Source organism: Crinia signifera, chromosome 6, assembly GCF_055691185.1.
Source record: "Crinia signifera chromosome 6, ASM5569118v1, whole genome shotgun sequence".
Taxonomy (NCBI): domain Eukaryota; kingdom Metazoa; phylum Chordata; class Amphibia; order Anura; family Myobatrachidae; genus Crinia; species Crinia signifera.
In genome coordinates this window covers 245,109,888-245,181,976 of record NC_139222.1, presented here as the reverse complement: position 1 = coordinate 245,181,976, position 72,089 = coordinate 245,109,888, and the positions used below count along the sequence as shown (strand labels likewise).

General features: G+C 41.9%; 1 protein-coding gene across 1 annotated transcript; it reads left to right on the top strand.

Moving 5' to 3' along the window:
• Positions 1-17,052: 17,052 nt before the first annotated feature.
• On the top strand, positions 17,053-32,852 carry TLX1 (T cell leukemia homeobox 1). Its single transcript, XM_083145608.1, has 3 exons — positions 17,053-17,527; positions 19,407-19,644; positions 32,630-32,852. Exons 1-3 carry the CDS (start codon positions 17,053-17,055, stop codon positions 32,850-32,852), a joined length of 936 nt encoding a protein of 311 aa, XP_083001734.1.
• The last annotated feature ends 39,237 nt before the right edge of the window (positions 32,853-72,089 follow it).

Genomic DNA, 72,089 nt, shown 5'->3' with positions numbered 1-72,089 from the left:
TGAGGAAAAGGCGACTGTACGTCGAAACCTTGTTTATCTGTGCTGTGGGGTATGGGTAATTGGGTTGACCACATGAAGGTCGACATGCATTTGAAGGTCAAAAGGGTTTTTCCTATTTTTTTTTTGTCCTGAATGTCGACATACTAATCTATTTTCTCTCCACGCACTAGTGGATGGTAGAGCTTGAAATACCGCCCGTCGGCACAAAAAAAAGTGAAAAACCCATGTCGACCTTTTGACTGTCAACCTTCCCCAAATAATGCTGTCGACCTACAGCCATGTCAACTTTTTCATGTGTCAACCTAAGGCACCATTTTATCGGATAAAGATTTTTTGGGGACATCTGCCAGTCTCCGAGTGCCGCTATTCTTCCAGATCTATTACACTACTTCCAGAGGGCACCAGAGCAATATCACCAATAGTGGTGAGTGCCGATTCGCTCCATACACTTCTATATATATGAGGGTGGATCAATCAGTACCTGTGTTTGAAGACAGGTGGCGTCGCTGAGGAAAGTTGGTATTACTATTGTGTACTATCGGGATACGGTCATTGGGTCTACAGCAAGTTGGTTGACAATCGTTAGGTTGACACCATTAGGTCGACATGGGGATAGGTCGACATGGTTCTAGGTCGACATGGGTCAAGGTCGACATGGGGTTAGGTCGACATGGGGTTAGGTCGACATGTCATTATGTCGACACAAGCATTGGGTCGACAGTCAAAAGGTCGACAGTCAAAAGGTCGACATTGGGTTTTTCGCTGTTTTTTGAGCCGACAAGTGCCAACAAGCGGTATTTCATGCCCTATCATCCACTAGGGTGTGGTGGGAGCAGCCCGAAGCATAGCAACCGAAGGTAAAAAAAACAGTGAAAAACCCATGTCGACCTTTTGACTGTCGACCTAGACACTGTCGACCTAATGCTTGTGTCAACCTATTGACCTGTCGACCTAACCCCCGACCTAGACCATTGTCGACCTGGTCCCATGTCGACCCAGAATCAGGTCAACCTTTCCCCATGTTGACCTAACGGTGTCGACCTAATGATTATCGACCAACTTGCTGTAGACCCAATGATCGCAACCCTTACTACCATCTTTCAAACAACGCCATACCAAATTTCATATTGATTCATAGGTTAGTTTTTTCCTCTATGACAATGAGCTCCCTCATCCGGAATTGTTGCGGCCAAATTGCATGAATTACGCTATGAATTGTTTAGTTTTTTTCCATCGAGCCACGTTTTCAGGTTACGGAACAGAAAAGTTGCAGGGAGCCAAGTCGGGCGAGTATGGTGGATGCGGCAACAATTCATAGCGCAATTCTTGCAATTTGGCCGCAACAATTTTGGATGAGGAAGTTGGTGCATTGTCGCGGTGGAAAGAAAACGAACCTACGAATCAATCTGAAATTTGGTATGGCGTTGTTTGAAAGATGGTAGTACACAAAAGTAATTCCAACTTTCCTCAGCAACGCCACCTGTCTTCAAACACAGGTACTTATTGATCCACCCTCGTATGTGTATTTATTACTGTGCAAAAGTTTTCGATAGATGTGGAAGACTGTAGCACATCAACAAGACACAACGTAGTTATACTGCATCAGCAAGGTCTCTTGCAAGCACAGAGTCTGTCTGGGATAACATTAGGAGACAGAAGGATTTGAGCAAGCCTAAATCTACAGAACATCTGTGGCTGGTTTTCCAAGATGTTTGGGACAATTCTCCTGCCAAGTTCCTTCGAACTTTGTGCACCTAGATTTGCTGCTGTTTAGAAGCCGAGTTAGTAAGTATAAAGAAAGTATATAGAAATAGTATAATATAGAAAATGATTAGTGTACATTTGGGGCAGATGTATTAAGCCTTAACAAGAAATAAATGCAAGGGTGATAAGGAGAGATAAATGTCCAGCCAATCCCCTGCTAACTGCCATGTTACAGCCTGTGTTTGAAAAAAGTCAGTAAGGAGCTGATTGGCTGGACGTTTATCTCTCCTTATCACCCTTGCATTTGTCTCTTGTTAAAACTTAATACATCTGCCCCATAATTAGATAGCACATATTTGTGCTTCTTCTTATGAGGGGGATGTGAAAGACCAAGCAGAATTGAAGAAGAACACAGGGGTGGCTGCAGGATGGAGTGGGGGTGGGGAGTGGGATGGATCATGGGAAGAGGGGACTGAGAGTAATGTGGGTGGACAATGGCAGTTGGGTGGATGGGAAACCTGGGTCCCTTTACTAAGAGACTCACAATACTTCTGCATCCTTGTCCTCAGAGCTGATTCGGTGTCAGAATGCCCAGGAAGGAATTTCTGCCATTGTCCCTCTGCTCTCTTCTCCAGATTCAGCATTATCCTTCCTAGTCAAATTGGTCTCCAATGACAATACATTTGATTTCTAAAGCAGTGGGCCTGGTGATATTTTCTTCTTCGTATCATGGAGAGAAGGGAATACATTGAAAGCTCTTTCACTGCTGTCTTAATCAAACTGACATATCCCTCTCCAGTGACTTTATTAATCCAGACTGAAGGAATGAATCTAAACACCCCCTCAGGAACTGCAGGATCTTATCAGTTAATGTTCTGCCACAGTATACAAAAACTAATAAATACGGAACTGTTACAGAGAAACAAAGTGTTTTTATTGTAGCTTTTTAAATCAAATGCTCTGACACACAAGTCATGACAGGCAGGTGGCTGCCATTTACAGCGTCTTATATCATCCCATAGTAAGGTCTCAATAGAACTGCAACCTCACGTAGAGCCTGATTCAGACCCGCTCGCTAAGCAGCGTTCTTTCGCCACGCACCCCCAGCAGGCATCGGCCCGTCTGCGTTCCCAGGGGAACAACAGTGTTTTTTGGGGTCGCGTGTATGCCCTGATGCCCCCTGTCCACTCCTCCCATCTCACATGTGCAAATACAAGTATGCACAGACCCCCCACCCCTCTGAACAAACTTGAATCACCCCCATAGTACAGCACTAGCTCCTGCCAGCGGTGCACTGTACTATACAATACACTGCTTTTAGCAAACAGTATACAGTAATGTCATCTCTCTGGTGTTCTAGGGGTTAAATTGCTCCACTGACAATCAAACATCCATCTGTTGGGGAAGTGTAAATCCCAGCATGCCCTACACTGATAATAAGACACACTGGGAGTTGTAGTTCACCAGCATCTGAAACCCCACGCGTAAAGTAGTTTAGCCCTTTGTCTGCCCAATCTAAATGGATTATTTTATGCCACTGGAAGAAATTAAACGACTGATTGTTGAATTGTGTAAAGCTATTGACTTTCAGTAAATTCAGGCTTAATGGTAATTGCTGTCTATGGAGCCAAATCGATGCTTGGTGAGATTAGATTTCACTGAACAGTTTGACTGAGATTATAGCCAGACTGCCGATCATTGGAAGTGAGAGCACATAATGCATAGAGACCTGGAGAAATGTTTTACAAGCATCATCTGACAGCTTGGACGAGGCCTGGATGTGTCCTGTATTGTGATTAATGGGACAAACAGTCTTTAAACATTAGATAGATAGATAGATAGATAGATAGATAGATAGATAGATAGATAGATAGATAGATACCTTAATCAAGTTTAAATGACATAATATTTTGAATTGAATAATAAAGCCATATTTATTATTTTATTTATGAATTTTAGATATTTAAATCTTTTTGCAGATGATAAATGGTGTTCCAACCAATCCGCTCCCAACTGCTATTTTTCACACACGTGATAGATATGAGATGATTGGCTGAGCACTAATTATTAGACACAAGCAGTTTAAATACCTTCAACTCGTTGAAAATTCTGAATTTGACCACTTAGATGGGGTATAAGAAACCTGTTTTAAGCTAGCCCTGGAACGTGCAAGTCCACAGGCTGCCTGCAAATGGTTTATTGTAAAACAGTTTGCAAACAAATTCTTGAAATATGACCAGAATTTTAGAGAAACTCAATTCATTCTCCTAGAACCACATATGCTGAATTAAACTCCATTCAATCTGAACTAAAATGTACTGTTTCGTTTGATCTGAACCTGTAATAACTGGTTAGAATTGTTTTTTAAATAGTTTTTTATTGAGTTTTTGCATAGAATAAGAAACACAACATGCGATGTTGCCTGGCTACAAGTCTCAAGTCCAGTTGCCCAGTTATATCAGCTTTGCTCTATAAGGATGACACGAGTAAACGCTATATTTATCTATGTATCTAGAACGATCTGTGAGATCCACTTACACCTCTCATTGCTGTTAACAAGTATGAGTTTTGACATGAGTGATAGCTAAATGCATGCTTTATCACTAATCACAAATTAAATATTGCCCTTTCAACGTGGAAATTAAATTACATCTGAATGGGGTAATTGTTTGTGTGTCGTTGCGTTGGACAGAATTGAATTACGGTACCATGAATAATAATAATCTCTTCATTGACATCAATGGGCATGACCAAATAAATAGCGCTTCGCATATTTACAAAAAATATTTAGGAATAAGCATATTATCAAGCCCTATGCCCTTCTAATGCCTAGCTCTCAAGCAGATATCTCCATGGAAAATGTAGTATTATTATCATCATCATCATTATTATTATTATTATTTATATTATTATTAATGATGATGATGATACAATAATACTAATTAATATAATAATAATAATAATAATAATAATAATAATAATAATAATAATAATAATAATAACAACAAACCTGACCTTAATCTTAACAATATATATTATGCATCAATACTTTCTCTGCCAGTCTCGGTTTGCGATGGGAAACTTTGTGGCAGACTGGCTGCAGCACTCTAGAACTGCTAATGTGGTTCTATATGGAATTACAAATATCAGACGACCAAATAAAACATTAATTATTTAGGGAAAGTAAAAATAGTTTAACGAAACATATTGTATTATGGAGAGAAATCTATATATTTCCATCTCTATTTTCAGTTATTAAAATTTTTAGCAAATAATATAATTAACTGGCATACATTTAGCTAAATCTGTTTATAATAATGTGCGAGATTTATTGTTATTCTTGACATACTCCTGTGTATTGTGATAGTGATAATATATATATATATATATATATATATATATATATATATATATATATATATTATATATAATATATATACACACACATGCACAATTACACATATTTATGATCTCAATATACCCTTGTTTTGAGATAGTCCACTCAATTCCACAAAATAGTGCACTATTTATCTATTGCATATACACAGTTACACATACACATCTATCTATCTATCTATCTATCTATCTATCTATCTATCAAGGCATATAGTCATATTATTTCTAATATTTTAATTATTATTATTATATAATAACTTTTTTATTAATTATTATAAATGTATAGAATTATTATTAACTTTTTTATTATTTTTATTGTTAGCATTATTATTATTACCATTTTTATTTTTAGCATTTTTAGTATTAGTATTTTTTAGTACTATATGTATATTAAATAGTATTATCATATTTATTTATTTATTTTAAATATAAACATTAAATATCAGTTCTTGTGACAGCCATTGATGAGAACGCAGCATTTCGGACGGTGAGGGCATTTAGCAGTGCACTAATGAGGAGCATGAGTGGGGACTGCACTGTCCCTGGGTGGATTATCTTCTGGTGACAGTGACTTTAGGTGTGGGAGTGTAGTTGGAGACAGCACAGAGAGCCTGGAAATTCATCCGGCCACCCCCGTCTATAGCAGCAGCCCTGCAGCTGTGCTGTGCTCCTTGGCCGGTACACCTAGAGCTGTAACCTTACCCCCAGGGAAGTCCCCCTCTCTGGGTGCTAGGTGTGACTGGGGCGAGGTGTTCTTCACACGCTGTGACAAGTGATAGCATTGATCTCTCCACATGGAGAGCCTGGCAGGACACCCGGTACAGGATCATTATTGAACAGAAAAGTTTCTTAATCTCTTTTTCATTTCCAAAATAACTTACAAGGGCAACTAAAGGACTGTTTGGGGTGGGCTATGGTGTGTGGGCGAATGGGAGCATTTTCTGCAGCCATTGTCCCTATTGCTTCTCCTGCGTCCACAAGCATCTTCCGTGGTTCACAACAGCCCCCAACTGTCATTATACTATATCGTACATGAAAGCTGGAACTATGCAACTCCTCTGTGTTCCTGACTGATGGGGTATTATAGCAATTTTAAAACAGAGGTCAAATGTTTATCATCCACATAGAAAAGTTGCAGAGCAAGATCTCCTGTAAGCACATTACACAGCAGTGGGGATGTGTGAGCTACTGAGGCACAAGCCCTGTATATTGGTGGGGTGGGCTGTGCAGCTGCTTTAACCATGGAGCTGCTGGTGATTACTAAAGGTTAAAGCCTTGGGGGCTGATGAGGAGGGGGCTGCAGGAGGCCTTCGTCAGCTCCTCTCCTCCTGAGTGCTTCTTCCCTTCCTAACCACAAGAAGTTTGGTTGATGGAGCTGGCGCCAGAGGGTTCCCAGCAGAGTTCACTAGGCAGGTAGAGCTGGAAATGTGATCCTCGCAGACATAGGATTCAGGAAGGGAGATCCAGGCAGACAGAGAGCTGATCAGACCCCTTACACACTTACTCCGTGTCCATCACCGGCTAAAGTGGCCTTTCAGCTAAGGTGCCTCCTTTCTGCTTGTGTACACCTCAAAGGCAGAGGGAAATCCTGTTTCTTCCATTAACTTCAAACTATGCAGCAAGTGGGGAATGTCTCAGGCTTCCTTTGTATAATGACACCTTCTCCTCTGGCCCATGCACCAGATGCCTCACTGGCTGCAACTCACTATTTATCTATTGCATATAATAAACCAATTCTCACTTGGCTCACAGTCAGATATAAGGGAACAGGGCTCAGGTACCCAGCTGGCCACACCAAGTCCACCAAACTCTCCAGTGCATCCCACTCCCAGTCCCAGCATGCCTTGCCCTCAGGCCATGCTGAAACTTGTAGTTTCAAATAGATGGGGAGCGACACACGTCTGGTTTACAAAATCATTGAATTGCATTACATTTTGCTGTACAGTGATGCAGTAACACAGCCTTCCCATAGACTGAAAGGGATTCCCAGGAAGCCATGAATACAAATACTTATTCAGTACTTAAGTGCAGCAATTGGCAGCTTATGCCCCATAAAGTGGTCAATAAGTGACTTTGATTCTCCCCCCACTGGATCCCTTATGGGAGAATTGAGTCCGTATCTTTTAGCAGATGGGGGCCTAGCTCTCTGAGCCTATGCTGAATATGCCTGTTACCATATGGTGGTAACATGTTGTCTGTATTGTGACGCAATAAGCCATTAGCCATAGTATAGTTATTCCAATACTATACTTACACCCCTCTAGGCTGTTCTGGTAGAACTAGTGGTGGTTATATAACTACCACTATTACTACTCCTACTACTACTATTATTATCATTCATTGTCCAAATAGTAATTCGAAAATATCTACATGACTATTATAAGTCCCATAGTCTAGAAATGTGATGGACTATGGTGTTCAGAACGGTATAAATCACGGTGGCAAATGATAGTATTGCCTTTGAATTATTTACCTGTAAGTGAAAGTGGACTAAATGTCTGCTAATGGCCTGGAAGCGTCTAATCTGGGAGGCGGAACGTCCCATTAAATCTTAATGCTGGTCAATTGCTGGACAGACACACACAATAAAAGTATGGCCTATGCAATATTGATATATTAATGCGGGATGTTTAAAAAAAATGACCCCCTAGCACCGAGCAATCAATTCTCAATAATGTTCTCCAAAACGTATCAATTGATGGAGGAAATTCTGCATTGTGACAGACACAGGGACCTTTTTGCAATATGCTGTAAATAAATGTGTGTGTGTGTGTGTGTGTGTGTGTGTGTGTGTGTGTGTGTGTGTGTGTGTGTGTGTGTGTGTGTGTGTGTGTGTGCGTGTGTGTGTGTGCGTGTGTGAGTGTGTGTGTGTAATAATAATATTAATAATGTATTTTGCCCAAATATAATATAATCATACTCTCAGTAACCCTAGATATGGGACAACGGCTTCTATATTTGTGTATATTTCTGGATATAAATATTATGTATAATAATTATATATTTTTAGATAATTTAAAAGATATGTTGCAAAATCAGCATTATATGTAAATAGATACTTTTATAAAACAATGCATGCGTTTAATAGGGCTATTACATGGGTTATTTGTAACTTGGGAGGGAAGTAAACTCATGTTAACACCCAACTGTTACAACCTTTTACCAAACACACAAAGGGAATTTGTTACTCTGCACTTTATATGGATGATTGTTGGGAAACATTTGGAGATTCACCGATGCCTCAATTAAAAAAACCACTTATGCTGTAAAATGCGCTGTGTCTACTTTTACCTGCGTGAAAAGAGTATTCAAATTACAATCTTTTAATATTAATTTTATTAATATTAGATATATTATACGGAATCTTGAGTATACACAAATAAAAAAAAAACATAACTTTTTTTATTACATTTTTAAATGTTACATTTACACATTATTTGCAAAAGTAAAAAAAAAATACAATACTATTTTTTTTGTTCTGTATACATTCGATATTCTGTGTTTAATATGGGGTTGCCAAAGATGAGGGGGGAACCAAAAGATTTTCAGCAGCAACAGCAGTGAGCTCTCCTATGTATACATATGGATAACTGAAATGTGGGGAAGTAATTGCTTCCAGCGCAGCCTTCGTATGACTGACACACCTGATAATGTACAATAAATCATTGGCAAGGGAGGTGAAGTCACCTGTCTACATGCATCGCTCCAATTTTATTTCATTTACTATAAATATCTCACTAGGCGAGCGATCGCAGATAGCAGTTCTTCCCCCAAATATTATTATTATTATTATTATTATTATTATTATTATTATTATTATTATTATTATTATTATTATTACTATTGTTATTATTATAAAATATTACAATAATAATAATATGTATTGCTTAATCAAGTAATGAACTGCTAATTAACGATAAATTAAAGCAATGAAAGAGTGTAATGATTTTGAATGTATGGATTCAGAGGTATCAAATAAAATGTAATAGTCCCAAATATATATATATATATATATATATATATATATATATATATATATATAGATAGATAGATTCAGTGCAGATATAGTGCCCCCACTATATATATATATATATATATATATATATATATATATATTAAATGTATAAAAATTTACTATTCAAAAATTCTTTATAAAACAAAGACGTGGGACCAGCAAGAGAATGGCTTACGTATTTTAATAAAGTGAATTGGCAGCTATTAGACCCCGCCGCTGGTGTGAGCAGCAGATATTGAGGCTTTCTGTGGAGGTTATGTGACATTTTGCACAGTTGCCTGGAATATATTGTGAGGTGTAGCACAATGAAATGATGGATCCCTTTGTGCTGGAGTCAAGTGGAAAGAATGAGGACAGTGGCAGACTGGTGGGAGATAATATACTAGAGGAATAACAAAGCAAAACAGCGAGGACTGGAGCAGAGAATCGCTAATTATTGCCCCGGGCTGGGAAGAGAACTTCTGCTACCACCATGCACTATATTATGTGACATGTAATCACTGCAGGCTCCTCTTACCCGTTCTCTGGTATCACACCAGCCATTACTAGTACAGGGGTTGGTTTGGAAACACTCTAAATTGCCTAATTACAGTAAGTAAAAAAAGTAAAGTGAATGAAAAGCGTAACTGCCCTGGTAGACAGTGTCTGTGCCAATAATCAGGGAACTGATGAAACGCATGGCAGAGGAGGATGTGCCAGGGATACAAGTGCGAGAGTCACCCACAAGATTATAATATAGAAATGATGATTAGTAACAGGTCAGGAGATTAGTACATAAGTACAATAGATACATTCTAACGAGACACTATCTTCGGACCATTACTCACTCCGTAATGACAAAATTGAAAAGTAATTGACATAAATTGTGTATGGAAGATGTATGACAGGGACTAAAGCAAATTACACTCATAACAATTTATCAATTTATACAGATTAGCGGTGTGACCGTGATCCCCGGGCCCAATTATATCACAACACACTTCCCCTGGCATAGGGCTATATGTACTGATAATGTCAGAGATGACATGCATGTAAAATGACAGAGGGCTATATGTACTGATAATGTCAGAGATTTCATACATGTATAATGACAGAGGGCTATATGAACTGATAATGCCAGAGATGACATGCATGTATAATGACAGAGGGTTACAGTTACTTATAATGTCAGAGATTACATGCATGTATAATGACTGACGGTTACATGTACTTATAATGTCAGAGATGACATGCATGTATAATTACAGAGGGCAACATGTACCTATGTCAGAGATTACATACATGTATAATGACAGAGGGCAACAAGTACCTATGTCAGATATAACATACATGTATAATGACAGAGGGCTACATGTACTTATAATATCAGAGATTACATGCATGTATAATGACAGAGGGCTACATGTACTTATAATGTCAGAGATTACATGCATGTATAATAATAGAGGGCTACATGTACTTATAATGTCAGAGATTACATGCATGTATAATGACAGAGGGCAACATGTACCTATGTCAGAGATTACATACATGTATAATGACAGAGGGCAACAAGTACCTATGTCAGATATAACATACATGTATAATGACAGAGGGCTACATGTACTTATAATATCAGAGATTACATGCATGTATAATGACAGAGGGCTACATGTACTTATAATGTCAGAGATTACATGCATGTATAATAATAGAGGGCTACATGTACTTATAATGTCAGAGATTACATGCATGTATAATGACAGAGGGCAACATGTACCTATGTCAGAGATTACATGCATGTATAATGATAGAGGGCAACATGTACCTATGTCAGATATTACATACATGTATAATGACAGATGGCTACATGTACTTATAATATCAGAGATTACATGCATGTATAATGACAGAGGGTTACATTTACTTATAATGTCAGAGATTACATGCATGTATAATGACAGAGGGCTACATGTACTTATAATGGCAGATATTACATGCATGTATAATGACAGAGGGCTACATGTACTGATAATGTCAGAGATTACATGCATGTATAATGACAGAGGGCAACATGTACCTATAATGTCAGAGATTACATGCATGTACAGTATAATGACAGAGGGCAACATGTGCATATAATTTCAGAGATTTACATGCATGTATAATGACAGAGGGCTACATGTACTTATAATGTCAGAGATTACATGCATGTATAATGACAGAGGGCTACATGTACTTATAATGTCAGAGATTACATGCATGTATAATGACAGAGTACAACATGTACATATGTCAGAGATGACATGCATTGTTAATGACAGAGGGCAACATGTACCTATAATGTCAGAGATTACATGCATGTATAATGACAGAGGGCAACATGTACCTATAATGTCAGAGATTACATGCATGTATAATGACAGAGGGCTACATGTACCTATGTCAGAGATTACATACATGTATAATGACAGAGGGCAACATGTACCTATGTCAGAGATGACATGCATGTGTAATGACAGATGTACATACATATGTCAGAGATGACATGCATTGTTAATGACAGAGGGCAACATGTACCTATAATGTCAGAGATTACATGCATGTATAATGACAGAGGGCTAAATGTAGTTATAATGTCAGAGATTACATACATGTATAATGAAAGAGGGCTACATGTGCCTATAATGTCAGAGATTACATGCATGTATAATGACAGCGGGCAACATGTACCTATAACGTCAGCGATTACATGTATGTATAATGACAGAGGGCTACATGTAATTATGATGTCAGAGATTACATGCATGTATAATGACAGAGGGCAACATGTCCCTTTAATGTCAGAGATTACATGCATGTATAATGACAGAGGGCAACATGTGCCTATAATTTCAGATATTTACATGCATGTATAATGACAGAGGGCCACATGTATTTATAATGTCAGAGATTACATGCATGTATGATGACAGAGGGCTACATGTACATATGTCAGAGATTACATACATGTATAATGACATAGGCCAACATGTACCTATGTCAGAGATTACATGCATGTATAATGACAGAGTACAACATGTACATATGTCAGAGATGACATGCATTGTTAATGACAGAGGGCAACATGTACCTATAATGTCAGAGATTACATGCATGTATAATGACAGAGGGCTACATGTATTTATGATGTCAGAGATTACATGCATCTATAATGACAGAGGGCAACATGTACCTATGTCAGAGATTACATGCATCTATAATGACAGAGGGCAACATGTACCTATGTCAGAGATTACATGCATGTATAATGACAGAGTACTACATGTACCTATAATGTCAGAGATTACATGCATGTACTGTATAATGACAGAGAGCAACATGTACCTATGTCAGAGATTACATACATAAATAATGTCAGAGCTACATGCACATATCAAGTCAGAAGGCTACATGAATGCATAATGTCAGAGATTAAATGTATATATAATGTCACAGGGCTACATGTATGTATAATGTCAAAGACTACATATGCATATCATGTCAAAGGTCTACGTGTAAATATGTTAGAGTTCTATATGTCCATATGTTAGAGAGCTACATATAAATATAATGACAGAGGGCTATATGTACATATGTCAGAGAGCTACATGTACATATGATGTCAGAGATTACATGTACATAAAATGTCAGATGTCTACATGTACATATAATGTCAAAGGGCTACATGTATCCATAATATTAGAGATTACATGTAGGGCAGTACGGATGGTGTAATGGTTAGCCTTACTGCCTCACAGCACTGAGGTCATGGGTTCAATTCCCACCATGGCCCTAACTGTGCGCAGTTTGTATATTCTCCCCGTACTTGCATGGGTTTCCTCCGGGTACTCTGGTTTCCTCCCACAATCCAAAAATATACTGGTAGGTTAATTGGCTCCCAAAAAATTAACCCTAGAATGTCTGTGTGCATGTACATGTGGTATGGAATATAGATTGTAAGCTCCACTGGGGCAGGGACTGATGTGAATGGTCAAATATTCTCTGTAAAGTGCTGCGGAATCTGTGTGCGCTATATAAGAAACTGCTAATAAATAAATAAATAATAAACATATAATGCCAGAGATTGCATGTATATATGTCAAAAGTTGTTCATGTACATATAATGTCATAGTGCTACATGTTTCTATAATGTTACAGGGCTATATATACCTATAGTGTCATAGTGCTACATGTATATGTAATGTCATAGTGCTACATGTATATGTAATGTCAGAGAACTACATGTATATGTAATGTCAGAGATCTATATGTATATGTAATGTCAGAGAGCTACATGTACATGTAATGTCATAGTTCTACATGTATATGTAATGTCATAGTTCTACATGTATATGTAATGTCATACTACATGTATATGTAATGTCATACTGCTACATGTATATGTAATGTCAGAGAGCTATATGTATATGTAATGTCAGAGAGCTACATGTATATGTAATGTCATAGTTCTACATGTATATGTAATGTCATAGTGCTACATGTATATGTAAAGTCATAGTGCTACATGTATATGTAATGTCAGAGAGCTACATGTATATGTAATGTCAGAGAGCTACATGTATATGTAATGTCAGAGAGCTACATGTGTATGTAATGTCATAGTGCTACATGTATATGTAATGTCATAGTGCTACATGTATATGTAATGTCAGAGAGCTACATGTATATGTAAAGTCATAGTGCTACATGTATATGTAATGTCATAGTGCTACATGTATATGTAATGTCATAGTGCTACATGTATATGTAATGTCAGAGATCTATATGTATATGTAATGTCAGAGAGCTACATGTACATGTAATGTCATAGTTCTACATGTATATGTAATGTCATAGTTCTACATGTATATGTAATGTCATACTACATGTATATGTAATGTCATACTGCTACATGTATATGTAATGTCAGAGAGCTATATGTATATGTAATGTCAGAGAGCTACATGTATATGTAATGTCATAGTTCTACATGTATATGTAATGTCATAGTGCTACATGTATATGTAAAGTCATAGTGCTACATGTATATGTAATGTCAGAGAGCTACATGTATATGTAATGTCAGAGAGCTACATGTATATGTAATGTCAGAGAGCTACATGTGTATGTAATGTCATAGTGCTACATGTATATGTAATGTCATAGTGCTACATGTATATGTAATGTCAGAGAGCTACATGTATATGTAAAGTCATAGTGCTACATGTATATGTAATGTCATAGTGCTACATGTATATGTAATGTCATAGTGCTACATGTATATGTAATGTCAGAGAGCTACATGTATATGTAAAGTCATAGTGCTACATGTATATGTAATGTCATAGTGCTACATGTATATGTAAAGTCATAGTGCTACATGTATATGTAATGTCAGAGAACTACATGTATATGTAATGTCATAGTTCTACATGTATATGTAATGTCATAGTGCTACATGTATATGTAATGTCAGAGAGCTACATGTATATGTAATGTCATAGTGCTACATGTATATGTAATGTCATAGTGCTACATGTATATGCAAAGTCATAGTGCTACATGTATATGTAATGTCATAGTGCTACATGTATATGTAAAGTCATAGTGCTACATGTATATGTAATGTCAGAGAGCTACATGTATATGTAATGTCAGAGAGCTACATGTATATGTAATGTCAGAGAGCTACATGTATATGTAATGTCAGAGAGCTACATGTATATGTAATGTCATAGTTTTACATGTATATGTAATGTCAGAGAGCTACATGTATATGTAATGTCATAGTTCTACATGTATATGTAATGTCAGAGAGCTACATGTATATGTAATGTCAGAGAGCTACATGTATATGTAATGTCATAGTGCTACATGTATATGTGATGTCATAGTGCTACATGTATATGTAATGTCATAGTGCTACATGTATATGTGATGTCATAGTGCTACATGTATATGTGATGTCAGAGAGCTACATGTATATGTAATGTCAGAGAGCTACATGTATATGTAATGTCAGAGAGCTACATGTATATGTAATGTCAGAGAGCTACATGTATATGTAATGTCATAGTTCTACATGTATATGTAATGTCATAGTGCTACATGTATATGTAATGGTAGAGAGCTACATGTATATGTAATGTCATAGTGCTACATGTATATGTAATGTCATAGTGCTACATGTATATGTAATGTCAGAGAGCTACATGTATATGTAATGTCAGAGAGCTACATGTATATGTAATGTCAGAGAGCTACATGTATATGTAATGTCAGAGAGCTACATGTATATGTAATGTCATAGTGCTACATGTATATGTAATGTCAGAGAGCTACATGTATATGTAATGTCATAGTGCTACATGTATATGTAAAGTCATAGTGCTACATGTATATGTAATGTCATAGTGCTACATGTATATGTAAAGTCATAGTGTTACATGTATATGTAATGTCAGAGAGCTACATGTATATGTAATGTCATAGTGCTACATGTATATGTAATGTCAGAGAGCTACATGTATATGTAATGTCATAGTGCTACATGTATATGTAAAGTCATAGTGCTACATGTATATGTAATGTCATAGTGCTACATGTATATGTAAAGTCATAGTGCTACATGTACATATAATGTCAAGTTATGTTTCTCTTTAAAAGTTACTTTGTGCATTTTTATTTATACATTCTAAGTTAAACTTTTTTGTAATATATTAAAATATGAGATGGAATCTAATAACTCAAATAAAGAATGTCAATATCAAAATATAGGACATTATAGATATTAGATAGATTGTAAATTCTTACAATCAGGTCCCTCTATCCTTCTGGGCTTTTCCTTCTCTTCTCTTACTTCTATTATCACCTACTCCATACACACTACAAAGTTGCCTAACCCCTGGTCTCTGCACCCTGCGGCTTATCTGAGTGTTATGACGCTGATGCAAGTGCTTGTTCTGAACTGTCTGGTACTGGAACACTGTCAGAACTGCTCATTTATGTACTGTAATAGGTGCTGCAGGACCCTTATAGCACCATATAAAGAAAGAAGAATGATAAACTAGAGAGAAGGAGATAGATAGATAGATAGATAGATAGATAGATAGATAGATAGATAGATAGATAGATAGATAGGTAGGTAGGTAGGTAGGTAGGTAGGTAGGTAGGTAGATAGATAGATAGATAGATAGATAGATAGATAGATAGATAGATAGATAGATAGATAGATAGATATAGACGATGAATGGACAGATATTAAAATAGACATAGATAGAAATGGAATAGATAGACATATAGAAAGGTAGCAAAGATACACAATGTACAGTATATGTGGTTTCATTATGTGTGCACAGTAATACACAGGTAACGTGTGTGTGTGTGTGTGTGTGTGTGTGTGTGTGTGTGTGTGTGTGTGTGTGTGTGTGTGTGTGTCTGTGTGTCTGTGTGTGTGTCAGTCATTATCTGTCCTCCCCACGGTCTGTGTGTGGCTCACGGAGGCAGCACAGGGCTGTAGTATCTGCTCTCTGCACACTGTCCTCTGTGGCGACTGTGTGACTTGACTTTGTAGGGCTATGTACTGGCACATGCAGGCTGCTGGGCATGGCTGGGAAGGAAACTCCTTTCTCAGGCTGTCATTCAAGTGCATGTTGTCAGCCAGCAGCCAATGAGGGCAGGGCCCCGGCTCCCTCTCTCCTAGGCTTCCTGGCCGTGTGATTGATGTCACAGTTTGCACAGCGAGCACTAACCAAATGCAAAAAGCACCATCCACTTTAGCTCTGCCTGCGCTGCTCTCACCCTGCCCCAGGAATTGGAACCAAGTGAAGCGAGACCAAGCAGCATTTTTTATCTCTTAACTGATTGCAGCTTTGGGCTGGGGCTCCACCATTGTGTGGGTAGGATTCCAGGAGAGCATGGATCACATAGGGGCACATCACCTCCACCACAGCCATGCAGAGCCTATCAGCTTTGGGATTGACCAGATTTTGAACAATTCAGACCAGGGGAGTTGTATGATCTCCAGTTCCAGGCTCCAGGATTCCGACTATGGATTGGGATGTATAGTCAGCAGCGCCTACAATACAATGACTGGTAACTACAGTAACAACAGCACCGGTGGATATAACAACAGTGCCTGCAGCATGGCCTCCTTGACTGGCTCTTACAATATGAACATGGGGATGAATATGAATGGTAACAACCTCAATTCTGCTGGGGTTATAAGGGTACCAGCACATAGACCTTTGACTGGTAGCATGCACCAGCCTATTTCCACTGGAATGCCAACTGTGCCCAGTGTTGGGGCAATGAATAACATGAACAACCTCACAGGGTTAACTTTCCCCTGGATGGAAAGTAATAGGAGGTACACTAAGGACAGATTCACAGGTAGGTGCTCAGTACCCTCTGCTTGGCATCTGTCCTCTATAACTGCACCCATGGTCCATTATCTGCCTACACCTTCTATGCACCCAGTGCAACACATCTAATAATAATAATAATAATACAATAGAAACAGTTTGGGGCTCCAGGCTTCCCACTGTAATACTCAGCACAACAGCTATCCTGTATAGGTTTCTTTATTGTAGAACCTAGGCAATATATGGTACTGTGCCGGAAGTAACGCAGCCTAGGTCTTATCATAGGATTTCCTCGGTTAGATACTATTTTATTATAGGGTGTTATTGCATATTATTCCTTTATATTACAGGGTATTATTTATTCATTATTATTTAAATAAATGTATTTATTAATAAGGTCAAAATGATTAATCTTTTTTGCACATTATATCACGTGATATGAGGAATCTAGATAAAGAAACTGAATTACTTGCAAGAAAAAAAATGTATCAATTACAGCAGTAACTTAATAATATAACATTTCTGTAGTATTTATACAAAATTATTTATATGGTTCTATTAGCTTACTCTTCGGTGACATTATTTTAGTTCTCTATAATATTGATAAAAGGCCGATTATTAGACTATATATGTATATATATATATACACACATATATATATATATACACACATATATATATATATATATATATATATATATATATATATATACATACATAAATAAATACATACACACACACACACACACACACACACACATATGTATATTTTTTTATATATATTTTTAAACAAAAAACAGAAAAAACAACTGGAAGAATAATTAGGAATTTAGTACAGCCACAAGATAGCTGTATACCAGGTAGATGCAAATAAATGAAGTAAAAAATGTGTAAACCCCGAAGGTTTCAAAAAGTTATATATATAGATAAATAGATAGATAGATAGATAGATAGATAGATAGATAGAGTGTACGTGTGTGTCATATAAAAATATAGATATGAGACGGATAAATGCATATAATATCCGTTTGTCTGTCACCTTCTTTTATAAATAAATCCACCTTCTGTAAATAAATGAAGTTATTGTTACTGTTTTTATACTTATTCTTCTTTTATTATATTATCTATTTAACCATTTACTGTACAGAATCCCTGGGAATATATCATAAGTCATAAATACTACACTAATCATTGATGTTAATGTAAAGCGTTCTAATAATGCTCTCACTGTCCAGTCTCACTTCTAATCTGAAAGTTTGCTTTAATTACTATGAATAACACTAAACATTACTTTTATTTTTTATTCTTTTAAAATACAAAAGCCCCAGACCTCATATAAAAATGAAATAAATGTAAAAGTTATTTTATTTTATTTATTTCAATTATTGGCGATGTATACAATAATTTGCACATTTCTATAATTATCCTGTTACCTATTCGGCTCTGGAGCAGCGATCTTTACATTTTAATTAAATTTGGCAAAGTTTTTACCAAATAAAATAAAATTTGGTAAATCAGGAAATGGTCTGTGTAGGCAGCCATGCTTATAAGGCCTGAAAAACGATTAACTGCTCACTTCCCTGGATAGATAGATAGATAGATAGATAGATAGATAGATAGATAGATAGATAGATAGATAGATAGATAGATAGATTGACACACACACACAAAGTATATTAAAGGGGTAAGTCAGAAGACGTATATGGCTGAGTTATAAGGTATATGTATGTCTGCATGGGTAAGGTGTAGGATATCTGTACATCCAGTAGTATAATACAGTAATATATATATATATATATATATATATATATATATATATATATCTATACCACCATGCTGTGCTGTGCCACGCCTGTTACTCCTGCTGATCTGGCTGCCTGCTCTTGCCGTCTGTCTCCCCCCTCCAGTGGCCCTCTCACCCTTCACTGTAACACGCCGTATAGGTCACCCGTACCAGAACAGGACGCCCCCCAAGAAGAAGAAGCCCCGCACCTCGTTCACCCGGCTGCAGATCTGCGAGCTGGAGAAGAGGTTCCATCGGCAGAAGTACCTGGCCTCCGCCGAGAGGGCAGCCCTGGCCAAGGCGCTGAAGATGACGGATGCCCAGGTGAAGACCTGGTTTCAGAACAGGAGGACTAAGTGGAGGTAGGTTACCCGCTCACCCTGTAATAATACTCTGTATAATGTTGTCACACTCACCCTAGGTCTGGGTGCAATACACTGCTCATGTGTGCTGGCAGGGAGAGAGCTGCTGGGCACACAGGTATACCTGGGACATACAGATACACCTGTGGTCTGGGAGAAACAGATACACCTAGTCTAGGAGTTACAGATACACCTGGGACATACAGATACACCTGGTATGGGAGATACAAATACCCCTGGTCTGGGAGATACAGATACACCTGGGACATGCAGATACACTCGGCCTGGGAAAAATAGATACACCTGGGACATACAGATACACCTGGGAAATACATATACACTTGGCCTGGGGAATACAGATACACCTGGGACATACAGATACACTTGGCCTGGGAAAAATAGACACACCTGGGACATACAGATACACCTGGTCTAGGAGTTACAGATACACATGGGACATACAGATACACCTGGTCTGGGAGATACAAATACCCCTGGTCTGTTAGATAAAGATACACCTGGGACATACAGATACACTCGGCCTGGGAAAAATAGATACACCTGGGACATACAGATACACTTGGCCTGGGAAAAACAGATACTGTACACCTGGTTTGGGAGAAACAGATACACCTGGTCTGGGAAAAACAGATACACCTGGGACATACATATACACCTGGCCTGGGAGATACAGATACACCAACATGTACCATGGGTAATAAGGTATTGTGAGACTGAATATAATGCACACCATGTTACACAGATATAACACACCATGTTACGTAGAGAGTGTTATATGTGTAGGATTTCTGTATACACAAATACAATACCCCACACGTTATACAGATATAACACACACCATGTTATATTGTCTTATGTAATACACACTGTAATGTGGGGAAACTATACATTTACATACTGTTGTTCCTTTCCTGAAATACAAATACCATTAGTTGTATCATTAATATGTTAATATGTACAAGTTACATATACTGTATACGTGTATTGACAAAATCCATGCCTGTAGTATTATTTTTTCACCATTGACTTTGAGGCCGAGTTTGTCCTGCTGTATTGGTAGAGGGCAATTATTAGGAGATATACCCGGCCTATTTCCCAATCAGAAACTACCAGCTGTACTATGAGAACATCACTAGCGGTAACCCAGACATTAGAATCAATTCCAATTCCAGATCTACAGGTCTCCCTTATATTGAGATCGAGATCTTAGGCCAGGAAAAGGCTTGGCTAGTCACACAATGAAACAAACACACAATATACAAATTAATAAATAAATAACATACATAAATTCTATGAATGTCTTGCGATGTTTTATCATTTACATCAGCAATAGATCAGATTATAGAAAGGTGATAGGAAAGGAAATTGTGTGGATGACAAAGAAATCTCTCTAAATTTGAATTGATATTTTAAGCGATGATTTCCAAGTATCAGCCAACGACTTTCATCCCTTTAAATATCAACAGAATCCTGTGTCCTGTAAACTTTCACCGGTGCTTAAGGTTAAGTTTCAAAGTTTCAGCAGAAAACATTTTATATGGATACATTAAAAATCGTGCAGTCGCAATATGCGAATATTGCAGTCTATGCCGCAGATAGCAAATTAATTTTATTATTATTATTATTATTATTATTATTATTATTATGATTGTTATTATTATTGCTATGATGCAATGGATTTGTTGTATATAAGGCTTGTTTTGTATTATCTTTATAATCACAAACTAGAAAAGAAATCGTCAAAATTCGTAAAAAATTTAAATACCAAATGACATATTTACTGCTTATCTTACGTATATTACAATTAGAATAGTCTTGTTGGTGTATTATAAAGAAGTCGCCTCTAGGGGTACGGTTTTTATCATTGCATAACGTTTGCGGTCAGCTTTAGCGCATAATGTGCAATGCATGACACGCATTTGTCGCAAGATCTTAAATGAATCGTTTGCTACAATAATGACACTTTGAGAGGTAGGTAGGTATGTATGTATGTATGTATGTATGTATGTATGTATGTATGCTACCCCTGTGTAAGGGCCTGGTCAGAAGTGCACAGGTATCTGCAGCTAAAGGGTTAATCCGCCCATCTCATGCACAGACATTAGTAACACAAGATGCGTGTGGGGACATGAAACCGCTTCTCCCACTGTCTTTGCGCTATTTTCAGGTTGTTTTAACGAATTTCAAACGGGTGAAGTAAGGTTTAGCATTACCTCCCTGCCACGGGGCCATCCAGGATCCCTGTATTGTGGAAGGGGGTGTCCTACTGCATTATATATATATATATATATATATATATATATATATATATATATATATATATATATATATATATATATACACACATATATTTATATACATATAATGTAATTATATATATATATATATATATATATATATATATATATATATATAATCAATCAGACCAAATCGCACTGCAGGTATGTCATTCATTTTCCCCAAACTCCCATAGCACTTTGGCGCATGTGGGTGGTTTGCGTTCAGATGGTGCGACAATTAATTTGTACAATTAAACGGCAGTTGTTGTTTTTTTGCTGTTCATAATTACCAACAGGATTTAATTAACCCCCCGAGTGCCGTAAGCCACCGTTTATCCTATGTTATGTTGTGTGCTGAACTATATAGAGCGAATAATCTTTATCGCATGGATGGGTCTGCGAGTAGCTGTTTCTGAGTCTGTATTATACTGTAGTACAGGCGGATTGGTATTTGCCAATGGCAGTTTCAGTGGCATGAGCACTGATCAGGAAAGGAGTATTAAATTAAGATTCTACAAGTAATACTGGACTCAATGATAGATAGGAGGGAATCCTATAGGTTTTTATGAGCGTAGTTCAACTAGGACTTGCAGTCCTCCAACAGCCACAATTGCACTGTCTATAAATCTGATTTCACAATTAAAATGCACTGTAATGTTATTTTACATAGTGATTGGAATTTCTCAAATCTGAACCCTGTGCAGAATTTCAACCATTCCAGCAGATTTAACTGTGATATGACCACATATTGCTGAGCCCCATTTTTCTAGTTTCAATAGTTTTTATTGAGTTTTTTGCATAAAATAAGGAATATGTATATAAACATGCACGATTTTTAAATTGCTCCCCCCATATTTCATACTGAGATGTTTTCCCCTGTATGTGTAATATAATGACTAAAGAATTTTGGTCTTTATTTTAAACATGTCTGTAAAATAATTAGATTAGACATACTAAACATTATTATAATTTAATTTTTAACCCAGACTGTCACAGGATTTGTATTATTACTAATTACATTACAGGATTTACTTTGCGACTTTTGCACAGTCCCATAATTGGAGACAGCGTGAAATTCAGCCCATTATATATAAAATTGCTAGATAAATATTGATAACCCGGGGCTGGAAATCTGTGTTTACAAAATAACCTAGACAGTTGTTTGAAAATATTTCTAATGTTTAATATCACATTGTTACGGTGTTGCAATGTAAAACGTTTCCTATTTATAGAGATGTTTACAAACCTCCACCCATTAAGTCCTGTTTGAGGGAATTAATAACTGTGTACACAGAGAGAAATAAAGTGATATCAGCTGAATAACAATTGCAGCTTATGATGCATAGACAGTCACAGGGGAAATCAGAGTCAGACAGGCTGTAATGTTACTTTGAGTTAGGCTGAGGGTGATTTATTTGTTGGTATTTTGGTGGTTTGTTGCTAGCACAGTGGACAGTTTCTATAAGTCTAACATTTCAATAATCACATGGCTACCACATACTATACATTAGATGGGAACAGAAGATAGCGAACTAACTGGCCACTGACTGTCTGATATCATATAATCCCCTCCCCCACAGTAGCCTGTTGCCTGCTAAATTCCCTATGGAAAAATCCATATAGCAAACAGCTTTATATTGTAGATCATCAGGATAAAGTTATCACACACACTGTTCCCCTCTGGTGCCATCTGCCATATGTGGAGAATTCCAATAATCTTTCTCTCAATAGACTCTTCAACCTGTCTTCTAATAGAGTGTCACAGTGTCTGGGCCCTCCAATCCATAATCCTGAAATACTAGCCCTCGCCCCAAAATACACTAGTATAGATCCAGTATGGATTCCAGCTGTATTAGAGTTCGTTCTTAGCTCAGTTGCATTTTCTGTTGTATATTACATTAATATTAAATAACTAGAAAAAATAATAATCCTTTACTAGAAATGTAAAAACATTATCTACATAAATACTACATATTACAACTAATATACCCTCTCATTCAGCTAATAAGAGACAACAAATGTTAAAATATTAAGTATTCATATTGAATTAAAGAATTAATTCAATTTGAATAATTCTTATTCATTTTGGAGATGAAAGAAAATCATTATGTTTCATTTATCTTGGATATCCCTTATCCAAAAGTCTCGGGACTGGAAGTATTTTGGATAACGGATTATTCTGTATTTTGGTATATTTTTCTATTTGAGTGATGTATCTTGAGGTATCTGCATTATGTTGTATATACACATAAACCACATGAAATACACACAAATATATTATATTTGTGCATGAAAAAAGGTTTTAAAGCATGAAACAAGGTTTGTGTACAATCTCAGGCACTGAATTTGAATGCCTAACAATCATATTTAGTGCCAGTTACAGATGTCTACAGTAGTGCCAGTTATATATCATGTCCTCAGTAGTGCCAGTTACAGATGTCCCAGTAGTGCCAGTTACAGATGTCCCCGGTAGTGCCAGTTACATATCCTTTCCCCAGTAGTGCCAGTTACAGATGTCCCCAGTAGTGTCAGTTACATATCAGTTCCCAGTACTGCCAGTTACAGATGTCCCCAGTACTGCCAGTTACAAATGTCCCCAGTAGTGCCAGTTAAATATTATTTCCCCAGTAGTTCCAGTTACAGATGTCCCCAGTAGTGCCAGTTACATATCATTTCCCCAGTAATGCCAGTTACAGATGTCCCCAGTAGCACCAGTTACATATAATTTCCCCAGTAATGCCAGTTACAGATGTCCCCAGTAGTGCCAGTTACATATAATTTCCCCAGTAATGCCAGTTACAGATGTCCCCAGTAGTGCCAGTTACATATCATTTCCCCAGTAGTGCCAGTTACAGATGTCCCCAGTAGCGCCAGTTACATATCATTTCCCCAGTAGTGCCAGTTACAGATGTCCCCAGTAGCGCCAGTTACATATAATTTCCACAGTAATGCCAGTTACAGATGTCCCCAGTAGTGCCAGTTACATATAATTTCCCCAGTAATGCCAGTTACAGATGTCCCCAGTAGTGCCAGTTACATATAATTTCCCCAGTAATGCCAGTTACAGATGTACCCAGTAGGAGTTTAGCAAATAAAAAAAAGTACATTTTGGAAACTATAGTTTATAATATAATAATAATTTGGATAATGTGTATTTTAATAAGGGATACTCAACCTGTATTACATCTTACAAAGGCAAAACAATTATTGTGACTGTAATACAATGTGTCCATCTTTTCTGAATATGACAATAGTGGCTTAGAATATTACCCTTAGTATTATTTAGTAGAATACTGGAAAAGGACAGGTACTTATAGAATGAGACAGACAAGAGGAATGAAAGTATAAGGTCTAGTGGTTGCTGCTAACAGCAGACTATTGTCTCTGTACAATATAACATTGGACAAGTCATTGATTTCAAAATACTTAAATATTTAGAGGCCATTTAGTTTGTCCTAGATAATATTCATCTTGCAAATACAAAAGATCAGTCCTACTGAATGAGTACAATTTGTTTCTGTATCCAGATTTCTAGTAAGGAGAAAGTAACATTCAAAGTCTTCCATAAAGCCCTCCTTGTTCCCACACTCCTTTCCAGGAAGGTACATTTAAATCTGCACACAAATGGCATAAAATCGATCTGAGCAGGGATAATCCATGTAATCTTTCTCTATGTGATCATCATGCAGTCCTTATGGCATGATAGTGAATTGTCTTGCTTCCTGGTGTGGGACCTACAGACAGTTTATTTGTTACTCAAGAGAAGAAAATGAATGCAGTATTTAGACCATTACTGTTGTGATTCAGGAGCCAAGATAATTAGCACTAAGCAAGATAGGACACAAGTCTGTGTAGATTGCAATCTAACAGTGGTAGACATGGTTACATTGTAATGATGCAGACATGGTAGAGGCCATAGCTAATGACACATTACTGAGTTGTGTGAATTCCTCGGAATGTAACAGTAATATATGTGAGTGTATTTAAGAATATTTGGTACTCTTTACTTAGAAGGGCGCCCATCTCGGTCATCTCGGGGATTGAATGCACTAAAAAAATCGGGTGCGATCAACCGACGAGATGCCCGAGATTTCCCATAGGGAACAATGTTAAATGTCTCAATTGACCCGATTTTCCTGTTCAATGCCTCAATTGACCCAATTTTTCCATAGGAAACAATGTTAAATGGGCCACAGAGGCCAAATAGGCACCCTGAAGTGAATAATGGCCACCCAAATTGTTAACGCCACCCCACGATCAACGTCAACCCGAAGCGTGGCGAGCGCAGCGAGCCCGCGAGGGGCGGCGGTACGCGTCCTACGACCTTTTCATACCCCCACTATCCACGTCGGCGTGGAGTTGAGAATAGAAAGTGTGGCGAGCGCAGCGAGCCACCGAGCCCGAAGCGTGGCGAGCGCAGCGAGCCCCGCGAGGGGACGCGGATACCTTCACAGGTATCCGCGTCCCCTCGCGGGCTTCACAGCTGTCCGCGTACCCTCGCGGGGCTCGCTGCGCTCGCCACGCTTCGGGCTCGGTGGCTCGCTGCGCTCGCCACACTTTCTATTCTCAACTCCACGCCGACGTGGATAGTGGGGGTATGAAAAGGTCGTAGGACGTGTACCGCCGCCCCTCGCGGGCTCGCTGCGCTCGCCACGCATCGGGTTGACGTTGATCGTGGGGTGGCGTTAACAATTTGGGTGGCCATTATACACTTCAGGGTGCCTATTTGGCCTCTGTGGCCCATTTAACATTGTTTCCTATGGAAAAATCGGGTCAATTGAGGCATTGAACAGGAAAATTGGGTCAATTGAGACATTTAACATTGTTCCCTATGGGAAATCTCGGGCATCTCGTCGGTTGATCGCACCCGATTTTTTAGTGCATTCAATCCCCGAGATGCCCGAGATTTTTTACTAACGATGCCCACGATCAAAATCGTGGGCGCCCTTCTAAGTAAAGAGTACCGAATATTTTAAATTAGAATATTCTCGGATTGTTAAAACAAATTGACTGGCCATACGTCTACAGATTTATTGTCCGTTATGGCTGGTTGGAACAAAAACCTGGTAATGGAGGACAGCAAATGACAGTTGACCATTTGCTTCGAAATCCTGGAAAACTGCCAAAAACTGTCATTTAATTATTACCAGGTTTTTGTTCCAACCAACCAGATCTGACAATCAATCTGGAGATGTAATATCTGGGCTCAAATTTTTCTTATGAGACCGCGTCCCCTCACCACGCTTCGGGCACGGTGGCTCGCTGCGCTCGCCACACTATATAATATCAACTCCATGCGTAGTTGGATAGTAGGGGTATGAAAAAATGGGGTGCATTTAACATGGGAGCCCAGATAATACATAAGTACCGGATTTTGTTCCAACCAGCCCAATCTGACAATCGATCTGTAGATGTATGGCCAGCCTAGGGGGGAGATTCTCTAAACAAGGAATGCGGTAAAAACCCCGTTATCTGGCGATGCCCCATAGAAGCCAATGGGCTTCTACCGCATCCCTCCGCCGCCCCGCGCCGCCCCCCCGCCGCCCCGCATCGCCCCCTCCCCCCTCATCTGTGTCCGGGCAGCACAGAGCTGTGCTGCCCGGACCTGTGACCTCCTCCCTGCACTGATCCTCTTCCGGGTGCAGGGAGGAGGAGAGCCCGGCGCAGCAGCAGCAGCGCCGGGTGTGTGAGGGAGGGGGGAGCCGCCGGGACCTGCTGGGACCCGGCGACTCCCACCGCAAAGGACAGCTCTTAACGCAAGAGCTGTCCTTTGCCTTAATTATCGCATATGTTATAACATATGCGATAATTAAGTATGCGATGGGCGGCGAAGGGGGGCGGAGATTCTTAGAGAATCTCCCCCTAAGTTAGAGACAAGAGTCTTTGGTGGATGGGAGTTCTATTTCAGACGGAATGTTGCTATGGGCAATCAATCAGAATCTATTTTAGTTATTTCGCACCTTCTAGAACAGTGGTTCCCAACCCTGGTCCTCAAGTACCCCCAAGAGTGCACATTTTCCAGTTATCCACACAGAATCACAGGCAAAATAGTTAGCTCCACCTGTGGATCTTTTAAAATGTGTCTGAATAATGAGTGCACCTGCCGGGTGACCTGGAAAACATGCACTGTTGGGGATACTTGAGGACCAGGGTTGGGAATCACTGTTCTACAAGATAATAGAAAGTATCTGATTGGTTGCCAATAGCAACATCCTATCTGAAATAGAACTCCAATCTTAGTAGATTTCCCCCTTTGGGTCATGAGCTTCTGTTGAACTATAAGTGCAAGCATGCTCATCCTCCTAAGAAGTTATAGGTCCACTTAGATAACAATGGTTCTTAAAACCATTATAGGGATAAAGCAGCCTATTGTCACGATATACAGTATATATACAGTATATACACAGTATATGCCGTACAGTATACAGTATATCCCATCCAAGGTGTTTTATGCCATAATCAGCTTTATTTTATGGTACAAGACAAGATAGTGTCCACTTAAATGTTCTATGCTGAATGTTTCAGGGTTCTAAGTACAGACAGCTATGAGGTGAGACAGCCCTTCCTTTCTACATCAGTATTTTTATACACTGTATACTGATATATTCATACAGGAACGTTTTCTTTTTCACAGATCACAATCCTAGTTAGGGCATTTGCAATACAGAATCTTTCTAGCTGTTCCTACTAGTCAGCCATGTAGTGACATCATCAGGCACATATGTACAGTACTGTATATCGCCTTTGGATATGACACAGCGCCGCTGTGCTTCATGCATTATATATGCATGTATTCAGAAAGCAGCTTTGTATGGTATATAAACAATGCCATTTCTACAGAGCTAAAAACCACAAAAGGAGACTACAATAACCAAACAGTGTACAGTATGTAGTAAATGTTGCAGGAGGGCAAGCAAAAACAAAATCATTTGAATTTGGTAAAGTCCTGTTAAATCTTTTAATCTGAGTTCTGTACTCGGTTTGCTGGGCCTGTAAAAAATATTAAAGGTGATGGCTTGCATAAAGATTCAAAGAATATTTAAGAAGAACTTCAAAGGGACTTAATAAAAAGTTATACAATTTATTACTATGTTACTATTTATCATCATCCAGTAATGGTTAAAAAAGAAGCAATTTGGTTATTTGTTCCTATCTTGGATCTCTTTTTTCATTCTATTTACTATAATTAAAAATAACTATAAGTAAACAATAGCCTTTAGGCCCTTATTCTAGTTCACTCTCTCTGACAAAATCCTTCTTAGGTGGAAAAAACCATGTGCACTGCAGGGGGGCAGATGTTACTTGTGCAGAGAGAATTAGATTTGGGTGGGGTTTTACTTCAAAGTGAGATCTATATTGCAGTGTAAAAATAAAGCAGCCAGTATTTACCCTGCACAGAAACAAAATAACTCACCCAAATCTAATTCTCTCTGCACATTTTACATCTGCCCCCCTGCAGTGCAAATGTTTTTTTCCATCTAAGAAGGATTTTGTCAGAAAGAGTGAACTAGAATAAGGCCCTTAGTTTTTAATGTGCAATACTTTCCAAGTGACAAGTTAATTTTCTATTAGCTATTGGAATGATTGTATACTTACTGCTTTCTAAAGTTGTTGGGGTAAAGTTGTACTTGAACAAGTGGTTTATAGCTATAACAAGGATTATTAAATAATTAAAACATATTTTATTAATATTATTATTATCATTATAATTATTATTAGTAGTAGTAGCAGTAGTAGTAGTACAGGTTGAGTATCCCTTATCCAAAATGCTGGAGACCAGAAGCATTTTGGATAGCAGATTATTTCAGATTTTGGATTTTATTTTTATTTCAGTGAGGTATCTTGACGACAATACCCATGTGTAAACACAAAATCCATTTATGTTGTATAAACACATCAAACACAAGAAATATACACAATTATTTTTATGTGTACCGGAAACAAGGTTTGAAAACATGAAACAAAGTTTGTGTACTATGTCAGGCACTGCATTTGAATGCCAAGCAATCATTTTCTTGCACATATTTAGTGCCAGTTACATATTATGTCCCCAGTAGTGCCAGTTACAGATGTTCCCGGTATTCGCAGTTACATATCATGTCCCTAGTAGTGCCAGTTACAGATGCCCCCAATAGTGCCAGTTACAGATGTCCCCTGTATTTCAAGTTACATATCATGTCCCCAGTAGTGCCAGTTACAGATATTCCTGGTATTACCAGTTATATATCATGTCCCTAGTAGTGCCAGTTACAGATGTCCCCAGTAGTGCCAGTTACATATTATATCCAGAAACTAGGGTTTTTGGAATAATTTGGGTAACAGATATCCAGATAAAGGATAGTCAACCTGTAGTAGTAATAGTAGTAATATACTGACTTTGTTGGGTCAGTGAAATAAGGGTCATATCTGCAGAAACAGGTGGCCGGTGCGAGGACTTGGACACATGATTGCGTCATTGTGGTGAATGCCAGATTACATGCATCGTATAGTGGGGAACAGGACTACAATAATGCAAATCACATCATCAATCTTGGACCATCCAGGTTCAGAAATAAAGGAGGTGTGGGGTGCGCAATTAGCAGCAGCCGGTACTAGGGATTGTCAGTCCCTATTAATTATGGCAAGAAAAAAAGTGGTTTGTACCGGCGCTGAATAAAGGTAGATTTATATTACCATTCTTGTAGACAGTATTTGTATTCCAAAAGTTTGGGTTTAATATGGACCAATTGTTCCCAGTGCTCTGTATTTCAAATGAGCTCAGGATTCCCTTGTAGCTCACCTAGGTATCCGATTCAGGGATTAGGCTTAATCTCACAGCCGCAGCATGTTTCCTGGATCCAAATAGTATGGTGTGCTGATTGCAGGGAGAGGTGGGTAGGTCTCTAGGATGGGTTACCCCTTCAGCTGGTCAAATAATGGTGCTCAGTACAAGGATGGTAAAATTAATTTACCTTTATTCAGCTGGTTATGACTTTCTTATACCACTAAGTGTAAGAAGAGACTGAGTCTCACGATTAGTCATCTTTTAACCAATGAGTTTTTATTAAAATTGTATTTTTTTATTTGAAATTTATTATTATATTATATATGGTCTAAACAGTAAAATTTATAATACTATACCATCTCAAGTGTGTTTATCAGCCAGCGCCGGTACAAACCACTTTTTTTTTTAGGTTCAGAAATAACTATAGGTGGGCAGCGCAGACAGAATTGTATACCCGTTCTGGGAGCATCTTGGCTGACATGGGAGAGTAGGAAAGTAGTAGTAGTTTTTAGATGATACCTATATATTTTTGCTTAGTTTAAAGGAACTGAAGAGGGCTTTGGGTTCTTAGTAGGAGATTTATCAACATCTAGAGAGAGATAAAGTGGAGAGATAAAGGACCAACCAATCAGCTTCAGCTTCATGTTGTAGGCTATGTTTGAAAAATGACACAAGCTGATTGATTGGTACGTCTTGCTCTACAAGCTTTGATAAATCCCCCCTACATCTGTGGGCCAGCCAGGCCCCAAATGGGCAATTTACTTCAGAGTGATTTGCCCTTGGGATATTCAGCTGTGTACATAATCTTTATTATGATAATTAAACATAGAAAATTTAATGTGCTCCACAATGGGATATGAGTGGAAAATGGTGATGCTACTGGCCACAAAGTGCCGGCCATTCTGAAGCCCTGAATTCCACCCAAACAGTCAGGATCAGTGATAGTTATAGTTAAGGTCCATACACACTGGGCAACTATGGCCAGCGTATATGGACAGCGATGATCGCTATCATCGCTGGGGGGAAAGCCGCTCAGTGCATACACATTGAGCCGCTTTCCCCATGCTCGGTGCGGTCAGCGGGGGGGGGGGGGGGGGGCGTTCGGGTTTGCATAGCGCAGCGCTATGCAAAGCCGTCCTCAAAGCCGCTCATCTGCTGGTAATACCAGCAGATGAGGGGCTTTGCCGGCGATGATGCGGGAGCGCGCAGCAGCGCTTGTCGCCGGACCATACACACTGGGCGGCTTTGAGCTGAAAGCCGCTCAAACATTCTGTTTTGAGTGGCTTTCAGCTCAAAGTCCCCCAGTGTGAATGGGCCTATAGTCCAATTTATTTTGCTTAACTATCGACAGTATTAAAACAATTTGGCTACGTATATCTAGCTGAGCTCAAGCCATTGGAGCTAAGTTAGACCTGATCACAGGACAAATTTATTCTCAAAAAGGGCAAAACCATGTGCAGAGAGAGTTAGATTTGGGTGAGTTACTTTCTGTGCAGGGTAAATACTGGCTGCTTTATATTTTACACTGCAATTTAGATTTCAGTTTCAACACACCCCACCCAAATCTAACTCCATTTTTGAGAACACATTTTTGCCGCAATCGGGAATGAATTAGGCCCCTTGTACTTAGCCGTTGGGGCTCGAAAACGCTAATGATTGAAAATATTAAAGATACAATAGGTTTGGTTATAAAGCAGGGCCTTACCTGCCCCTCTCTCTGCTCTCATGTGTGCCACAAACATGTGTATGCAACAGAACATTACCGGTAGCTCGTTTATATAAGTCAACTTCCATCTTACACTATTACAGAATTGTGATCATGTCAAGGCCACAGGTTTATTAGAATCCAGAAAATCAAAGCAAAGCCATTTTATTTGACACCCTTGCAATAAGAATGACAATATTCTTGTTCCACCTTCAGAAGACAGACAGCAGAAGAGAGGGAAGCAGAGAGACAGCAAGCCAACAGGATATTAATGCAGCTCCAGCAGGAAGCCTTTCAGAAGTCCATAAACCAGCCTCTCCAGCCAGATCCCATCTGCATTCACAATTCTTCCCTCTTTGCCCTGCAGAACCTCCAGCCTTGGTCGGATGACGCCTCCAAAATTACCAGTGTCACCTCCGTGGCTTCTGCCTGTGAATGAACAGGGACACATGAGAGAACTTTCTGAAGGGAACGGACTGATTGAAATGTATTCTCTTGACTTTTTTCAGCAATTCAAATAAAGCCGCAGGACAAGGCTTGTCGGAAAGATGCCAACCCCCAAGCTTCACAGATGCTACTTAGTCATACACAACCATTGCGCCCTGTTTGGAACAAGACTGTAATATACTGTATTCCTTACACGATCATTACATGGTATCCTCGAAGATCACATGTGTCCCCGAACGAATCTCTCCTGACTCCCAATAATGACAATGACTTCACCTCCGTCATATATAATTATACCTACGTATAATTGTCTGTATTTTATATTAATGTCTAAATAATTGCAACATTAGAAATGTGCTGATGATTATCACCTTGATCGGGAAGAAGTATCTTGTAGATTATCAATGGAATAATGGAGGAGATATTTATTTCATTACTCATACAACAGTCCCTTTTGGGGGATAAGGTCATTATGTCGACCCTATTGCATTGGGTCGACCGCTGAAGGTTGACAGGTCATGGTCGACACCTGAAATAGGTCAGCATGGCTAAGGTTGACATGGTCAAAAGGTTGACACGAGCATTAGGTTGACAATGGGAAGATTGACAGTCAAAAGGTCGATGTGGGTTTTTCACGCTTTTTTTGAGCCAACATGTGCCGACATTTCATGCCACTACGGCATGGTGGGAGAATGAAATAGTGTGTAAAGTGCAGCGTGGCACCGTGCCTGAAGCATGGTGAGTGCAGTGTCCATATCGACTAAGTCGACATTCGGGACAAAAAAAAACCATGAAGAGCTCATGTCAACCTTTTGACTGTCGACCTAATTCAGGTGTCGTCCTAAGCCCTGCTGGCATTCAGTGGATGATTAAGTGCATGTCTACCTTAATGCAGTGGAACCTATGACCCATACCCCCCTTTGGACATAGAACATTTCAGTACAGACCTCTCCCATGTCTTGCTACTTACATCCCTTGTACCCTTTTAAACATTGATCTAGGTAGCAAGACATGGGAAGTATTCAAGGGGGTTAAACCGCGGGGATCGCAGAAAACAAGTGATCCTCGCCGTTTAACCCCCGCTCACCCTATTCAACGTTCCGGGGGAATCCTCGCTGTCAGAGGGCGGTGAGGATTCCCCCAAACAGCGAGTCTCGCGGCTAATGAAGGGAGCCCGCTTCATTCAGCCGAGAGTCTCGCTGTTTTAGCGGCTGCATACGCCGATTACCAGAAACAGAGCGAGGGGGAATCGGCGCATGCAGGGGGTCAGTTGAATACTGACCCTGTTCGTTGTCACATCTCGCCCCCAGCATTGAATACTGGTCATTGTGTCTACTGCAAAAGACCAATATGTTGCTGAGTATGTAGGAGGCATGAGGGCTATTAATCTAATTGCAATTATGGGTCCCTATGTAGTAGCCTTATGGTTGCTGGAACCAGCATGATTCCAGCTATTTAGCCTGTTGATTTTAAAGTGGCAATCATTTAAAAGGAAAAAAACAGGTGTTTTTTTCCTTTTAAAAGATTGCTGTTTTAAATCTATGGGCTGCATTTCAGGAATGATGCTGATTCGGGCATCTCACAGGCTGTTATGGCCATGTCCTGTTAATCACTAAAGCAGAGGTTCCCAAACGCGGTCCTTAAAGAACCCCAATCATCCAGGTTTTAAGTATATCTGTGGTTCCTCATAGATGGTTAAATCAAAATGACTGCGGTACTAATTAAGTCACCTGTGGCCAAGCATAGCCTAAAACATAAAACCTGGACCGTTTGGGTTGTTTGAAAGCCACGTTTGGGAACCTCAACTCTAAAGTATAATATGCATACTTCATTCCTCCCAACATGACCCTCTCCAGGAGGGACACAATGATTCTGGACATTCCTCTTAATTTATGGTTACCATCACCTGTGTGGAAACACCTTCCTTATCCATTAAACTGTTTAAAACAGGTGATAGCAATCATACAGCAAGAAGAGGGAAGTCCAGGAACAGAGCACTGTGTCCCTCCTGGAGAGGGTCATGTTGGGAGGTATGATACTTGTCTACCTGACCCTCTCCATGAAGGAGAAAATGCTCTGTTCCTGGACTTCCCTGGTAATGTATGATTGCCATCACCTGTGGGGAGCTAGGTAACTGATAAGAAAGGCGTTTCACCACAGGTGAGGGCAATCATACATTACCAGGGAAGTCCAGGAACAGAGCATTTTCTCCTTCATGGAGAGGGTCAGATAGACAAGTATGAAATATACTGTATTTGTGTAAGACATTAAAGTGAGTTACAATTGGTGGAAACAGGAGGAACGGAAAGTTGTTCCCTGACTTGTGAGGCTTTTCTCTGTGCGAAGGTCCGACATTGTTAGACCAGCTTTTAAATAAGGTTATCTTTGACTACCAATGGAAAGCCATTTGCTCATTACAGTTAAAGGGCTTGTTCACATCTGTATAAAAATGCAGATTTGGCATAAATAAGTGTGTTATCCAATCCGATAAGTCCACAGGCAAAATTTGCATCATCTTTAAATCACAATAGTAAGTACCCAAATCCTACCTTTACAAAAGGGTCCTTGTGTTATGCTACAAAACCATTGTTCCCCTGTTTGGTTCTAAATAATTGTACATCTTCCGAGTCATGGGCTTAAAGCTATGAGTAAAAAGGAACTAATTATTCTTAGTATACTTTATCATTACTATAGCGCTAAAAAATGTGCTGTATAATCACTGTATTTATTATTTCATATCAATCTCTGTCCCAGCGGACGTTACCAAGGTCCCACCACACATACTAGCCAGAATGCAATCATCCTACTTGAATGTTTTTGGAGGACCACAGAGCACCTTGAGGAAACCTTTCAAGCATGGGGAGAACGTACAAACCCCATGCAGATAGCACAGACCTCTATAAATGTGGAAAACGTATAATGGATTTACTACATACATTTTCCTTTGGTTATGTTCTATCCTCAGAAATGTATAAAACAAAACTTGCTGCTCTTAGCTCCTGTAGCTGAAGATGAGGTGACTAGGTCGCTGCAGCTGGCAGATTTTATACCTGAAATATTATTGAGTGGGAGAGCACCTGGAACTATCTGCTGCCTCGTCAGAGTTGAGGCTAAGGTGGGAGGCTCATAGTAAATCTGCTATACGTCTTTTACCCATTTCAGATATTAAAGAGGCCCCAGAGGGTGTCATCCGGTTGGTCGTAGTCAACTCCCAATCAGCTTCTATCCACATTGACAGGTTTATTGCTTCCAATTTTGTGATAGTTCCTCAGTAGTAGCAGTTGCTATTGGGCTGTAAAGAGAGAATGCTAAGCATAGATTTATTGATGGGAGCCTCACCAGTGAAGGTCAACAATAGACAGAGATTTAATAAAGTTATACATCCGTCCTATGTTTATATATTTTTATATAACACGAATGTCAAGCTAAAACCTCACAGCAGTATTTAAGGATTGATTCGCTTTATATACATAACTGGACGATGACTGAGTAATCCCACTCAAACAGCACAGTATTACATAAATGAACCGTGTTCAGCAGGTTGCCGAATAAATAGCACTCACTCCAAACACATTTTCTATGGAATACAACTGCACTGTTTAACCCATTGAGTGCCAACATCTCTGGGAGAGATGTGCAAAATATCCACTAAAAAATGCCAGCGTCGCTCACATTTGTTATATAAATTCAAATGAAAGAAAATGTTGGGGAACAAAAGATGATATTTACTATATTAGGTAAACATGACAGGTCATTATGATAAATAAAAACGTTTGCTTGCCAATGTTCACCCCTATTTTGACAAATTCACTTGGCACTCAAAGGGTTAAGAATAACACTTGACGTTGAAGTTGAATTGACACTCACACTACTATTCATAGTACAGTTTGTTGTTAAAAATAAAAGCAACAACCCATAATCTGTATAATTTTCCTATACAAAGATATGGGACTGCCAGCTTTGGACTTTCTGAATACAGAATGCAATTATTTGACTTGCAAGCACTTCATTATCACTATGTATTAAATAAGGTACTTGACAGTACTGCTGTTTAATTGAGACTTTCAGGTCTCATCTGCTAACTGTTAAAAGTTTTAGGCACACGCTTCTAATTTATGAATGGGGAAGAGGACTAGCCTTTGCATTATACACAGACTAAAACTGCTGTGTACAAACCCTCCAATGAAGTTGGGGATCTTGGACTTGCGCAGTATTTAAACCCCTTCCATGAAAGGAATGGATAATGTATAAGGTGCACACTCCATGCACAGAGTGAGTTTACTGGGAGACTGCAGGTAAATCGGCCTCATCATGTACGTGTATTTTTTTTTTATTTATTGCTATCTTTATTTGACAGTATCGCTCTCCAGACTATTTATGTGTTATGTACATTAGATTTTCATTGCAATTTACAAGATGGGATTTAATAACTGCATTAAAATGTTTTGTCAACATTATGTAAATAAAATGAATAATTTCTTTTTCATTTCTGGCTATTTTCATGGCTTGCGTGAAATACTCTAATACAGTGATAGGCAACCTGATACATATATAAAATACCACATGAAATGCATGTGTTTGTCCCTCTGTACCTTACTCTGTAGGAACACTGACAGGCTCAGCGCTGCCTCTGAATAAAAACCCTCCCATGAAAGGCTGCTGCTGCTGCTACTATCCTCCATGGGCTTGAGAAGCATATGATGAGCTTCACCAAGCAGAGCTCAGCACAAGCCTCTCAGACTTCTTGTGCAAAATATAAAAAATAAAAAAAACATGGTAACCACAGGGTACTGACCCCCTGAGCCCCCCCCCCCAATCTAGCCATGCTCAGCACACAGCGCTGCGCAGCATTGTGTCAGCATTGTGTTCTGAGCGATCTGTCAAGACCAGTGTTCTCCAGTAAGAACACTGGCCCTGACCAGCGATTAACTAGATTTATCCAGCATGCTGGATAATCACCGGGCTATGGCTATCGCTATGGCCCCTACACATGGAGCGATGTAGGGGCATTTTCTAATTGCATTTTCTAATTGAGATTGCTGGTAAAATGCCCTTAAATTGCCCCGTGTGTAGGCCCGATTATAATCCTCAAAAGATCCACACATTACCCCTAACCTTAGTAATAGCATAACAACGGTTACTAGCCTAAAGAAACAACATGCTCAGGGGCCACATGCAGCAGGTGTGGGTCATTACGTTGACAGTGTCTAGGTCGACAGTCATTAGGTTGACTACTATTAGTAGGCAGGCAATAGGCCGGCACATGAAAAAGGTTGACATGGTCAAAAAAGTTGACAAAAGCAAAAGATCAACATTAAAAAAGGTCGACATGAGTTTTTTGTGGTTTTTGTATCTATGGTGACATGGACACTGTATTAGTGTACCGCATCTGCTCGCCATGCTTTGGGCACACTATTATATTCTCCCTCTATGCCCAAAACATGAAAAACTCATGTTGACCAAATGCATCTTAACCTTTTTCATGAGTCAATCTATTGCCTGCTGACCAATAGACTGATGACCTAGACACTGTCGACCCAATGACTGCATACCAATGCAACATTAGTGCCACCTTTTCCCCAACACCACTGGGAACTTATTTTTCCGATGTGACTCTGTACTGTTTTACCATCTGTTGTATCTGTGGGCCTTATTCTAGTTCACTCTTTCTGACAAAATCTTCTTAGATGGACAAAACCATGTGCACTGTGGGGGGGGCAGATGTAAAATGTGCAGAGAGATAAGGTGCCCACACACTAGAACGTTTTTTTGGCCAATTGGACGATTTCCGATAAATCGGCCGATATATCGTCTGATGTTTACCGATAATCGGTCGAAAATCGGCCGATTTCGGTCCGATGCATGCTCCCGTGGATCTTTTGCTACATCTTCTGATCTTACGTGCTGTATGAAAGATCGAAAGATTTAACAAAAGATCCATAGGAAGAAAAATCTTTGGTAACGATGTGCGCTTGCCTGAAATCTTTTGTCCAGGACAGGCAAAAGATTTGAAGGCTAATTTATGCGCACATCTTAAGATCGCAGATCTTTCTAGTGTGTGGGCACCTTAAGCCTGGTGAAGAGATAAAGTGGAGATAAATTGTTAAGGGCACTTCCTCATCTTTGCGGCCACAGCTTAGCCAGTTACGTTAGCCGCTTTCAGAATAGCACCATTGTCCCCTCGCGGGCTCGCTTCACTTGCCAGCCTTTGGGCTCGGTGTTTTACTCTGCTCCGCTTCGCTTGCCACAACTTTACTAAAGGTAATAGATGGTGGTGTGGACACAGGAGGGTGGCGTGGACCTTGGGTGGTGTGGGTTACTCTAAGTAATTTGCGTAGCATAAGCTGTGGCCGCAAAGATGATGAAGTACCGTGGAAGGAGATAACGCACCAGCCAATCAACTGTGTTTGAAAAATTACAGGTGAGAGTTGATTGGCTGTTGCGTTACCTCCTTTCATGTTGCCTCCACTTTATCTCTTCACCAGGCTTAATACATCTACCCTATTAGCTGTTGTGATTTGATGATATGGAACAGCCCCAAACGGAATTGTTCACCAAGATGAACAAATAACAGAATAGACCGTTTTGGCACCACACTGAATGGATGTAATGTAAGTGCAGCCAAGGAAAGCCACATCTCCTGACATACGAAAGACCCCTCTCTATATTTAGACAATAAATTTCCATGTGAGAAAAAGTTTTACAAACTTTATACCTACAGTTAATTTCGATTTCACTTAGCAACTAAAGGAAGCTTCTCATATTCTGGAAACTAGACCCTTAGAAATACTATTTGTATGACAGACTCTTACCCATTGGATTTTCAGACTAGGATAGACATATTTTCCATCTTTGGCGTTATGGAGCCCAGCAGGTTTTCAGCTAAGCATGTGACCTGCTTTAGAGAAAGCCTCAATAAATCAATTCAAAGAGCTAGTGACGTTACACTATTCAATTTTTCCTAACCAGTCCCAGGATATTCCTGCTGGTATAAACTCTCATTCCCAGCATTAAGGTACCCGTTGGAAAAAAATTGGCACTGTACTTAAAATATATAAACCCAACCAAAATGTGGAACGCTCATTGCTTGGAGTAAAGGTGCCCATACACTAATGCGATGTGGGTCCTTTTTACATGATTTGAACACTTCAGGCCGATAAATCATATGAAAAGTGTCAAATCACCTGTCATGTACTTATGATTCCGATCTGATACGCTGTCCCCTGTGTCTTAAGTCTAATGCACATATTGTCACTGATGCAATAAGGATTTATTGCAATCACATTTGAAATGGTGCACATTGTTTTCCTATATGTGATGAGTCATTTCAATGTCATTCTCCTTATTTTCTCTCTCTCTCTCTCTCTCTCTCTCTCTCTTTCTCTCTCTATATATAGATATAATACACAATAGTGTTATATAGCGCCCATACACAGATAATAAATGGTAATTCCTGTCTGTCCTTATTCTATAAATCCATAATCAACGAAGACTTTTTCTTATATGTAAAACATTTATTAAAATACAAATATTAAAACAAGCTTTTCTTGGTAAAATTCTTGTATCAGGAATGTTTTCCTATAGATTATGGATGACAACAGCAAGTACCCAATGCGTTTTGTCTCTTTATGAGACTTCATCAGAGGTGTACCACTTTTTGTTATACAAACCTTTGTCTTTATAAGGATTCAACAGATTAAGCTGAATATGTCTTCTTAGTGTACTTTTACGAAATGTCTACATATTTTTCATTCAACTGCAAATATTCAAAACATTAGGGTAGAACCCTGTAGTGAATGGCCTTAAACTTGTAATCAATAGGTATCACTTCTTAAATACCATTTTCCAGTCTTCTTTAAATTAGTATGTGAAGGCACCATTCCTAAATTGGCTACGATCTCACTACTTTATTACTGTTTTAGTCCAACAAAGTAATGGAATCCAAAAAAGAAGAAACAAAACCTAAATAGGGGGGAACTTTAGTCTTCTATCCTCCAAAAGGATGTATAGTCCCTTTTCCTTAGATAGCTTAGATCAGGGTAAAAGAACCACCACTCCTTGGTGGGCAAGTGCAAGTGTGCTCTTCAGTGTCCGAAAAGCAAGTTACTTTATTGCGGTTTGCACCAATCTACTGAATTTTGGTAGATTGGTGCAAACTATACCACTTTGAGGTGACCCTCTATATCTGACTACATTTGAATTACAAATTCTGCCCAGGTGGCGTTTCTGAGGAAAGTCGGTATTACTATCGTGTACTACCATCTTTCAAACACCGCCATACCAAATTACAGATTGATTCATAGGTTAGTTTTTCTTTCCACCAAGACAGTGCACCGGCTCCCTCATCCGGAATTGTTGTGGCCAAATTGCATGAATTGCACTATGAATTGTTGCCGCATCCACCGTACTCACCCGACTTGGCTCCATGCGACTTCTTTCTGTTCCATAACCGGAAAACGTGGCTCACGGGGGGGATGGGAATAAAAATTCATAGCGCAATCCATGCAATTTGTCCGCAACAATTCCGGATGAGGGAGCTGGTGCATTTCCGTGGGGGGGGGGGGGGGGTATTTGTTTTGGGCTATGCTGCACTGTTTCCTGTGACCAGGCTGTGACCGAGCGGACCGAAGCGCGGCAGTGCGGAGGCCGAGGTAAGTAGTCCCCCCGCGCTGTGGCGTCAGCCCCACCCCCGCACCCCGTGCTGTAGTGTCAGTACCCCCCGCGCTGTACCGTCACACCCCCCTGCGCACCCCCGCGCTGTAGCATCAGCCAACACCCCCCCCCCCGGGCTGGATTCCGTTCCCAATCCGCCCCTGACCTTGATTCATCAAATGGTGAGTGCCCTCGATATATATATATATATATATAGTATATATGTGTATATATATATACAGGTCGAGTATCCCGTATCCGAGTATCCGTTATCCGAATTATTCCGAAATACGGACATTCCAGAAAGTGAAAAAAATTTTTTTTTTTGCTAAAAACTCACTGGGGACATTTGTAACAGCATCACTGGGGGCATGATATGTAACTGGCACTATATATGTGCAAGACAATGATTGCTTGGCATTCAAATTCAGTGCTGAGATAGTACACACATTTTGTTTCACGTTTTGAAACCTTGTTTTTTGAACAATTAAAATATATTTGTGTGTATTTTATGTGGTAATAAAATATATTTGTGTGTATATTATGTGTTTATACAGCATACATGCAAGATACTTCAAAATACATCATTGAAATATTAAAATATTCCGAAATACGAAATAATCCGTTATCCAAAATTCTCCTGGTCCCGAGCATTTTGGATACGGGATACTCAACCTGTATATGTGTGTGTGTGTGTATGTACTGTGTATATATATATATATATATATATATATATATATATATATATATATGTATATATATATATATATATATATATATATATATATATATAAACGCACACACACAAAACACAGAAGACTACTATATAGCATATATACTATCATACTGACAAAGTCGGCCTGCAATTTTTTGTTCTTAAATGAACTGTAAAAGAAAAAAAAAATGTAAATGAATTGATAGTTATCTGCATAACACTTCAAAACCCAAAGTTTCTAAAAAACACAGGAATGATGACATCAGAACATACTGTTTATTCAGACATTATTTACATGCTTATAACACTCTCTGTATACTAACAGCATGTATTATCATTATTATTATCAATAATAATAATAGTAATAATAATAATAATAACTCCAGCTAGCAATTGGTTGAGGACAGTTGGTATCAACCATTCTGTCACCCAAATAACTCTCTATGATTAAATGGTTAAAGGGTCCAGACCTCTTGTCTGTTGCCCAAGGCTGGAGCTGTGATTCCAGATAACCTTTCTTCCATCTACTGGTAAGATCCTATCATCTAGGGCTGAGCTGTCATCTGCTTCTTGCAAAGCTTATGGACAGAGAAAAATAGAATGTGTCAGTCATGCACTGAGAGGTATAAGAGTGTGAAGTGAATGTGAGGACACAGTAACACACAATGGCTGAAGATATGGCAATTGGAAGGGGTATGGATCATTAGGTCGACCCAAGAAAATTGACACTCCTGAGGTTGACACCGGATGGTCGACAGGGACTGAAGGTCGACAGGGTCCTTAGGTTGACTGGTGGGAGGTCGATAATGCAGAAGGTCAACATGTATTTTTTGATATTTTTTTAGGCGTCTAGATCTAGACGTCTAGTTCTGGACACTGTCTAAGTGTACAGCAGCCCCTCGCATCGCTCGCTACACTCGCAATGCTTCAGCACACTGCTTCCGTGCTGCTCCTCCTCCCCCAGCAGCATGTCACAGCCAGCCGAGGATGTCCTTCCAGCTACAGGGGGGAGGAGACGCCGCATAGCCAAAGAGGTGACGGAGACCCCCGCAAACCCCATTACAGGTATCGTGGGGGGCCTCCGTCACCGCACCGCAATGCCAGCCGCATATGTTGGTGCATATGCACTGGCATCGTGGTGGGGGTGTGGCGAGGGACGGTGATGTATGTTAATACATCCCGACCCAAGAGGAGCGGGTACACCAACACCCCAACAGCACCTAGACACTCTCCCCAATTCACAACAAATCCCTTCCACCATCATTCACAAATGACACAACATAAGCACCCAACTTCCCATCCTTCATTCACCAACACTGACAGCAGGACCAGCATGAACATTTTGGGGCATGGCCTAATAGCGGGATGTGGCCACGCCTCCCATGTTTAGGCTATGCCCCCAAAATTTTACCGGGGCCCGGCATACCTCTCGGCTGCCCTGCTCCCATGCACTACAACACCCAGAGACCCTCCTCATAAATGACAACACCCAGACCCTTCCCCCCCATATAATACTAATACCTCTGCAGCAACCAGACATCCCCTCATACACTATAATAAGACCCAGAAACCCCCAGTGCCGCGTGGGTGTGTACACTCACTACACCAGGCATGTTCAGACTATGGCCCTCCAACGGTTGTGAAAGTCCCATCATGCCTTGCCACAGTTTTGCTATTAGGGAATGCTAAAACTATGGCAAGGCATGCTGGGATGTGTAGTTTCACAAAAGCTGGAGGACCACAGTTTGGACATGCCTGCACTACACCATTGGCTGCTAGGGGAGATCTAACAATCCTTAGCAACCAATGAGCTTCTGTCATTTTATAGACTGCGCTAGACGATTAGAAGTAACTTCTCCATGTTGTGTTTCTCAGAGGTTTGATTCATCTTCTCACCAATGTCTCTCTAAATACATAACGATAGAAAATCTTCATCATTTTGTGAGGAAAATATAAATACCATTTTATTACTTGTGATTTATGGCCGGCCTTGTATCCAGATGGTTATCCTCATGCTGTCATGATGATGGGCCTATTCTTCTATAGATGCCTGGAGCCGTAGTCCTTCCATCCGACCCATGGGTAATCTGGCAGATTAATGAGTTTTCCGGCAGTGGGACATTTTTCTGTTCCAAATGCAAATTTCCATTTCATTTTTACAATGTGAAGGAACAGAGGCTGATGACTTGGAATGTTTACAGCTGGTTTGGAAATGATTGTCATTTCACATTAACCTATCATTTCCCCACATTTGGCCTTAAGTATTTCCAGTCCTCCCCCAACCCCTCCATTCAGCAGAATTCAATAACCATCACTGTCCCAGCGGCAGTAATAGATTAAATATAGTGGAAAGTGTAACCCTAACGATAGATTGTGCAGCTGCTCTGTGGAATGGCGGAGCAACGGCCGGCCTTGCGGATTGTATTGCTGGAAAGTCACATAATGCATAGCTAATGTTCATGTTAATGAAAAATAGCCCACACAAAATGTCCACCCCCTAACAGCAGACTGTTTTTGAGGATGCTAGAGGAGGCCCCTGCCTCCTCTAGCATCCTAAAAAAGTGTCTGCTGTAAGGGGGTGGACATTTTGTGTGGGCTATTTTCATTAGCAGGAGCCAGCCAAGAGGAGAGTCGGGACCGTAGACAAGTAGATCTGCGGGTCCCGGCTGGCGGCAGCAAGCAGAGGGGTAAGGTTGGTCCCAGCAGCAGTGCAGCACAGTTACTCAGCGCCTCCCCGCGACCATGGGGTCTGCGGGGCTATTGTTATGCCACTGGTGTGATAGAACTTCTGTAGCAGCCCTAGGTGTAGGCAGATATGAAGAAACCGTTTCTACATCACAGTATGTTTGCAAGACAAGAGACCTGAAATGTACCCCAACAACCAGAGCAGGGAAGATGCAGGTATTCTGCCGGCAACCTACCCGGGAGAGGAGTCTCTCTCAGAGCCAGTGCTATCAGATGGCATTTCCACCAGGTCCGTCAGCTGAGAGCAGTTGCTGCTGCTGCTGCTATCAGTGGTCTCAGAAGATGTGGTTCCTCTGCCACCATCATGGAGAACTGTGGGGACTCCTCAGACCTCTGCACCTCATTTTTGCATGCTAGAAAATGATAGACAAAATCTGATTGGTTGCTAGAAGCAACATCACCTCTTTTCATTGTAGTAAATGTACCCCATGCTGTCTATAGGCTATATGTAATAGGTTGCGAGTACTGCGCGGAGGCGCAATCTCCACTGTAGGTATAAAGCATTAGAATTTATAAGGCAAAATCAAGCTGGTGATATTATCAAGCGCAGATCTCAGAAGTCTATTACACATCTGCTAGTCACAATGACGGAACATCATAACAGTAATGTCGGCACCACCGGCTGTGTGTGCCTGAACAAAGCAACACTTGAATTAGAAAAGTATCAGAAACAAACAGCCCAAACATAACACCTGGGGGAAGCTTACCTTCACTGGGCAGGTAGTCAATAAGCTCTGCCACAATGGTTGCCACGTCATGTGTCATGGGAGAAGTGCCCAGCTCAGTTTGGAGTTTGTCAGACACATTGGCGCAGGGGGCGGGGCTGCACGCTGCTGGGGTGCTTGGCCGCTCCTTTCTTCTGCTTAGCAGACTTGCTTGGCTACAAGGAGCAGAGCAAGAGACATCATGAGCCGGGACTACATAAACACTTTATACCATAGAAGCAATAGAACAGATCAGAACAGAACTGTTTCAGTGTTTGCTTCTCTGATTCTACCTCCTCCTCACTACCTCAGTATCACCTGTACACTGATGATACTCAAATCTATCTATCCTCCCCGGAATTTATTTATTATTTATTTATTAACAGTTTCTTATATAGCGCAGCATATTCCGTTGCGCTTTACAAAGGAGATAGTGATACAACAAAACAGGGTATTTACAGACAGTCAAAATGTAGGAGGGCCCTGCTCGCAAGCTTACAATCTATAGGGAAGTAGTCATTGATACATAAGGATAGATACTGTATTCTTTATTGCATCGATTCCACCAGAACCCAAGGTTCTATGACTGGAATTTGATAAGCTTGCCTGAAGAGATGAGTTTTTAGGGAACGCTTATAGGTTTGGAGACTGGAGGAGAGTCTTATTGTGCTTGGGAGGGCATTCCACAGAGTGGGTGCAGCCCGAAGAAAGTCCTGCAGTCGGGAATGGGAGCAAGTAATGAGTGTGGATGAGAGACGCAGATCTTGGGAGGAGCGTAGAGGTCGTGTTGGATGATATTTTGAGATAAGAGAAGATATGTATGTTGGTGTAGTATGGTTTATGGCTTTGTGTGTAAGTAAAAGAATTTTGTATTGAATACGGTAGAATACAGGTAACCAATGAAGTGACTGACAGAGTAGCTTTGCAGACGATGAACGACTGGCTAGGAAGATTAGCCTCGCAGCTGCATTCATGATGGACTGTAATGGTGAGAGTCTGTATTGGGGAAGGCCAATAAGGAGACTATTGCAATAATCAATGCGTGAGATGATGAGAGCATGGATTAGAGTTTTTGCAGTGTCTTGTGTAAGGTAAGGGCGAATTTTAAATATGTTTTTTAGGTGCATGTGGCATGATTTTGAGACAGATTGAATGTGGGGTACAAAGGAAAGTTCTGAGTCAAGGATAACACCTAGGCAGCGAGCTTGAGAGGTAGGAGTGATTGTCATCTTCTCAACAGCAATAGAGATATCAGGTTGGCAACTACTATTTATTGGCGGAAATATAATTAATTCTGTTTTTGAGATATTAAGTTTGAGGTGACGAGATAACATCCAGGATGAAACAGCAGAAAGGCATTCAGAGACACAGCTGGAATTGACACCATCAGTATTGCTCCGTGTCTCTGAATGTCTTTCTGCCATTTCATCTTGGATGTCATCTCGCCACCTCAAACTCAACATTTCCAAAACAGAATTAATTATAGTCCCACCAGCCAAGGGTAGTTATCAACCTGATATCTCTATCACTGTTGAGAACACAACAATAAATCCTAATCACTCATTACTTGCTCCCACTTACACTTGCAGGATTTTTGTCGGCAGCACCCACCCTATGGAATACCCTTCCATGCACATTAAGACTCTCCTCTAGCCTCCAAACTGTCAAATGTTCCCTGAAAGCTCACCTCTCTAGGCAAGCCTATCATATTCAGGACCCCCACACAACTTACAGTGGCATTCTTATCTAATTGCATCCCATCAGGACTGTGTTACAATTTAGTGGGATTGCCATGCTATGGAATTCTATCCTTATGTATCCCTCCTATTATCCCCATAGATTGTAAGCCTGCGAGCAGGGCCCTCCTAACTCTATGTCGGTTTGTATCTACCCAGTTTGTTTAATCACTGTTGTCTCCAATTGTAAAGCGCAACGGAATATGCTGCGCTTTATAAGAAACTGTAAATAAATAAATAAATAAGATCAGGGCTCGGGAACCAGCTGTTACTTCACCATTGTGGCTTATAATTTATTTTTGTAACTATTTAGTACCAACGTCAGCAGTTATAATAATAATAAGATTATATCAATGTATAATAATGGAGATAAGATCCGCCCAGCTTTTTACTGTATATTCACTAAATTTCATATCATTTCAGTAATATTTAACCATTGTTAGTGTAACACTCACTGGAGAACCATTAACTAGAGCCACCCCCCAGATTTTCTTTTAAACATCTGCGCTCAGGCCAGCAATCAAAGCCCCGCCCCTCACAGCATAGCGGATCTATGGTGAGGGGGAGGGTATAATATGATACAATACAATTAAACTTTTTGCCCCACCCCTTTACACAGACCTCCGATTTGTTGAATTATGCCATGAATGGGTGGAGACTAATAATGCAGTCTAATTCTCGAAAAAATAGAAAATGACCTGTGATGGCGCTATGCTGCCTGTGGACTGTACAGACCCCCAGCTATCACCCAATAACTGAAAAACGATACAATACACAACAATTGGGGATTTCCAACCACGGGCGCAAGATGGATTTGTAGTCTTATGTATCTTCCTGAATTCTCCTTGGCGGTTTCTCGACCATATAAGGGAAATTTAGAAGGAAAGATGGTGATTATTACTAACCATCCTAAAGACCTACTGCAATGAATACATGGGATATTTTTTATATAAAGGAAGGAAGCGTACCCTACTTACAGTAGGCAGGGCAGCGTAAATGCACGTAGCGGTTTCTTTATTCTTCTTTTCTTTCTTCTTAGTTTTATTCTTTTTCCTGTTTTCTTACTTTCTGGGGACCAACTTTCACAATGTGCTCCTCAGTTGTGGTTGAAGATGATGAATGTTGTGAAAAAAATGCAAAATATAGATTAGTGATTTGTTCACCTTATTATAAAAATAAAAAGGACACCCAGTGACTGTGAGTTTGGGTACGCTTCGGGTTCACGTTGATCGTGGGGTGGCGTTAACAATTGTGGGGGCCATTTCACACTTCAGGGGGCCTATTTGGCCTCTGTGGGCCATTTAACATTGTTTCCTATGGAAAAATTGGGTCAATTGAGGCATTGAACAGGAAAATCGGGTCAATTGAGACATTTAACATTGTTCCCTATGGGAAATCGCGGGCATCGCGTCGGTCGCGTCGCACCCGATTTTTTAGTGCATTCAATGCCCGCGATGTTAAGAGTACCTTAAATAATATTATTAATGTAATACCCAATTGGTCAATTATCAATTTTAATGGTCAGCGCTCCACCACACATTCTTTTTTCTTCTTCAGCCTTTGCTATATAGGGGACCTACCATCCCTAGGTGTTGAGCAGCTCGGCAATACCAACTCACCTCATCTAGCACCCTACATATTCTCCGCCATCTAGGTGGTAGGGAATATATTTTTGTCTATATTTCTCTGGGGCTAAACGTGACTACTCATCGGACATAATGACAGTTGGTATGAACTCTGACACCTGGGACCTGTGCAATTCATATGCTCCTATTAAAGGGATGATCTGGCAACCCTGGTCTGAGGCATGGGCAGTTAGATGACACTTCAGTGCTGATAATGTGAGCCTGTGAGCAGGGCCGGCGCCAACCGCTCAGCACAACCTGCAAAGCAGGTGACAGACACTACCCTTCCCCCTCCTGGACATTGCTGCTGCGGCTGCCGCAGCCTTCTTCTGTCAAAATATATAGGGCTGTTTTCACTCCTTGTGGTGAATCTTTTTCACTGAAAATCTGATTCACCCTATTCAATGTTCACTGTTCGCCGAAAGCTATATTTCGCTGGTGTATTTTTAATGGGGTTTTCACTGGGATTTGCCGAGAGTGTATTCAATGCTAGCATGGAGAACTGCTTTCAGCATGATTTTTGCCATGATTCACCGTTTTGCATTCGAAATCTTTTTAAGGTGAACTGGAATGTGATCTTTTAAAATAAAAGTGTTTTTTTTTTTTTAGGTGCAAAAAAATCAGTCATTTTATTCTGTGAAGGGGTACATTGCAGCACATGTAATATATATATATTCAATTTTTCATTATTATTATTTTATTTATTTTTCACATTCGCCAGCAGGGGGTGGGGAGCCACTCATTAAATATTCACGGCACACTGGTCCTACTCATTACATAAGCATGAGTGGGACCAGTGCAGCGGCTCTCTCCACCGCGCCCCTGCCAGCTCTCCCAGGGGGCAGCTTCTGCTGCCTGTGTCCCGGGGAGCCCTCCTCCGCCACCACACATTCCGGTGCAGGCAGGGAGGCTTCCATCTCCCTGCCTGCCGCCGTCCCCTGGCTCCCTGTGAAAATATCGCTGTCAGGGGCAGCGAGCCCCTGCGGCATTTATTAGGGTGAGAGGGAGGGCTGGCAGTGAATGCTCCAGCCCTCCGGAACCCTGCGAATGTGCAGCGAATCCTAAACAGTATTCGCTGCACATAGCGTAATTTAACATTGAATACTGCACAGTGACACATGGGAGGAAGACGGGAGGAGGCACACGCTACTGACATCCCTTCGGGTGCCATTTCAAATGCGGCACCAGCCGCAAGTCAACAGCAGCGCTAGAGGAAGAAGCAATGGATGAGGCCTGGGGTGGAGAGTCTTGCTGGGGACATTCTGTGTTAGTAGCTCTACAGGGGGCTTCTGTGGGCACTACAGGGGACTTGTATGTTAGTAGCACCACAGGGGTTTTCTGTCTCAGCACCATTATTGGGGGCATATGGGTCAGTGGCACTACATGGGTCATTCTGTATTAGCAGCACCACACTTAGCATTCTGATTCAGCAGCACCACAGGGGTCATTCTGTGTCAGCAACACCACAGGGGTCATTCTGAATCAGCAAGCCTATTGGGCACTGGGCCTATGGGCACTACCGCAAGGAAGTGTTACCAGCATGGTGGAGATGTATCTACTGATATGAGGTAATGACTAGTGGTGTGGAATGTGGCATGTTACATTGGGTGTGGCTAGCACCATGGATTGCATAGCTACCCAACTACCTTCCACCACCTCAATCCAGTGTGTGTTTTGTAGGTATTACATCTGTAAGCACCAGTCAAAGGGCGGTATTCAATGAGGATTTTGGCGATGTGCAGCGAATCCTGTTTAGGATTCGCTGCACATTCGCCACTGGTCGCCGAGTTCCGGAGCCTCGCTGGCTCCAGTATTCAACGAGTCAGGGGCTCGCTGCCCCTGACCGGCGAATTTTAACTCCTGCGGCGATGCTGCAGGGAGCCTGAGGACGGTGGCAGGCAGGGAGATGGAAGTCTCCCTGCCTGCTCCAGAACGTTTGTGGGGGGGAGGTGGGCTCCCCGGGTGCCAGGCAGCACAGGCTGCCCCCCGGGGGTGCCAGCAGGGGATCAGGTATATTCACTACACCCGATCACGCATATGTAATGATTGGGTGAAGTGATTATATGAATATCTAATGAGCGTCTCGGCTCCGGCCTCCTGCTGTCTGGTCTGTGTAAAAATAAAAAAAATAAAAATATATATATTTTTTAAATTAAATATATATTCAATAAAAATATCATGCCCCTCCTCAGAATAAAATTCCTGATTTTTTGACACCAAATGTAAAAAAAACCCACTTTATTTTAAAAGTTCACATTTCACGTCACCATAAAAAGATAGCGATTGCTACTTGGTGAATCACGGCGAAAAAAACCTTGAAATGTATTCGCCATCTGGTCATTGAATAGGGCGATTCACCGTTTTAGTCAAAAATTCGCCTAACAGCACAAAATCGCCATAAAAACCTGGCGAATCAGCCTCATTGAATACCGCCCAAAGTGTGAATCTTACACCTGCTCCTTCATCTCTCATGCAGATATTGTGCTGTTATGTACAACAATGCAGATGTACTATCTTCTAATTTCACTGCCAACTGCAACTTCTAAAAATCAAGAATGACATACGGGCCCTCATTCTAGTTGATTCGCCCAACGTTGAATATCTTCGCATGCGCATAATATCTTATGTGCATGTGCAGGTCTTCACTGCGGGCGCCCTCGGAGACTTGCATAGTCTCCAAGGCACTCGCAGTGGGGGGGAGGGGGTGTGTTCGGGGCGTTCGCATCCCAACGCCCAGCGTTTCCTGGGCATACCCATGTGAATGGGGCGACTACCTGCCTTCCAGGGGCGGGCCACTGACATCACTGGATAAGACTATATACATGGGTCTATAAGGTCGATAGGTTTGGATGGTTCACATAGTCAATATGGACACCATCAAAGTGTGCCGCTGCACTCGCCATGCTTCGGGCACACTACTTTATTCTCCTACTACACCGTAGTGGATGGTAGGGTATGAAATACCGCCTGTCGGCACATGTCGGCTCAAAAAAACCCTGAAAAACGCATGTCGACCTTTTGACTGTCGACCTTCCCATTGTTGACCTAATGCTTGTCGACTTTCCAACCTTGTCTACCTTAGCCCTGTCAACCCAATGCATGTCGACCTTATTAGGGTCAACCTAGTGACCGTATTTCCATAGAAGATATTTATTATACATGTATTATAATGATGGTGTTTATATTTTATGATTTGCAGCGGATCAGAGGCCATTGGTTTGCATATAGATGTTAATTTTTTTAGAAGGAAAACAGACAATCAGGAAAATGTAATAGGGTCCGAGTTTGCGGAGGTCCAGGATTTCAGACGAGAATGCGCGTATTTTTAATGCGGCATTCATTTACAAGCCAAAACCAGGTTTGTTTTTTTTGCCTCGTAAATGATTGTCACTTTAAAAATACAGGTGATCTCAGCAAAAATCCCAGACCTCCTCAAACTTAGACCCCTTTACATTTCTCAGAATATTGGGGTCGATCTTATTATTGTGAAGGGTGTTAGGTGGCATTCCGACGCCACCTAAATGGCTGCAAATGGCGTCAGATCTTGCATCCTTTGTACGCTGGTTTTAGGCCGAAATCACAAAAAATTACTTGCTGCCCTATGGTATGGCTAATAGCATATCTAGTCATGTGTTCTAGAGTCTAAGCTTCGTAGCCTTTAGAAGTGATGTAACAGTGACCTCTATAGGCGAAAGTAAGGTAATGTAGATTGAATACCAACAGCCTGGACAATGCAGTTTGATTACAAACACTGTTGATGTAGCTCAGCAATCTCTAGCCCCAGTGTTGTGCATTTAAGTTAGGGATGTGCACCGGTCACTTTTCCCTTCTTGGGTTTTGAGTTCTGATTACCTTCAGGTTTTGGGATTTAATAAGTTTTGCCAAAACACCCCTCAATGTAAATGTATCTGTCTCTCATTCCTTTTTTTCTCCCAAAATGTAACAGTGTAATGTGGGCTAGGTGAAATGAGGAAGATTGATAGGGGGGGGGGGGGGTCGGGGTTTGCTCCTACGCTATTATTGACCATCAATAACATTCATTTCCACTCATTTCCAGTCTATTCTGAACACCTCACAATATTGTTTTTAGGCCAAAAGGTTGCACTGGATTGTAACTGGATGACTATGATAACCGACACAAGTGGGCGGCAAAGCACTGGACTGATACGGTACACTTAATAGCACCCCTGGACTGATACAGCACACTTAGCATCACCCCTGGACTGATACTGAACACTTAGGATCACCCCTGGACTGATACAGAACACTTAGCATCACCCCTGGACTAGTACAGCACACTTAGCATCACCCCTGGACTAATACAGCACACTTGGCAGCACCCCATGAATTAAATGGTAGACTTGGATCACCCCTGGAATTATACGGCACACATGCGGGCACCTTTGGACTGATACGGGACACATGGGGGCACCCATGGAATTACATGGCACACATGCTGGCACCCCTGGACTGATACGACAAACTTATCAGCACCCCTCGAATTATACAGAAGACTTGGCAGCAACCCATGAATTATATGACACACTTGGCTCACCCCAGGAATTATACGTCACACATGCCGGAACCCCTGACCTGATACAGCACACATGGAATTATACAGCACAGATGGCGGCACCCCTGGACTGATACAGCACACATGGCGGCAGACATGGAATTATACGGTAAACTTAGCTCACCCCTGGACTGATACAGCACATTTAATAGCCCTTGCAGTAAAAATTAACAAAAACAACTTTTTTTTTCTTTTCATTAAAAAAAGGGCAGCTCCCCTGGTCTGATACAGGACTCATGGGGGCACTCCTGGACTAATACGGGACACATGGGGGCACCCATATAATTATACGGCGCACATGGGGGCACCCCTGGACTGATACGGGACACATGCAGGATCCCTTGGACTGATATGGGACACATGGGGGCACCCATGGAATTATACGGCACAAATGCGGGCACCCCTGGACTGATATGGGACACTGAGCAGCTCAGCTGGACTGATAAGGAACACTGAACACCCCTTGCAGGTTAATAAAAAAAAAAAACTTTTTGTTTTCCAATTTAAAAATGGGGGCATCTCCCCTGGACTGATATGGGACACTGGGCACCCCTGGAATTATATGGCACACATGCGGGCACCCCTGGACTGATACTAGACACTGGGCACCCCTGGAATTATATGGGACACATGCGGGCACCCTTGGACTGATAGGGGACACTGGGCACCCCTGGAATTATACGGCACACATGTGGGCACCCCTGGACTGATACAGGACACTGGGCAGCACAGCTAGACTGATATGGCACACTTAACACCCCTAGCAGGTTAAGAGAAAAAAAAACACCTTTTTTTATTTCAATAAAAAAATGGGGGCAGCTCCCCTGGACTGATACGGGAAACTGGGCAGCACAGCCTGACTCAGTGGCGGAACTCCCGGAGGCAATGGAGTCATCTGCCGCCGGGCGCCAGGCTTAAAGGGGGCACTGGCTCCATTGCCTCCGATGTTCCGATGCATAATTGGGCCGCCGCAGTTATGTTATGCGGGCGCGCACCCCGCAGTTATCTTATGTTATGCGGGCGGGTGGGCACCCCGGGCGCCCCCCCCCCCCTGTGCGCGACGGCTCCCCCCCCGTGCGCGACGGCCGAGTCACCGCTCCTGCTCCTCCGTGTCACCCGGCTGCTGGCCCCTCCTCACTTCTCTGCAGGAGTCGCCTGACATCCGGGAGGGAGACTCACTGAAGCGACGGGATGCCGGCTGGTGAGTGACAGTAACTTATGAGAAAGCCGGCTAGTAGATGCTGCAGCGGCAGCCTGGCCCTGTGAGGGTGTGAAATCAGTGAGAAATCCTGGCCAGCACGCTTCAGTATAAATACTGTTGGAAAAGAGATTATATATATATATAATATATGTTGTATAATATATATTATATAATATATATATATTATATTATATATATATATATATATTATATAAATATAAAATCGCTTTTTTAAACAGTATTTATACTGAAGCCAGCTACTGCAGTGTGCTGGTATATAATACTTCAAGGAAAGGGTCGTCCCTCAGAGTCTTTGAAAAGTAAAAACCGTGTATTCAAAGCATACAACAAATGTTCTGAGAGTGTACTCTTCATCAGGAAGTTACTGTGCAACAAATAAATATTGTCTTCGCCATGTGAGTCCTCCCCAGCGTCACAGCCCTGCCACCCGCTGCCCCGCCACTTCCTTGGGTGGTCCCAGGATACCGCATCGGGCAGAAGTAGCAGCAACGTTATAAACAAAGACAGACCGGAAGCGGAACCCCCGACCAGCGATGGACGAAGTGGAGCTGCAGGCGGTGTGGCTGTGACAGATGCCGAGGAGGAGTCTTATGGGTAAGAAACTATTTATTTCTCTTGTATTTGTTGCACAGTACCCTGATGAAGAGTAAACTCCTCGAACTGTTGATGTCCTTTTGAATACACGTTTTTCACTTTTTTTTTCTCCCAAGTCTCTGAGTGTCACCTCTTTCCTGGAAGCACCTATCGCCTTGGGGGGTCACCGGAGTACCGGAGGTCAGTGTGGATTATATATGTATATATATAAATAAATAGATAGATAGATAGTTAGTTCATTGGCGGCGGCACTCAAACAGGCTTGTTGAAATAATACAGCATCGAAACGTTGCTGTGGTTTACAATAAACACTTCAAGTAATTCTATGGTCGGAGTGCTACTCTTTATGGAAGTATGTATGCTGGTAAAGCGAGTAGGCACCCGCCGAAGTAATCAACTATTTATTGGAGTGCCGGACCCTCAAGCCGATATATATATATATATATATATATATATATATATATATATATATATATATATATATGTGTGTGTGTGTGTGTGTGTTTCTGTATATATTCCCATACCCACTAAGTTTGTGTATGTGGTTGTTTATGTATATTGTCCATTGCACTTGTGAATTATATATATAGAGAGAGAGAGAGAGAGGGAGGGAGAGAGAAAGAGAGAGAGAGGGGAAAGCAAAACGGCACTCAGATGCATAAGGAATGATGCTGTGCAGGGTCCAAGGGGGATAATGATAGACAGCACTTACCTATTTGGGTCAGCCTTGGTGAAAGCAGTTGATATTGCTAATGTGGCTGACTCCCCCTTCTAACATCATTTTTGCAAGTGTCACACCCTGTATTAGGCCCATGACCTTACTGGAGACAGACACCTTACTGAATGAGCTATTTGGGGGGGCACCAGTACTTACCTTGCCTCCGGGCAACTGGGATGAACTTACGCCACTGGCCTGACTAATTCAGAGAGCCCCTTAGATGTACCTCACAGTAGTCACATATAACAGCCCCCCTTAGTAGTAGCCTTAGTAATGCCCCCTTAGTAGTTGTAACCTGAATAGTTTTACACTTAGTATAGTTTCTCCCTCAGTAGTTCCTCTTCAGTAGATCTACTGCAGTTCCTGCACCATTAGTTCCCCCTTAGTAAATGTACCTTTAGATTCCTGATGTATAGTTGTCCCCCTTGAGCAGCCCCAATTAATTTTTGCAGCCTCTATTTGTTCCCCCATTAGTTTGTCCCCCCTTAGTATGTCCCCCCACAGTGTTATTTTGTCCCCCATAGCTTTTTCCTCTGTGCAGACAGCACGGGCACATCCGTGCTGTCTGACTTCTACTTGCCAAAATGAAGATGGCGCCGGAGCCGAGTCTTTTATAGAGATCCAGTCTCGCGAGATGATGACGTTTTGGCCTCGTTTTGGACTCGGGAAGATGGCGGGACCCGGCGATCTCCTTGGATCTGGTAAGTTGGGGGGGAGGGGGTGTTTCGGATCTGTAGGATCCGAACCCACTCATCCCTACTTTAAGTGTGAAATGTCTTTTATATGAAGTGTATTCTAGAGTTTCAGGGTTCACAGGGGTAGATTTATTAAGCTCCTGTGAAGTGATAATGTGGCTGGTACTTTATCACCGGCCAATCAGCTCCTACCTGTGAAGTTACAGGCTTGGTTTGAAAAATGACAGGTAGGAGCTGTTTGGCCGGTGATAAAAACCAGACAGTTTATCACTTCACTGAGCTTAATAAATCTGCCCCACAGAATCTGCACAAATCCACCCCTAGTACCAGGGCCGGCGCTGCCACTAGGCCACTGGAGGGCAGCAGATTGGCACAGCTGGTCCCCCCCCCTCTGGATGGAGGTGAGTGGTGCCGGCAGGTACCCCCCCCCCCCCCGAGCGACTAGGCGGCCGCCGCTGCATCACCTGCTCCCCCTACCCACCCCTGGAGTTACTTAGCGGCACTCGCTGCCTCACCGGCACCTCCCACCCCTGGCAATCCCCCCCCCCGGAACGATGCGGCAGCCTCCCGCCCCTGGCCACCCCCCACCTGGGGAGCTCCGGTGCCTTGCACCGGCCCTGTCTAGTACCATTTTATAATGGTGGATAGAAGTCACTTGACAGCTCTGTATCACATCTTCAACAGAGATGCTAATCAACCAATCGTAGGCAATAGATAGATAGCACCAATGTTTCATTTTCAACTTAAGTAAATGGTAATAGACCATTTGCAACTTTATGCAAATGCCACTACAAACTCCTTCTCTTGTGTAAATCCATTCCTCCAAATACACGAGAGCTGAGATCAGGGTTGCCTACCCTCCCGGAATGGCTGGGAAGGTCCCGGAAATCAGATCCCCTTCCGGTCCTCCAGAGAGGGGGGCAAGCCTTCCGGAATTCTGCAGTGTCCCGCCCCACCACCACCACCACCTTGCTTAACCTGTAGTTGCTGGGACCTGCAGATCTACTGGTCATATAAAATGTCCCTCACAATATGGCTGCCGTCTCATCTAGCATCTTGAATAGATTTCTGCTGTGAGGCGGTAGATCTTCAGGCCCCCACATGCAATAGCCCCCACAGATCCCCAGCATCCACAGTAGCAGGCAGCGTAATAATGTATAATAAGCACCCACTAGCTACTGTTTTACTGGCTCTTCAAAGAAGACACAGAAGCATTGTCAGTGCCTTGTAAAACAGAGCTGGGTTTTTAATTTGTTTTTATTGGTGGAATTAACAATAAAGAAATCATTTAGTCAGTGCCCATCTACTAAAGCCATGCTAAGTCCACCGTATCGTATTGTTTGGTTCTCTGCACTTATACACACAATGCAGACAGTTACTACAGTCACAGACTGTATGTCATGTGACCATATGATAGTAATTACAGGGAAGATGTGCCTTGTGTGTTAGTAGGCTGCTCAGAGATTGGGCGGGATGTACCAAGCAGTTGCAACATATGTGATTAGAAGCATGAAGGGCAACTCTTTCGATAAGAGGTATCCTTTGTGTGCCGCATATCCCTGGACTTCCGGGTCTGTAACCTTGGAGTCCCTCTGAGCATGCACAGTGATGCTCGCTGCCATTTGTTAGTGATAAATCGGGAATGTGGTGCTAGTCTATGATGTGAGAGCCTGGCACCATGCTAATACGAGTGCTCCCTGCCCCCCGATTGACACATGTACCATACTTGCCTACTTTTCAAAACTAGTTTCAGGGAGATTATGGTTGGTAATAGAATTTTGCACAGCGCCCCGTTGAGGGGCGTGTCATGCTACACCCACAGGGCATGTCTAGTTCCATATATGGAGAGATTGTGAAAAGAGACTGTGAACGTGGCACCTACAATCATTGGTGTGTACTGCTACATCTGAGAGGAATCTTTTAAAATGACTTATACCCAAATGTAGATGAGCCCAGAGCAGTTAGTAAGAGATAATATACTTGGTAAAGTGCTGGGAAATGGCGCTGATGTTTCAATGTAAATGTATCTGTCTCTCATTCTTCCCCCCCCCCCCCCCCCCAAAATGTAACAGAGTAATGTGGGCTAGGTGACATGAGGGAGATTGATAGACTAATGAGGGAGAGAGGGAGATTGCTGCTATTTCAGGGAGTCTCCTGCAGAATGCAGGAGGGTAGGCAAATATGACATGTACTAAAGCTGGTAGATTAATTGGCTCCCACAAAATTAACCCTAGAATGTCTGTGTGTGCGTGTACATGTGGTAGGGAATATAGACTGTAAGCTCCACTGTGGCAGGGACTGATGTGAATGTTCAAATATTCTCTGTAAAGCGCTGCGGAATATGTGCGCGCTATATAAATAACTGGTAATAAAATAAACATGCGCATGATCACATGACAAACTATCTCATTGCAGTGTAGAATGGTGAATGCAACTTCTGTGACCAAAAGCATTGGGGTGTATTTTTGGAGCGAGTGGGAAACGGCATACGTGGCTGCTAAAACAGCGAGGCTCGCAGTTACATTCAGTGGGCTCCTCTGTTTGGGGGAATCCTCTCTGTACTCTGACAGCGAGGAATTCCCCGGTGCTTTGAATTGGGTGAGCGGCTGGTGTGGCGGTTAAATGGCGAACATCGCTTGTTTTCGCCGATTCCCGCCGTTTAACCCCCTCGCTGGCCACATTGAATACACCTTTATTGTTTTAATCAGGCCCTTTTGAAAATTATTTTTATCAGTATATACCTGATGTACATTTTAGTGACCTGAAATTAAACATCCCAGCATGCCTTGCAATATTTTTAGCATTCTGTAACAGCAAAATTTTGGAAGGGCATTCTGGAAATTGTAATTTCATAAAAGTCGGAGAACCACAGGTTGGCCAGGGCTGCTCTACACTACCCCAATTCCATAAAAAAGCAATCTCAACTCCTCAAACAACACGACAGATACAGTGATATTCTGGTATGCAGAACAGTGTACAGTACCATACCTCCCAACTTTTGGATTGAAGAAATAGCGTCTGAAAAGGGGGCGGGGCGTATGCAAATGAGGGCGCGGCTTATGCTAATTAGCCGCGACCTGATTTTCATACGAGAATAGACGCTGTGCGCATGCGCACAGCGTCTATTCTACTAGATTGGGGGGTCTCCCAACTGCCACCCCCCGCAGCGGGACAATGCCTGCCGCGGGTGGGACAGAGGGACAGGACCCGAAAATCGGGACTGTCCCTCTAAAATCGTGACAGTTGGGAGGTATGCAGTACATACTACTCGACATTACAAATCTTAGAAAAATCAAAGGTTGATGGGATTCCTACAGCGCAAGCTGCTCAAATGTATGGTGAATAGGGACCAAGAGGGAACACCTGCCCTCTGAAAAGTGAATATAGCAAAGAAACAAAACGGCCCTTCACCAATCATGCAGCGCTAAAAAAGAGTATTACTTTCCTGATACGGTTTCAAAGATGCCAGATATGATCCTTATTATAGTATCTGTAAGAGAGAGAAAAGCTTCCCCCTTGTGTGATACTGATATATCAATTGAAAATGTTGTCATGCCTGTGGGGCTATGACAACAGGTAAATGGTAATATATGTATATATATGTGTTCGGGGGGTACCCCCTTTCTGGGTACTCACACTATTGGTGTGGAAATAGGCATATCACAGGTTCTTTCAAATCCCCAAATGGTTTTTCTTAAAACAATGTAGATCTCCACTACAATTGGGTTAAAAATTGATCCTTTATTACAATGGGGTATATGTAAATTACAATATTTTAAGAGCCATAGACGTTAATTTATATCTGTCTCACTTGGACTAAACCTGGTCAACTGTAGATACCGCATCATATAGGGTTAAAGTATACTTTGTGCTTAATTATTGCTCTAATAAACACATCTAAATAATATATTTTCAGACACAGTGGGTTTGGCCCAGTAGTTCTTCACAATAAACTCTGTGGTAGCCACTGTTTGATACATTTGTTATTCATACCTTGTGGAAAACTGATTTGTTGTTACATTTGTTACATTCCTCTAGGCTGAACCAGACACCTATGAGAAAAAACTTTCTCTAGCTAATAACAATATTAGCTTAGAGATTGGAGGCAGAACAACTTAGAACCCTATATTTGCTGCATTTATTTGCAGTGTTTTTATTAATTTATATTTAACTTTTGTGTGTTTAATATATATGTCTGTCTAGTTACGGGCTGGGCAACACCGGCCCTCCAGATGTTGATGAACTACACATCGCAGCATGCCTTGCATCAGTTTCAGCATGGCCACATAGCAAAACTAATGCAAAGCATCCTGGGATGTGTAGTTCACTAACATCTGGAGGGCCGGTGTTGCCCAGCCATGGGTTCCTATTTTAGAGATAATAATAATAAAAGTTAAATCTTAATACACTGCACTCTTATCCTAACACATCCCCATTCCCTTATGTTGTGATATTAGCATTGACATAATTTCCCCAACAAAAAAGAGTCTCTTTTCTTCTTTCTTTGCAAGTATAATGGGGTCTAGTATTTTGTTGCATAATGTGTAGAAGTTGTATATGGTATGGTACACTACACATGAGTCAAGGGCATGCCCCCTTTTGAGTGGCCACACCCCTTTTCCAGAGCGCGCCTTCTGTGTGCGCATAACTACATCCTTCACTTTTGTCGCCAAGGTGGGCCCGTGTACTTTAAATGTCAGGGCCTATTTTAAATCCCATTCCCGCCCTCTCTCTGCTCTCCTCTCTCTCGCCGCTCTCTTAGCATGTACACTGGCACCACTAATGCCCCCTTCCCCTCCAACCCCTCTCCTATCATGGTGCCCCCCCCTGTCATTTTCTCCTGGATCCGCCCCCTGGGTAATACCCCCCTTCTGCTCCTTCCTGTTACATGCCCTGACCTCAGCTTTGGGCATGCTGCTGTTTGGTACAGCTTTGGCTGCAGCATGATTCTGTCCCTGGTACAGGATTAGGGTTTGATGCTGCAATAACTGATCTGCTGCGGAATCTGCCCAAGTTACAGCTTCACTTGTCTTTCCCTGTAATTATAGCCTGTGTACCCCTGTAGTCACCCAGGTCTGGTGGACGGTATTCCATGCTGCTATACATCTGTGATTCATCATGCCTAAATCCTGGAGGTAACATCAGGGCTGCCAACAGAGGGGTGCTGTGGGTAAAGCTGTTCTGGGCCCCAGCTCATTGTGCCCACCGCAACACCCCCCCCCCTGTCTGCCTCTGCTGTGCTGCCTGCTTCTTCATTGCTTCAATGTAGGATGCCGGCGGCCAATTAAAATGCTGCATTGGCTCTTGAGCCAATCAGAGTTCGTATACCGTTAGCCAATCAGAGTGGCTGTCGGTACACAAGCTGTGATTGGCTCACCAGCTGGTGCTGCATTTTAATCGACCGCCGGCATCCTACAATGAAGAAGCCTGTGCTTCGGGACCTGCAGTAGGAGTCGGGCAGTAAGTGAAGGGAGGGGGTGGGAGATAAGGGGGGTGGAGCCCAGAGGGGCCAGGACTGGAAATCAGTCCCGGGCCCCAAAATTCCTTGTGGCAGCCCTGGGTAACATAGTTCTACTAAGCACAATTCAACTTAAGGGAAAAGGGGCTGCAATAGGTTACAAGAGCACTATCCTGGTCCAAGGCAAGGAGTAGGCGTGGAGGAGACAGGTATTCTGATTACAAAGAAAAGGGAACTCTATTACGTGTACATTTGTTGTCTGCTAGGTGACAGATCACAGGGCAGGGAAAAGCCAGACACATATTTCATTACTGTCTATGAGTTCCCAGCCTCCACCCACAGCATAAATCTCACAAAGCCCTATATGTGTTTTATGACTCACACCTTATCTGCAATAAAACATTCATGTCCTACAATTACACAGAAAATACAGTTTGGTTTTTCAGAGTTACAGATAAAGCTGTATATAAAGTATATAATACAACACTATTTCAGTGTGTTGCAAGTAAGTATGTCTCCCGACTCCTACCTATTTAATAGATCTGTATGTCTAATATTTTTATGTATATCCATTACGATTGAATTGCTGGTTGCTTATCAGGTGTGTGGCATCATGTTCATTAAGAGGGTATTTAAACCTTCTCTTTGTTCAGAGTAAGTCACCCTTTAAAAAGCTGCATTTAGCAGCAAAACGCGTAGGTTCCTGCAGATGCACAGACATCCATCCGGATTGTACACCCTTTCCAGCTACTAGAGAACTTTTCTTTCATTCAATACCCAGTGGAGGATTATAGCATTGCCAAACAGATTGGTGGACTGCCATCCACCTAAAGGCACCAGTCTCATCCACCCCATTTCCATCTTGTAGGCAGTGGCATAGCTACATATGTGGCAGACCCCACGGCAGCTTGGGGGAGCAGCGCTAGCTGAGTCTGTGGTGGGCGCCACTGGCTGAGCTGACAGGTGACCCAGGCAGCAGTGAGCGCTGAGCTTGTCCTGCCCTGTACATATCTAATGAGCAAAGACCCAGTTCAGTGCGTATTGAATGAGCGGGTCCCCCCCCTGTGCATATTGAATGAGCGGGACCAGCTCATTCAATATGCACTGCGCTGGGTCCCTGCTCATTAGATATGCACAGAGTGGGACCAGCTCAGCGTGCACCAGCTGGTGCTGCATTTTAATCAACCGCCGGCATCCTACAATGAAGAAGCCTGTGCTTCGGGACCTGCAGTAGGAGTCGGGCAGTAAGTGAAGGGAGGGGGTGGGAGATAAGGGGGGCGGAGCCCAGAGGGGCCAGGACTGGAAATCAGTCCCGGGCCCCAAAATTCCTTGTGGCAGCCCTGGGTAACATAGTTCTACTAAGCACAATTTAACTTAAGGAAAAAGGCTGCAATAGGTTACAAGAGCACTATCCTGGTCCAAGGCAGTGCCTATTGAATGAGCCGGTCCAGCTCCTTCAATATGCACTGCGCTGGGTCCCTGCTCATTAGATATGCACAGAGCGGGACCAGCTCAGCGCACACTGCTGCCTGGGTCGTCTGTCAGCTCAGCCAGTGGTGCCCGATGTCCATCGCCTCGCTCCTTCTGGCTCTGGAATTTCTTTGGGGGGGGGGGTGAAAAATGTCTAGCTCTGCCACTGCTTGTAGGCACACCAACTCCTCAAAGACCCAGTTAACTAATTAGCGAAGTGGAAAAGACCCTTCCTCACTCATCTACTGGGCCACACCAAGGGCCTTATTCAGATCTGAGCTCAGTACAAATTTGTTCGGAAAATGGCAAAACCAAGTTACACTGCAGGTGGGGCAGATGTAACATGTATAGAGAGAGTTAGATTTGTGAGAGTTATTTTGTTTCTGTGCAGGGTAAATACTGGCTGCATTATTTTTACACTGCAATTTAGATTTCAGTTTCAGGACACCCCACCCAAATTTAACTCTCTGCATGTTACATCTGCCCCAACTGCAGTGCACATGGTTTTTCCCATTTTGAGAACAGATTTGTACTGAGCTCATATCTGAATAAGGCCCCAAATTCAAAGAATTTACATGAACCTCCCCAGCACTGGTGGATTTGAAGGGTGACTATCTGTATCATTATCTTCTAAATAAGTCCCTGCATTAATTGCATATATGCAATTATTTTTTAACTTTCATTCTTAATTATTTTTAATTATACATTTTTTACTTATTGATAATGATGTATGTTACTAGAATTATATTAAATGTATGATTTATCATTTTAATTTGCCACATGCCTGATTTATATTCTTAGAGCAGTTATAACTCTTCCTGTACACTCTGTATTACTCTGTAGGCGTGGCCTATTCACAGGGGCATGGCCATTAAAAAATACAGGAAAAAAATAGTACTTTGAGCACCTCCCTGGCCACACTGCAGCCCAATACACACAGCAGTGTGTGCTAGGTTGAAGAGAGGAGTTGCTGCAGCTCCTGTTTCCAGGTAATGGGTGGAGGACCACTGGGCTCCCTTCATCTGACCTGGGCCCAGGTAACTGGTATCCCCCCCCCCCCCTCTTGGAACCCATGCTTTACACACCCCAAACAGAAGAGTCCTGTGAATAGGAACTAGTGAAAAATAGACTATTTGTGGACCTTACCAAGAGCCATTGACACTGTATTAATATATTTTTTTGTGGCAACTCATGAACTAGACAATATATATCCAACAAATTCGACTGGACACCCGGCCAGTGATTTTCGCTTGCCTATCTTTAATTTTGAGCACTATTTATTTATTAGTTATTTATTTTCAGTTTCTTATATAGCGCAGCAAACTGTGTTGCGCTTTACAATTGGAAACAACAGTGATTAAACAAACTGGGTAGTAACAAACTGACATAGAGGTAGGAGGGCCCTGCTCGCAAATTTACAATCTATAGGGATAATAGGAGGGATTCATAGGGATAGGATTCCATAGCATTGCAGTCCCATCAGATTACAAGTCCTGAGGGGATGCAATTAGATATGAATGCTACTGGAGGTTGTGGGGGGGGGGGGGGTTCCTGAGTATGATAAGCTTGTCTGAAGAGGTGAGTTTTTAGGGAACGCTTGAAAGTTTGGAGGCTAGAGGAGAGTCCTAATGACACATATAACTATTTATATGTGTATTTATGTTTTTTTTTTTAACCGTTTTAATTCAATGTTTTTGTACTGAGAATTCCCATATTCTGATTAGGGAATTATTAATCAATCTTATTAAAAGTTACATTTTATAATATACTTAAATAGTGCGTTCTTATAGTGTAGCCCAGTGGTTCCCAATGGACAAGATTCACTTCTGTTTGTCCACAATTTGCTTATTACATTGGGCATAAGCAATATAAATTGGTCATGTACCACCAATCCAGAGCACCCCTGCAAGTCCACCAAGGCAGGGGCGTAACTAGATGTTCACAGGCCCCATAGCAAAAGATAGTAAGGGCCCCTATTTAGCAGCCAATACTGATAAATTCATATTGCACATCTAACTTACAGAGGGAAGATGGGCCCCCAAAGCTCTGAGCCCCATAGCAGCTGCACTCCCTGCTCCTATGGTAGTTACGCCCTTGCACCATAGGCACACCTGGTGCCACAGCCCAGTTTGGGACGCACTGGTATAGCCCTTTTTCCTCCTTCTTCATAACATTGAACCTCTTTCGCTTTTTAGGGCAACACCCCCACTACAAAGACAAATATTTTTGGGGGCTGTCACAATACCTAGAACCATATGGACTACCAGTGTGCAGATACAGCTTGCCCTATATGTGCTGACTTTAGTGAAATACCAGAAGGGTCAAGTTACTATTGTAAAAGCGCCAGGACAAGTAAACCTATTGGTTATTAGAGTTTGATTATGACAGATTGTGATATAGGAAATTATGTTTGACTAGTATCAGTAAATGCTTGTGTTATCATACCTGGGCCGGGGATGGGTCATAAGGACAACTATCAGAAGTTCAACTGTCATCAGGTTGACCACTATTGGCCAACAATCCATAGGTTAAAAAGGTCGATATGGCTTGACAGGGTCGAAACATCAAAACAAGCAATAAGTCACCCAACTGGCTAGATGTGGCTATCTGCAAAAGCATTGAGGGAGTGGGGAGAGACCTGCACATACTTGCCTACTTTTGAAAACTACAGAAGAGGGTAGTGGTATAAGCCCCATAAGCTGGGGCAGCAGCATGTATGGTCGTTCATAGTTCACCCTGTGTGTGCAGGGTAGAGTATAGTATAGTTACCTTTCAGTTACTGCATTGTGTAATAACAGTTTTGTGGGTATCGGTTACGGAGGTCTGAGTTGTGATGGACCTGCTACTGCCGGACCAGAGATTCCAGTCATCATTTGTTCATATACACCACACCAGCAAAAAGGACTATAGGGGCAGAGCGTGGCACCACTACCCTCTTCTGTACTTTTCAAAACTAGCCGTGCCAGGTCAAACGGCTGGTGCCGCCGCTAGCACCGAACAAAGCACAGTGCGCAGGTTACCCCCAAGTATCTACTTTTGAAAACTAGTTTCAGGGAGATTATAGTTGGTAGCAGAATTTTGCACAGCTCCCCATTGAAGGGGTGTGTCATGCTCCACCCAAAGGGTGTGTCTAGTTGCATATACGGTGAGATTGTGAAAAAATATTGTGAATGTGGCACCTAGACGTGTGGGTGTGTACTGCTACATCTGAGAGCAATCTTGTAAAATGACTTATATCCAAATGTTGAGCCCCAAAGCAATTAGAAAGAGCTACTATACTTGCTGGGAAATGGTGCTGGGAAATGGTGCTGATGATTCAATGTAAATATATCTGTCTCTCATTCCTTTTCCCCAAAAAATGTAAGAGTGTAATGTGGGCTAGGTGAAATGAGGGAGATTGCTAGACTAATGAGGGAGAAAGGGAGATTGCTTTTATTTCAGGGAGTCTCCTGCAGAATGCAGGAGGGTAGGCAACTATGGACCTGCATTCCCAGCAGTGGGTGCTTGTCTCCCCCATTTTCTGGGAGGGGAGGGCCATGAAGACTTCCTGGTCTACCAGCTCCCGCGTCTGTTGGTCAGCTGAGTATGCTGGAGCTTACTCAGCTGACATTTTACGTGGAACAACGCAACGATCACAATTTGCAACCTTGGTCACAATGATGGGACTGCTGTTACAGGCAGGAAGACATCTCCTGCATACACCTCCTTCAGATCGGATAGAAATACAATGCTGTACTATTGCCTTTTCGTACAATTCTGAATCAGGCCCAGAGCCTACACTTTTACATTGGGCCCGATTCAGACTTGATCGCACTGCCGTAAATTAGCAGCAGCCAGCATTCAGTTATGGCACCGCCCTGCTAGAGTGAAATCCGTGTACGGCTACACCTCCATTCGCAGCCGTGCGAATATGTCCATAACCATCATAATAGGCTCACCATCAAGCGTGGGATGCACTAAGGAAAAATTAGGTAAAAACCGCGTTATCTGTGTTTTTACCGCATTTTGGGATGCAGGAAAACCTGCACGCCTATGGGCTTTTTACCGCATCCCCTGCTGCCCCGCACGTACCACCACCGCCCCCCTCACCTGTGTCCGGCAGCCTCCTGTTGTGCTGCCCGGACCAGTGACCTCCTCCTCCCTGCACCTCTTCCGGAGAAGGCGGAGCTCGGCAGTCCCTGCAGATGTCTGGGCCCGCTCACACATCGTGCACCTCTTCCGGAGGAGGCGAAGCCCGGCAGTCCCTGCAGATGTCGGGGACCCGCTCACACATCGTGAAGTGCATCGCAAAGGGCAGCTGTCCTTTGTGATAATAATTGTATATGTTAATGCATATGCTATAATTATCTATGCGTTAGCCGGTGATGTGCGGCGGATAGCCTTGGTCATGCTTACTGCGAATCTTAGGCATACACAGTGTATCAAGAGTCGGTCCCCACATGAACAGGTCTGAACCGGACTGATTTTTTTCTATTTAGTGTCAAATTGCATAAAGAGCACTTTTAAAATTCTCTGCAGAAACGACTCATTCATAAGTAGTGCAAGGGTGCCATCTAGTGGCAGTACTGCACATTTACAACTGTCTCAAGTTTTTAACAATATAGTATTGCATTGAGTATACAGTAGTTCAGGGTTTAGTGCCCTGGCAGATATAAAAGCAGATTAAAGATAATAGCATACAAACAGATTATTTTGCCATACAATCTCCATTTAACATTCCAGAGAATACAGCTTTTCATTTAAAGCCAATATTTAGCAATTATTTAAGTTGTTGATATGGTTGAGGAAAATAAATGACAAAGAATAATAATAATAAATACAATATACAACATTTTTTTAATATATTTATTATTATTACTATTATCCTAATTTTATGGCACCACAGGGTGTCCACAGCGCCTTACAAAGTACATACTGAAACACAAACAATGAAACAGACTCCCAGTGCAGAACATTGTAGAACATGGGCTACAAGGCAGTGCCAGCTGCACATAAGGGAAGAGGGTCCTGCTCGTGCAAACTTACAGTCTAAAGAGGAATAGCAGACAGTGGAGGGGCAAATAGATTTATTTACAGCTTACCACCATTTAATTACATGTATTCCAAATATCTAGTGTAAATATTTAGGTAGGAAATTATCAAGAGAGAGATACAATTGTGAGAGATAAAGTACATGCCAATCAACTTGTGCTTTACATTATATAGGAGGTGGGGCTGGGTTCAGACTGTTTGCTAGGTTGCGTATACTTGCAGTCCGCCTCCCACCACATCCCCTCACTAACATGCAAGGGGATGTGTACACATCTCCTCGCATGCAGCGGAAGGGGAGAGAAATCATCGGCGACCATTCCCCTTCAGAAATAAAAGTCAGTCTAAACTGACTTTAGTTTCTACAGCATTATACATCATTCAATACAAGATGAAGGACTCACAAAGCTGTAAGAATAGAGTTTGTACTTTATGTTACCAACATGAGTAGCTTTCTCTGTAGGAAAGAAGTATTACCAAAGGTTAATACAGGTGCTTGTCCGAATGGATTGTCCAGCAGCTACTGAAGGGAATGGTCAATTCCCAAGAAATACAATGGTTTAGAACAGGCATGTCCAAACTATGGCCCTCCAGCTGTTTCGAAACTACAAGTCCCATCATGCCTTGCCACAGTTTTGCTATTAGGGAATGCTAAAACTATTGCAAAGCATGCTGGGATGAGTCGTCTTACAACAGCTGGAGGGCCACAGTTTGGACATGCCTGGTTTAGAACAAACAAAGTAGCACAACACATGCACATATCATGCTTTTTGCTATTTTTCTAACCTTACCATATTGTTTATCGTATGGTTCTAGAACTGCAAAGCCCTAGGAATAATATTGCAGATGATCACTGCTGGATGATTTAGCATAGAATAGTCCTTTAAATAGAAAATATGAAGTACTCACCAGCTGAACAGTGTGCTTGAGCAAAGGTTCCAAGGCCCAAAAATGAACGGAGACCCAAGGATGTCCTAGATGGAAACCATCAGGGCCGGCGCCACCACTAGGCAAATCTAGGCATTTGCCTAGGGCGCCGGCCACTGGAGGGCGGCATTTCGCGCCCCCCCCCCCCCCCCCGTGCCGCGGGGGTATCTGTCCTGCGGCTGCGTATATAAAGCTTGCGGCGGTGGCAGCGGGGGGTCCCTGCAGTCAAGAAATAATGAGCGCTATCCGCCGGGCTATGCGGAAGCGCTTCTGTTGTGGAAACACTGGGCGCACACTGATTGGCTGAGATTCAGCCAATCAGCATGCGCCGTGCGGCCAGTGTTTTCACAACAGAAGCGCTTCCGCGTAGCCAGGCGGATAGCGCTCGTTATTTTTTGACTGCAGGGACCCCCCGCTGCCGCCGCAAGCTTTATATACACAGCCGCAGGACAGGTACACCCCCCCGGCATCGGGCGCCCCCCACCCCGACTCGCCTGGGGCGCTCCGGTGCCTTGCACCGGCCCTGGAAACCATGTTTATATCGGTTCTGGTCTGGTCCAAGCAGGGGTATAGAGTCCTTTGTGGAGCTTACAATCTATATTCCCTACCACATGTACATGCACACACAAACATTCTAAGGTTAATTTTGTTAGTAGCCATTTAACCTACCAGTATATTCTTGGAATGTGGGAGGAAAACAGAGTACCCGGAGGAAACCCACGCAAGCACGGGCAAGGGGAGAAAATACAAACTCTGCACAGTTAGAGCCATGGTGGGAGTCAAACCCATGACCTCAGTGCTGTGAGGCAGTAATGCTAACCATTACACCATCCGTACTGCCCCACATATATGAATATGCTGTCATATTCACATGACTGAGGATTGCCCACTAGTAGAATGACAGTGTCATAAAATTTAAGGTTTGAGTGTTGGTAGAGGTGCAAGAACTGAGAATTCTTATGCAGTTAATGCACTGTGCAGAGGACAAGTGTGAAGTAGTTGGATATTCTGGAAATACTTGTAAAGAATACCCCCTTTCACACCAGAAACAAATTACTGGGTTAAAGCTTTTCAACCTGAGAATTTGCTGAAAAACCCGGGTTTTTCTTTGGTATGAAAGGGTCAACACAGGTCCCAAATCCTGGCACACTCCGACCCTGCTCTTGACCAGGGTCGGTGAGCCGGCATTTAACCCCTTGAGTGGTGGGTTTTGCTGGGGCAGAACAAACCTACCAGGGCAGGATTGTCCTGCCCCAGCAAAACCCAACACAGAGCTGTGGGGCACCCCCCCCCCCCCCCCTCTTCCATTTCATCCTGGCTCCAGCAATCGTACGCCGGAGCTCCTGGGCCCTGTCGCTGCCCCAGCTGCCGATCATAACAGGTGGCAGGCTCGGGGATGTTGGGGGCGGCTCAGGAGGTCTCGGGCGACCAAAATCCAGAGTCTTCCCGAGCAGCACTGAACATCCCTGAGTCTGCAGGCTGCTCAGTGCTTAGTAGAAATAATGGTGGCGGGGGCAGGGGAGCTCGGGCATACAATCGCCGGAAAGGTGAGGGGGAGTGATGGAAGGGGAGGGGACTGGAGACCAGAGCAGCCTCTGGGGGGTGCCCGGACAGGTGATGCACCAGTGGTGCACAGCTGCAAGAACCACTGGACCACACCTTTATCTTAATGGTATGCCCGGAAATTTTCTGGGACAGCCCGTTGCAGCAGCGCAGCTGAGCACGGAATATTTCCGGGCATACCACTCAAGTGGTTAAGACCCGTGTTGACCCATTCACACCACAGAAAAATCCGGGTTTTTAAGCAAATTCCCGGGTTGAAAAGCTTTAACCTGGTAATTTGCAGGTGGTGTGAATTGGGGTCAGGCTGCACCCGGCAAAATGTCCCGGCACTCAAAAATGCCGGGTATTTGCGTAGGGGTATAAGAGGTGCAGGGCACAAGACTAGAGTAGTTTGTTTGGATATGCACACTATTACCAGCTCAGGTACCAGGTTTGCACATACACTGGATTGCCACATATGGAACAAAGGGCATGATTCAGACCTGTTTGCTAGGCTGCACATATTCAGGTCAGCACCCCGTCGAACAGAATATCCAACTACTCCGGCATTGTCCTCTGCACAGTGCATTAGCTGCATACGAATGTCCTGTTTATCCATGTGTACGGGAACATGCTCCCCTTCCAAAATAAAAGTCAGTCTGAACTAACTCTTACATCCACCACTGAATGCAGAATACGGGGCGGGTGCTGACATCATGTGACTTCAGCCACCCGCCCCGAGCAGGCAATGTCAGCAATTGCAAACCCAGGGGAACGCCCAGTGTTTTTATAGGGATGCCCATAGGGATGCCCATAGGGATGCCC

What these genes read in the sequence shown, in the direction of transcription:
- TLX1 (XM_083145608.1), top strand. Translation starts at nt 17,053, where the DNA reads ATGGATCACATAGGGGCACATCACCTCCACCACAGCCATGCAGAGCCT. An exon ending in CACTAAGGACAGATTCACAG is followed by an intron (nt 17,528 to 19,406) that starts GTAGGTGCTCAG and finishes TCCCCCCTCCAG; the next exon opens with TGGCCCTCTCACCCTTCACT. An exon ending in AACAGGAGGACTAAGTGGAG is followed by an intron (nt 19,645 to 32,629) that starts GTAGGTTACCCG and finishes TTCCACCTTCAG; the next exon opens with AAGACAGACAGCAGAAGAGA.